Raw genomic sequence first — 60948 nt, 5'->3', positions numbered from 1 at the left:
AGGGTCCTGGGCTCAATTCCTAGTATAGGGACACAGGCCTAGGTTGCAGGTTCTGTCTTTTGGGGCACGTAGGAGAGGCAACCAATCCATGCTTCTATCTTGCATGATGTTTCTCTCCCTCTCTCCCTCCCTCCCTTCCCCTCTCTCTAAAATCATTAAGCATGTCCTCCAGTGAGGCTTAAAAATTTCGGGCCGCCTTTCAAATCTCTAGGATAATCAATCCCTGTCACTAACGGGGACATTAGTTTGGAAACCTTGAAATTCAGGGTCACCTCTTCATCAGGCATTTTTTTCATAGTTATATTATTGGTATATGAAAAGAGCCCCATGAGGTAGCTGGTAACTATTTCCATTTTAATATTTTATAATACTCAGAGGAAATAACTTGCCCAAGATGCTACATCCCGAAAGTTTGAATTTTGGCCCGTCAGGGAGGATTCATAGGTCTGGGTGTGTGTGGCGGCGGGGATGTGGGGGGAGGCGCAGAAATATCCTGTGCAATTGCAGACGCACACGCCATTTATTTGGGGCCTCGAGGAAGGGCAGCCAAGCACTCAGCTGCCCTGGTTCTCACTTCCGAGTTGGAAATCCCCAAGCAAAGGGCTCGATCGCCACCCCCGTCGCAACAGGATCTGGCCCCAGGCCCCACCGCCTAGGATGCAGGGGTGGTGGGGTGGTGGGGGGAGCCCTTTGACCTTGCAGGTCACACAGCGGCCTCTGGCCCTCGCCCCAGCCCAGGTGCGGATGGGCGCGCCGCAATGAGGGCGAACGACTCGCTAGGTCTTGTTCTGCACACTCCCTGTCACATGGACGCGCTTCCGCAGCCAGAAGTGCAGAGCGGAACGAAGGGCGAGGAGAACCGGGCGAGACGCCGAGGGCAGTGGGTCAGCGCTCGGCAGGGCAGTGGGCGGCCTAACTGCCCCGAGAGCTGCCGGCCAGCCAGTCAGCGGGTGCGGTGGGCGGGCCGCAGGGCTCTTGCGCCGCGCCCCGCAGCGCCCCCTGAGGGGCGGCGGCGGGAGCTGGTTCCGGCTGCGCGCGCAGCAGTGGTGGCGGAGGCGCGATCAGCAGGGCTGTAACCGTCGTCTGTCCGGTAGCGGCTGGAGCAGCAGCGGCGGCCGGGCACGGCGCTAGGCGACGCCACAGGGCAGCGGTGGCAGCGGGGGCAGCGGCGGCAGCAGGAGACGCAGCGGCGGCCGCAGCAGCAGCAGCAGCAAGACGGACTCGTGGACACGCGCCTCCGCCGGGCCGGGCCGGGTGTCGCGCGCCGAGGCTGGTGGGGAGTCGTCGCCGCTGCCGCCACCGCTACCGCCGCCGCCGCCGCCGCCCAGGTGACTGAGGAGAGAGGCGCCTCCTCGCTCCCGCCGCCGCCAGACGTCAATGCCCAGTCCCCAGCTCGACAGCGTAAGTGCGCCGCTCCCGGGCGGCCCCGCGCTGGCTCCCGGGGCCTCGGGGAAGGGGAGGGCTGGAGGCGCCGCAGCCATTAGTGCAGGCCCGAGACACGTCCCCGGAAGGAGGGCCGGGCCGGGACCCAGGGCGGGGGGAGCGCGGCCGGGAAGCGTGGAGAAGGAGGGTGGGTGAGGAAGGGTGGGATCGAGCGTGTGTAAGAATGTTGAGTGTGGGTGGGGGGAATGTGCGTGCGTGAAGGGGGTGAAGAATGTGAGTTGGGGAGAGGGCTGAGTATACATTTGGGGGTGAGAGAAGGGGGAGTGTGAGAGGGAGAAAGTGTGGATGGGGGTAGTTGGGGGCTGTATGGCGGGGAGTGTGGGGTGAGTGTATGGGAGAGTGTGGGGGGGGGAGTACCTGTGGGGACGGTGTGGGCAGAAGGTGAGTTGGAGGAGGAGAGTGCGCTGCGGGGCACCGCGTGGGAACGCGTGAGCGAGGTTGGGAAGAAGGTGCGCGGCCGGGGAGGGCGTGTGGAAGGGTGTGCCTGCGTCTGTCCAGAGTGTGAGCGGGCAACCTGGAGGCTCTCCCGCTCGGGTCACGGTGTGTGGCGGTGGGGAGCCCTGCTGTCCTAGGTTAGGGAGTTCTTTCCAGGAGCGTCTTGTCCCTGGGTTAGTGGGTTCAAGTATGAGGAAAGGATACAGGAGTAGATTCCGTGGCACTGTCATTTTTTGGTTCTGCAATTTTTAAAAAAATGTGCTGCTGCTTTTTCTTTTTCTTTTATTTCTTTTTCTTTTTGGTTACATCTCCCCCCATCCCCCATTCAATGCCATCGACATAAATTCCTAAATTTGTCAAGGATGTGGTTGTCATTCCATTTTCGTCTGGGGATGTGAGAGCTAACTAAAACTTGTCTGTTGCCCCGGGTCCTTGGCTCTTGCCTTCAAGGGGTCCAGAAGCGAAGACTCTCGGTAAAGTAGTTAGTTTTTCAGGTGAGGGGGAAGGTATTTTATTTTTAGGTAAACTGAAGTCGTGTTTTTTAGGTTGGGGGTCTTTCCTAATCTTCCGGAGAAAAGCGGTTAAAAAAATACCGATGATGATGATGATATGATGTAATGTTGATGACGGAGAAGAACCGTAGGCTGGTTGGTTATTTTCTGGAATTTGTCAAGAGACAGATAAAGTGTCTGGCAGTTTTAGTGTCACTTGTAGGCATTCGCTGCTTGTCTCTTTGGAGTCACCAAACAACTGCTGCTGGGTGAGAATACGGTAGTTATTTGTTGGCATGCTCTATCTCACAGAGTAGTTTCAGACGGGAAGTGAGTGAAGTTACGCTTTGTGCAATGTGCAAAAAGAAATGAAGGCTACAGAACGACACTTTATTAAGGCTTCTGAGTCATTGCCAGCATTGTGTTGGTGAAGGTGGTGAGGAGTTGTTTGCCGGTATTCTGATCTTGACATTTTAAAAGTTGCTTCATATTGGGTAGTCACTGTTATGGACTTTTCCCAGATTCTTGTGTTGTAGAAGTAGGGGTTCTTTGTTTCTTTTCTTTTTTAGAAAAGGATTTTATTTATTTTTTAGAGAGAGGGGCAGGGAGGAGAAAGAGAGGGAGAGAAACATCCATGGGCAAGAGAAACAGCTTCTGGCGTGCCCCCAACCCAGCCATGTGCCCTGACCCAGAATTGAACTTGAGACCTTTTGGTTTACTGGCCTGTGCTTGATCCACTGAGCCACATCAGCCACGGCACAAGTAGGGGTTCTTGATAAAAAGTACCTTGATATGGATTTTACACCTTAATGATGGGACTTTTCTCAGAAGTCCAGAGTTTTTCAATATGATAAGCAAAGAGTAAGTAGGGTGGTTCTTTTGATAGTAGACATGATAGAATCAGACAAAAGCAGTGATGTGTCAGAAATTATATTTTTCTGAGCGCATTCTTTTTCTCAATCACTAGCATGCCCTGTTTTTGAAAATAGTAACTAATATTACTGTTCAGTGGGGAACTGGATTAATTAGTATTAAGTGCCTACTATGCACCAGGTACTTTTTATACTCTCATTTAATTCTCACAGCTACTAAAAGGTGGTAAGTGTCCTCATTTGTATTTCTTTGGCACATATTGAGTGGTTTCTGTTTGCAAGGCACTAGGGATACAATGATGAGCCCTCATTGACTTAAAGTGATGAAAAGACTCAAAGATTTTAAGTAACTTGTCCCAGGTCACAAGTGTGAAGAATTGGAGATAGGTTAAAAACTCGGGTCTATCTGACTTCTAAGTCCTTGGTTTTCCACTACATAATTATTACCTTCACATTAGTTTGTCTCACTTTGGGCTGTTTTACCACACAATGACCTATCAGCTTGTACATGTGAGGGAGGTTGAAGTTAAAGCAGAAGAAGACTGAATGGCTGGAGGCAAGGGGATCATTAGGAGATGCTGACTCCAGGCTCCTTGGGACCTAAGCAAGGGTTTTATGTGGGTGGAGATTCTGCGTTCAAACTCTCATGGGGCCCCAGGGTGTGTGCTTTGAGTTGGAGTTTTTATGAGGCACCTGGGATATGTCTGGGAGAGGAAAGTCTGATTAAAGAAATTTAGCAGACTTTTATGATTTTAATTTTGGGGGAAGTGTATTTATTGGGGTTAAGAGTCAACTAGAAATTGTCACTTTTTTGTGAAAGTCTTTCTGTTCATTTGTGCGGGATATTTTCCTCAGGAACTTGTGAACGTCAAGTAAGAAAATATATATAAAAACACTGTTAATTATAAATTGAAATACAGATTCAAAGTATTATTACAATTAAGACTTTTCTACTAAGGCAGCAATTTAATTGTTATATTGACTAGCTGGGAAAGGCTAGTATTTTAGAACACCTATACACATAAGAAATTGTTCAGAACTGCTGAACCCGGCATATTCTGACTCAGAACAGCAAAAGTCAAACCACTCCCTCCGTGAGTCAGTCAAGTAATATTTAATTTGAACAAACCAAATTTATAGGCAGAAACTATTTACAACCTCACTGAACTTTGGTGGCACTAGAGAAGAGTAAATGTTTGAATGCAAAAGCATGTAACTTTCTTAAAAAGTCTGAAAAACTGATGTCATATTTTACTTGTAAAGACATTTGTGTGTACAAGGTAAAAATGATTTATATTTCTTTTTTTAAATTTATTGAGTTTTAGAGGGAGAGGAAGTAAGAAAGAAAGAGAAACATCGGTTTGTTGTTCATTCATTGGTTGATTCTTGTATGTGCCCTTGGCGTGTGGGGACAGTGCTCTAAGCAACTGAACTACCTGGTCAGGGCAAGATTTATGTTTCTTAAGATTTAACTTTTTACTCATCTTGTCGTCTTTCGCAGGTAGAATTTTTTTATTTTTTTGTATCCAGTAGTTACAGAACACTGATACTGAGGCACAAAATTGAAATTTAGTAGATTTATTTTACAGAATTTGAATGTACTGTTTTTTGGTGTTGGAATGTGGGATTGGTAACCAGTGAACCTCTAAAAAAAGCATTTACAAATAAGATGAAGAGAAGCAGTACACAGATTTTTAGCTGTTACTCTTGGAAGAGTGAAACCTAAGTTAGGTTGGTTTCTTTAAGTGCTATAGCATTAGCTGTATTACTCACAGAAACTGGAGATTTTAAAATTTTTGAGCAACTGGAAATCAGGATCCATAGTTTAACATGGTAGACTTAGTTATGTTTATTGAGAAGGGTAGTGGTAGAGTTCTTGCGGTCTTAGAATACTTGTGAAATCCAACATTATGTTTTAAGTTTCAGTATTCTCTTAAGATCATTTCCTTTGTACTGAATTACAAATTGTCTCATTTACAATTCATAGTAATCCTTTAAGTGGCATTCTTTCATTTTTACAGATAAGGAAATTGATTTATAAACTAATTGTTGAATTCCAGGTTTTGGAATTCAGTTTAGACAGTATCAGTAAATAAATAGTAGCAGATAAAAAAATTCCCCTTGGGATTTAAAGTACTTAAATCCCTGGCTAAACTTTTCTTTCAGTTAACTCAAGTCAGTTTACAGGGAGCTAGGCAGGAGTGAAGTAGATGTTAAGGAAGTTGGCCTTTTTTTTGCTTGAATTTAATTTTTTTTTTTTTAAGACTACTTCAGGTTCTCACATACTTTTTTTTGCTCTTTTGGGGATGTTGCTGCTTTGAGATTTTTCTCAAGATGCTAGTTGGGTTATGTAGAAACTGATAGTTCCCCAAGTGTAAAAAAGTAAGAGTCCTTGATGTTACAGTTCAGATAATTTTGTACTTTCTTTTGTGAAATGAAGAGTGGATGCCACTGATTATAATTACGTTGGGAAGTGTGGTTTCAGTCTGTTAATCTGGAATATCAGAAGAGCCCTTTATTCATTTTTAACTTTCGAACTAGTATCTGTATAGAGGTGGCTACTAGCTTTCTCCCGTTATTCTTTGTTTTATTGACTGAACCACATTTTCTAGCTCCTTTGACTTCCTGGCTACTGTTGGGGCTTGAAGCCTTACTGGATTGCTTGGTGTAGAGTTCAAGTGGCTATTGTATGTAAATCTGTTGCTCCTTAGAGTTGTAGAGGTCTAGGCTGTACCAGAAACTGTCACTACTCTTAACACCTCCACAAAAGCAGCTTCACAGGCTGCAGGCTTTGTCTACTTTCTACAGTTACCCTGTGGAGTCACCAAGACCCAGGTGAGAAAATGACTCTTTTCCTGCATGTCTTTGGTGGTTTTCCCTGCACTATCTGTTCAATTAGTATAGATTTATGGGGCACAGCATTTTTCCTAGAAAAATGACTATGAGGAGTTGACAGATGATACCAACGGTTTTTTGTGACTTTAGTACAAATAGGTTTTGTTTGCCTGAACGGTTTTCTGTCCCATAGGTTCTGTAACACAGCATCCACTCTATTTTAAGTGGTCTAAAACTAAATTTCATCATTTGAATATAAATTTATATTGCACAACATTGCCATTTGAACTGTAGAGAATTTTAAGATCAAGCTTTTCTATGACCCTTTTATTGCTAGTTGAGCCTGCTTTGAAAAAATATTTTGACTATTAGAACAGTCTTTACCTTTAGAGAATCGGTGTGTTTAATTCCTTTTATAGTATTTTTGGGTTGAAATTTCATTCTTCTCAGAAAATGTTAATTCTTTTGGCATAAAATGCACACATGATATATTTGCTTTAGCAGATCAGATAAATTACTTTATATTTTTATTTCTGCAGTAGTCAAAAATGTTGGCTCTATACTGATGTATCATTTGACAAGAATTCAAATTCACAATCAGGTCCACTTCTAGTCCTTTAGTTTTAGTTGAGATTAAAGCATAACTTTATTTATTTTTTGCATTCTTTTATTGGAAATATTCACTACATTGTTGTGCCACTACAATATTTGTAAATTGTATTTGTATATATGTTATATTTATTGTTTTTAGTAGTGAAACAGATTGATGTGTTTTCTACTTTCCATTATCGGTGAAAAGTGTATCATGAGGGAACAGAGTGACTGGTTAGTGTAGAAGGATATGAGTCATCAGCAGGATTTGTCAGCAAATTGGGAAGGATATGATCGAGAAACAATAGATGCTAGTGACATTATTCTTCTTTCCACATGTGTGGTTACAAACAAGTTTCCTTTTGGTGATTGTTTTAAATTCAAATAATTTAGACTTTTCTGGATAAAAAGCACTTTAAGTTTAAGTCATAGACTATACTCTGAATTGTTTTTGTAGTGAGATGAGATCTTCTTTTGGAGGTCATGAACAAGTAGAATTTAGTTAAACTCACCCGTTTACTAGGAAAAATAATTTATCATGTAGGATTTAGTAAGTTGAGAGACTATTTTTGTGACTCCTGTTGGTAATTATGGAGTTGCTCAGTAGATAAGAAATACCTACCAATATGGTAATACAGTTGACCATTGAACAGCACGGGTTTGAACTACATGGGTTATGGGTTCACTTATATGTGGACTGTTAAAAATAAATACCTCCACTGTTTTTGATCCATGATTGGGAGTCGCAGATGCACAGGGCAAACTGTATGCATTGATCTATACCATGTTATATAGGGGACTTGGTCATCCGAGGATTTTTGTATCTGTGGCGGGGGTGGGGGGAGTGCGGGATGATGGAACCAATTCTCCTCAGATACCAAGGAACAACTTTAGTTTTTGGGGAGCCAGCAGTTTACACGGATTTTTGGGGGCCCCTGACCCCCACGTTGTTCAAGGTCAACTGTAGGTGTTTTCTCTCAGAGAACAGAGAGTTGCTTCTTGACTACTACTCTACTTTAAAATTCCTGAGAGCTTTTATTGCATTTGAATTGGTCTGAAATTCTGAGCATGGTCAAGGCCTCACCAGGGATATCTCACCAGAGACTCAGGTTCTTTCCCAAGTCAGGCTACCATGGCCCTTTGCTGTTTCTACCAGTCTTGTCATAAAAGTTCACTTTTCCTCAGAAGTCTTAATCCCACTCCATTCTACTCATGCTTACTTTGTATCTTCAAAGTGTGTAGAATTAATATGAAATTTTAATGCCCATCATCAAATATATATATTTTTAAATCCTCAGCTGAGGATTTGTTTTACTGATTTTAGAGAGAGAGGAAGGGAGAGAGAAAAACATCGATGTGAGAGAGAAACATTGATTGCCTCCTATATGTGCTCCAACCAGGGATCAAACCTGCAACCTAGGTATGTGACCTGACTGGGGGTCGAACCTGCAACCTTTTGGTGTACAGGACGATACTCCAACCAACCAAGTCACCTGGCCAGGGCTTTTATCATCAAATATTTTTCATCCACATTGATTTTTTCAGGATTTTGATTCTGGATAATGTTTGTATAGTATGCACATAGAACTCCACAGATATTTGTAAGACTGGATGTGTTACATTTTAATATTCAGAGGTGGTATGTTGCCCCTTATCTCAGTATTATTTGGAGGAAGAGGACAAAAAAGATTAAATTTTGCATTTAAAAAGAAATTAACATTCTTTAAGTGGGAAGAGAAGGATGGGGAATCCATGTTGAAATTGAACTAAGCTAGTGAGCAAAAAATAACCCCTTGACATGGCATTATAGAGTGTTTCACCATTTTAATTTCACATTCATATGTAATATGAAACAACTGTATGGTTTTTAAAGATTGTGAGTGTTGTGTTTTAGGAAAATAAAAATCAAGCCATTATTGGGCAAATAGTGGATAGACAATATATTTTAGAAGGCCACCAGCAGCTCCAAATAGAATGATTTGGGTTCTTGTTTATTTATTTTGTACTATACTCAGTATGCAGAGAGATGGCTGTGAAGTATAATGTGATTTATAAAAAGCAAGTTTAGGAGAGGAAGTGAAGTGTAATTTACCCGGTTTTAGGGGAAACTTGGACCAAAATGCCCTAACAGCAGAAAAAGTTCTGGGGCTCAAACAAAAGAATTTGTGCTGACAAGATGTTATTTGGAATGTTTTTATTCCGTATCCTGACATAGAGAGCTTCCTTCCCCTGCTTTTGGTGGTAGATCCTTGGACAGGACCAAGACTTTTGACAAAATAGGGAAATGAAAGAGTTAAGTTGACCCATAAACTGCAAATCTCTGAAACATATATTTTAAATAATGCTAACAATAGCCTGGAAGTTTTTGCTTTGCATGCTCCTCCTGTGCTGTAGGTTATTTTGAAAGGTGATTCAAATAACCTTTTCCCAAGTATCTATTTTGCAACCTCAGGGAACTTACAGCTGTTACAGTCATTCAAACTGTCCTGATATAGGTCAGAAAACATTTCAAAGTGGTGTTGACAGGGTGAATCCAGGTGTCCTTTTGGATTTTTCCTACTGAAATTGTTGTATTACAGTTGAAGTTTTAAATCTCAAATGCATTTCTTTATTACAGAAATAATTGATTCAGTGGTTCTTGGGTTAATGTATGAATAGTGATGTTGGAAACTTTTTGATATTGAAAAAAGTAAGATGGAAGGAAAGAAGAAAACAATCATTAGGACTTAATTTTATGGAAATGCAGCTGAGTTTGAGACAGTTCTTATTGTATAAAGGAGGCCCACAGTTTCTTAGAAAAATAATGTGCTTAAACTTAATATTAAAAAGGCCTGGGCCCTGACTGGTGTGGCTCAGTGGATTGAGCGCCAGCCTGCGAACCGAAGGGTTGCTGGTTCGATTCCCAGTCAGTGCACATGCCTGGGTTGCGGACCGGGTCCCCAGTTGGGGTCTCTTTCTCACTCCCTTCCCTCTCTCTAAAAATAAATAAATAAAATCTTAAAAAAAAAAAAAGAATTGGGAGTCTTAAAATGCACATAAACTAAAGTCTATGGAGAGGATAGCCATGATACCTTTGCCTGGAAATGAAAGTATGAATGAACATAACCAATTTAATAGACCTAATTAACTTAATTTTTAAAAGATATACTGAAAACAGTAAGATTAATGCTCAGTAGTAGAATTGTGCTGTTGGGATTTTTAATGTTATTGCTATTATTCAAATTTTTAAGAAAAAGTGAAAATTGGCTATAGTGCTGTTACCTTCATTTAAATTGATTAATGAAAGGAAAAATAAAAAATTGGGCAAGAGATTGAGCTGGAGAAGTGCTAATCTTTAAAAGAACAGTGGAGTGCAAAATTGAAAATAAGTATTTTCAAGTGTGGCATGAAAATATTTAATGCAGTTTTAGTCTTACAGTTATTCGCAGAAGTAGGAATTACTAGAAAAGGACAACTACTTCTAATCACCAGGGTACATACAAACTTGAAAACCACTCCCTTTCCATTTGAGTTGGGAACAGGCCTACAGGACTTCAGTAAATAACTGTCACTGTTCTCAGAAGCAGGTGTGGTTGTTGGTTAATTGCTTTCCTTTCCTTTCTGAGTGGCAGGTCATGTATCTGCTGCTAGTTCTGAAATGTTAAGATATTTTCCCACTGTCAAGGTCATAATTTCTTTTTATAGAACTGATTGTTGATTTCTGTACTGGAACTTGATTCTTAAGTTCCCTCCTTAAATGAGGAAGTAGAAAAGTGGGAATAACCGAGGGAGTAACTATGAAACTTTTTTTTTAAGCAGTAAAGAAGTGTCTTGCTATTTTTAGCTTGTTTACAGACACTTTAGATCCTAATTTGTGTAGAATTTAATGGATACCTCTTTCTTTATTAATTCCCCAGGACTGTAGTCAGTAGGGCAGGAGAACTGACATGAATTTGAATTGTCTAAATTCAAGGATCCAGATGTATTCAATTTGAGTTTGATAAATGCAGCAATAGAGGGCTGGAGAAAGGTAAGTAGTGCAGAGAGTGGAGCTGTTGTTTTCTACAGGGCTCTGATGAGGTGGGAGTAGGTTGTGAAAGATGAGTGATATTTCAGTTTAAGCCCAGTTAACCAGAAGATGAGTGTTTAATTAGGGAAATTGAGTTCTCTTTTAGTTTACTAGTCTTAAGATGCTTTTTTCCCTCTCAAATGGTCAAAATGCAGTAGTTACAGTAGTACTTCACAGAGGAATTTCCCTACTTCCTTGATGATTGTGAGGATTTTTTTTTCACACTCCGATGAAGGTTATTAAAGCCGGGGTCAGTGAAACAAGGAAGGGCTTAGGATAGAAGAAGCAACAGGAGAGCCAAGGCGGGGCTGCTTTGGGTCACCGGAAGTCAGAGAAAAGGGGGCCTTGAGACAGGTTTGGCGGTTAGCCTGGGACAAGTTGCCGCTGCCTACTGCTCCCTTGGTTGCAAATATCATGGGGTTACAGCTGTGAAGATTTTATGCTCTGTTGCCTGAATAGTTTCTGAATGTTAAGTGAGGCTTTTACAAGTTCTTACAGTTATTCAGAGCCTTGACTTTTTTTCAGACCCCATATCCAGTCTGTGGACAGACCCTTTTGAGTTCCATCTCAAAGTATATCTTGAAACTGATCCCTTCCAATGTTCTGTATTTCTTACTACCCTGGCTCAAGTCGTCATTGTCTCTTTCCTAGGTTATAGCAACAGGATTTCCCTGCTTCCACCCTCACTACTCACATAATGTCTCCACATAGCAGCTAGAGTGAGCCTTTTAAGCATAAATTGTCACTTTTGCTTGAAATCTTCTCATTTTTCTTCAAATAAAAGCCAAATATTGGCCTCCAGGCACTCTCTTATTTCTCTGACCCTGTTTATTCCCTTACGTTCTCTGTTCTGGTAGCACTGGCTCCCCTTGCTGTTCCTAGAACACTAAGCTTGGCCCCACCTCATAACCTTTGTAACAGCTAATCCCTCTGCCTAGAATGCTCCCTCAAATATCTATTTGGCTCACACCCCCAGGTCTTGGATAAAATGTCACTTTTTTCAGTGAGGTCTTTCCTGATAGCCTTATTTAGAATTGGAGGCACTGCAGATTCCCTTGCTTTACATTTTTGTCCATAGCAGTGGCATATTTTATTTGTCTTTTTCTGCCTACTAAAATAGAAGCTCCATTCTTACAGGAGTTTTTGTTTTGTTTACTGCTCTTGCTGCAACCATTAGAGTATGTGACACATATATATGTCCAATAAATATTTGAATTAATAAATTCTTAACTACCAAATTATAAGAAAAAACTAACCTCAGAGAATGAATTTTTTTTTTCTTTTACCATTGACAGTTTATTCATACTTTAAGGGAAGTGCAGGTGTCTTCCTTGAAGTGAAATACTTTTGTATTAGGAAAAAAATGTTTCAAGGTTTTAGTCTTATATACAGTATTATGCTTTCATGTTGCCTGTTTGTTGAAACCAAGCTAACTCAAATTTGCATGACTTCCTGTAGAATTTCTGGTTAAGAGAAGTAACAGTAAATGTATGCTTGTTTGTGAGACCTTTGCATTTAGATTTTTATTTTATTAGATCTAGAATATTTTATTGTGCATTTATATTATAATTTGGTGAATACTGGCATAACCCATCAAATTAGAGGGTTTACTGTATCATTTGCTTTAATTTGGAAATAGAAAGAGGTGATTTCTCAGTGGAAAGCTTAATGTGAGTGGACTGACAGGATTTTTAAAATGATGCCCAATAAGTTTGGGTTATAGTAAATGGGACTGATTTTGTAAAGCTCCTTCAGTCCTTGAATACTCTATATTTATATTCAAACTTAGAATTACAGTTGCCAAAGTAGGACCTGAATTTTACTCAATAGTGTAGTATCTTTATCAAAGAAGAACATTGTCTTCCTGGAACAGAGGGACTAGCCGTCTTGAGGTTCTCTGTAATCCCATTGTTATAGCACTGCTAAGAAAGTATTTAAATTGTAAATTGTTATAGGTTATTTATCACCCTAGAATTAAAAAAAAAAAAAATTGAGCTAACATTATGTACATGAGAAAAATTAAAACAGTTCAGAAGGTCAAGTAAGTCATGGTCCTGGCCTTTAGCTCCCAGGCAACCCCTGTTATTACCTCTTACCTTTGTAATTTTCCAGATAGTTCATGGGTATGAAAGCATATCTGGTACTCACAAATATTTCTATATATACTTACATACTTTGTTTTTTTCACTTACTAGTGTCTCATAGCCATCTTTACATAATAGTTCATATAAATCTGTTTTATTCTTTTTAACCTCTGCATTTAAGAATGTGCCATGATTAAGTGATGGATATTGTATTATTTCATGCATTTTGGTTTTTGGTTCTCATCTAGATTGATGTTAGCTGGAGAAGATTGACACTAGACTTTTAAACTCTACCATAATTCTTTTCAAAGTTTTAAGTATTCTGTTGTGTTATTTACTTAGTCTTTTTTTTTTTTTTTTATGATTTTATTTATTTACTTTTAGAAAGAGGGAAAGGGAGGGAGAAAGAACGGGAGAGAAACATCAATGTAATGTGCACGTGTGAGAGAAACATCATTGGTCGCCTCTCCCACACCCCAACTGGGGACCTGGCCCGCAATCCAGGCATGTGTCCTGATTGGGAATCGAAATTGGGACCTTTCGGTTCACAGGTACTCAATCTACTGGGCTATACCAACCAGGACTGACTTAGTCTTGTCTTAGCTTGGTTGGCCTCTGCTTACTTGCTTTTCTTTCAGCCCATTTCTTTGTTCTTTCCATTTTTCCCTTCCCTTCCTCCTTTCCCTCAATTTAAAATGATTTTTCTGTCACAGACCATCCTTTATAATCCTTCAGTGAAGTTATAGTCTTTTGTTAAAATGGAAATGTCCCAAATACAACATTTTAAAAGTTAGGTTCCATAAAAATAAAAGTAAAGTGGGGCCCTGGCCAGTGTGGCTCAGCTGGTTGGGCATCGTTCTGTAAACTAAAAGGTTGTGATTCGATTTTCCATCAGGGCACATGCTTAGGTTGAGGGTTTGGTCCCCAGTCCCAGCATGTATAAGAGGCATGGATTGATGTTTCTCTCTCACATTGATGTTTCTTTCTCTCTCCCCCTCCTCTCCCCTTTTCTCTAAAATCAATAAGCATGTCCTTGGGTGAGGATTAAAAAAAGAGAGAAAAGAAAGAAGTTAAGGGTGGAGAAAATATTTGGATAGATATTTGAATTTGGCTGCTATTATATGTTGGATAAACAAACCAAATCAAAAAGCCTCTTCCATCACCTGGTAAATTAAGGCAAGAGTCAATTTTTACATAACTAGATAGAGCAGAATTAATGCTAGAGAGAGAACTTTATAAGGTTTTTCTATAAGGGGTACAGGTGCTAAGTTGATGTTAAAATATAGGGCTCTGTAACTCTTAAACTTTCCAGCTGTGATATGTTGTTTATGATTCTTTTACAGATGGTTTGCTTTGCATTCTTATGGGTTTCACAGGAAGGAACATTAGTTATCTGAATTGACAGGTGCAAGAACATTTGACTGTTGATGTGTAGTTGAACTCTTAGGGGAGGGGGAAGGAGCAGAAGCTTGCTTTTATCATGTATCTGTTAACATTGATAGAACATACTGTTTCATTTGGAAGAAATTCTTTTGCTGGGGATCTCAGTATAGTGTTAAGAATTATAAATGTAAGCCCTGGCCAAGTGGCTCAGTTTGGTTGGAGCATTGTTCTCTATACCAAAGGGTTGTGGGTTTGATCCCTGGTTGGGGCAGGTATTGGAGGCATCCGGTAGATGTTTCTCTCTCACATTGATGTTTCTCTCCCTTGCTTCTTTCCTAAAAAGCAGTAAACATATCATTGGGTGAGGATTTAAGAAAAACTTGAAAATCTAATAATGAATTATTCTTATTCCTGGAAGTGGTCCTTTTAAAATGAGCTTAGAGGAATAAACAAGATGGTCTAAAGCTTGCTCTGTTTGCTGAGCAGGCAAACACTGGAGACTAGGTAGAAAACTTAATGCTAGAACTGTAACTTTTTAAACCTGGCCATCAATACAATGTAGGTCTTTCAGTACCTTTACTCAGCTGACACAAAAATTATCTGCGATAACATCATTAAGCCAAAGGGATTCAAACAGGTTAGAATTTCCTTGTGTTTTGCTCTGCACTGTATGCAAACCATTGTTCTTTGAGTAGTTACCTTATTTATCTTTTCTCCGCTTATTATAAGGTCACAGAGTTGCAGAAGAATATCCAAGCAAATATTTAAAAAGTTACACTTAAATTAAAAAGATTATGACTTAAATATGTGGTACATCCATTAGTCAAAATTGAAGGAAAAATAAATAGGAAGTTAGAAGATCTGGGCTCTTGTTCTTGATCTGCTACTAATTAGTAGTGTGGTCTTAGTTTAGTTAAGTCATTATAACCTCTCTGCATCATCTTTTTTTTTTTAAAGGTCAGAGTAGTTTGATTTCTAAGTTTCTTCTAGCTTTGCAATTCCTTGACTGTTCAAGGAGTACTCTATGAAATGTGTAATCTAAGGTGGCTGTGTTTTGGAGTTACAGTTAGAATTTTGAGTTAGAAAGAGTGGTGGTGTGTGTATTCTTATTTTTCTTAGTTTGAGTGTAGAAAATTTACATTATTACTGTAGTGGGTAACTAATTTTGCTGAGGTATTGAAGTTCTTAGAATGCCATTTTGAATTTCTTATTTTTCATTTCATGTTTTTGGAATGTTTTAGTTTTGTTCTTGTGTCCATGGTGATAATATCACAAGTATGTAACTTACAAAATAAAATGCCATAAGAATGTTGTAAAAAGAAGACTTGAGGATAGAAGAATAGGCTTAAAAGTTTGTAAGCCCGGTTCTTTTTAATCTATATTTCACTTTCTTCCTGAAAATGATGCTATAGTCATTACCTTTCATGTCTTTTTCTGTCTGATCACAATTATCTTTTTTAGAGACTTGTAGATAAGCATTCATTGGAAGCTTAAGAAAGAGGCAGGTGACAGAACTTGACTTTGTCCCTATTTCCAGAGGAAATCACGAGGAAATCATGATTATGTTGACACTCTGCCTCAGCCAGCTATAAAGATTACTGTGTTTCAAAGTAGCAGGCTTAAAATAATGTTTAAAGTTTGCCACTTCTCTTTCTTGCCTTGTTTTTTGGTAGGGATTAATATTTGGACAGGAGAATGCTGTATGAATCATTGACCTTTAAGTGCTTTTGTACTTCTGAGGTAGTGATGTGAGAAATAGTAAAAAGGTAAATTGGACTAGAAAATGAAAGGATGGGATTCATGCATTGGTTGAGTCAGCTGACATGGTACATTGGAAAAAATATGGAACTAACAGAAGACTTGGGTTGGAATTTGGGCCCAATTAATTCATTCACCTCAGACATGTCACTTCACTTTTCTGATCCTCTTTCCTCATTCCTCGTAGGTAGTAACAACTACTCAGAGTTGTGAGGAAAAGAAGATAATTTTTTGAAAGAAGTGCTTCATGGACTAGTACCCTAATTGGGGGCCAATGCATATACTTTGGATAGAAAGAATTAAGTCCTCTAAGTGGAACTTTGGTAAATATCCTCCATCCATTTATAGATATATCTTCTTTTAAACAAAGAGTATATGTGAAAGACTTAAACATCAAAGCAGACAAAGGAGATTGTTGTGAACTTTTCTGTGAAGAGTCCATGAAGAGATTTCTTTAAGGATCTTTTAATCATTTAAAAATGACTTGAGTTAAAAATAATCTTATTACCACAGAAACTTTGATTCTTGGATCCTGTTTTGAAAAAAGACATACTTGACTTTTGAATCTCAGGCTTTTAAAACTCTTGGTATACACTTTTACCTTATTTATAGATGACAATAATTTAGAATTGGTGACATTTCAGATATGTTCGGGTTCATAAAGAATGTGATCTTGACTTTGAGCATAGTATTTACGATGCTCTCAACCTCCAGTTCATTTTACTTATGTTTTTCTCTTCCAGGTTTTTTGTTGGAGTATACGTTGCACATTTATGGCGATTCTGAGTGTGAGGGCAGACTTCTGCCAGGCTCAGCACAGCGTTTTTGCTGACAAGTGAGCTTGGGGGTTCTATGTGCCATAATTAACATTGCCTTGAAGACTCTGGACACCGAGACTGGCCTCAGAAATAGTTGGCTTTTTAAAATTTTATTGCAAGCATATTTCTTTTAATGACTCCAGTAAAATTAAGCATCAAATAAACAAAAGTGGAAAGTGACCTACACTTTTAACTTGTCTCACTAGTGCCTAAATGTAGTAAAGGCTGCTGAAGTTTTGTACGTAGTTGAATTTTTTTGGAGTCCGAAGGTATCCATCTGCAGACATTGAGGCCCAAGTTGAATTTGGATTCAAGTGGATTCTAAATACTTCTGCTTATCTTGAAGAGAGAAGCTTCTCAAAGAATAAACAAGTTAAATAGAAAAAACACTGATTGATAACAGGCATTTTAGTGGTCTTTTTAATGTTTTCTGCTGTGAAACATTTCAAGATTTGATTTTTTTTCATTTTCCCCATCACACTCACACACGCACGCTCACACTTTTTATTTGCCATAATGAACCGTCCAGCCCCTGTGGAGATCTCCTATGAGAACATGCGTTTTCTGATAACTCACAACCCTACCAATGCTACCCTCAACAAGTTCACAGAGGTAAGATTGTGGCATGGTGTACTTTTTGGATTAATAGGTAAAATCCCATTAAAAATTAACACCAGTATAAAGAAATCTCTTATCATAAAGCCATTTATTTTTGTGATTGGAGTATGGATGGTCATCCTACCAATTTTTTGAAATAGATTGGATTAATTATAACATATTTAAAAGAACATTTATGGAATTTGGGGAGACTGTAGAGATTATCTAGTACTATGTTTTCTCTTACATATTTCCTACATTATTAACAGTTTTTAAATCATTCTTTCAATAATAAAAATAATTTACATTTATTGAACACTTTGTACCCAGCATTACAATAAGCAATTTTAGGCAGTATATTATTTATTTCTCACAATAAACCTGTGAGGTATAGGTACCATTATTACCTCTCTTACAGATGAGGAAACTGAAATTCAGAGCGTTTTAGTCATTTGCCTGAAAGCATACAGTACATGGAGAACTGTCTCTGACTCTAAAGCTCATGTTTACCTCAAATATTCTAACCACTTTTGATGAAAAGTTATCCCAGAACTACTTGCAATAATAACTACCCTTTGGGTTCAGAAATTTAGGGGGAGGAGAAGTATTATAGGTAGAATTTCTGTCAGATCCTGCATTTTTTCTATTGGTGGCAGAGAAATTTTGTACTTCATTCAACAAACATTTGAATGTAAGCTTTTTAAATCATTCTCTGGTTTTGTCTGAATATGGTTTCTATTGATATATTCATTTTTTTTTTATAGAGTAGACTTAGACCAATGAACTAGGGATTCTAAATCTGCCCCTCTCATTTTTCAAATGGCAAAACTGAATTCATAAGAGATTTTGACTTGCTTAAGGCCACAAGTATTTACCATAAAAAATTCTACCATAATGTTTCAATAAACGGCTACTATGAAGTTTGTTTCAATGGGATTTTATTTGTATTTTGAAACTTCTTAGAATTCCTGACTCATTATAATACTTAACATCTTTTTTGAATGTGTTTTACAAGTGGCCTTTCTGTGAAAAATAAGTCCTTTAGCAATTAAAAGAACTTTACTTTTTAGATAACCAAATGATGGACATTAATTGTAGGATATCACTGTTCCCGCTTGTTTATACTTAAGTCCTTGAGCTTCCTAACATTGTGTGCACAGTGTAAAAGCTTATCCTAGGCTTGTGTACCCTTAGGTTCAATCACCTTTAAGCCTGGCTTAATTATGTGATACTATTTTTAGCCTGTGGATTCCTTGACCCTAGAACTCAAAAGTGGCAGAAGTCACTGTCCTCCTGCAACTATAAAAAGATGGTGGTGGTACCCTGAACATAGGTAGTCACTGGATTAGGCATTGCTGTAGGACAGTTTTTAAAGGAGCAAGTCTTATGGTGATAATTATCTGTGTGTTAATTGGCTTTGTAATATAATACCACTTCTTAATCTTAATTTCAAAATAACATTTGTTTCTTTAATAAAAAGCAATAAGTACTTACTTAATGAAAATAAGCTACAGATAAGCAAAAGACACTAAAAATACTTAATTGTCAATACTTGGCTTTTAGATGTCTTTTCTCTGCGAACACACACACACAAACACACACACACAGAGAGAGAGAGAGAGAGAGAGATAGGACCACACTGTATATTTAAAAGAAAATTGTCCCCCAATCTCCTTAGTATTGTTTTTATAGCTGTCATAATATTCTGTATGGATGGCCTATACTTATTTTAATAATTTCCATGTTTTCATTAGTGTTGTTACCAGGTTTTTACTATTCCAAGCAGTGCTGAACATGCTGGCACCTAAATCTTTGTGCATAGCTTTAATTATTTCATTAGTAACAAATCCCAGAAGTGGAATTTCTAGGTCGAAGTATAGGTGTTCTTTTAAAGTTTTCATGCTGTGCTATTAAATTGCTCTTCATAAAGGTGAGTCTTATTGTTGCTTCTACTGAGCGGGCAGGAGTGTCCATTATACAGTATATGTTGCCAGAATGAGAATGATTTTGATTTTTGTTGAAGAATGATGTTTCATTGTTTCAATTTATATAATGATAGAACATTTTTAAAGCTCTGGCTACAGATTCTAAAAGCAAATTCCCTTATATTTGTTTTTCTTTAAAGGAACTTAAGAAGTATGGAGTGACAACTTTGGTTCGAGTTTGTGACGCTACATATGATAAAGCTCCAGTTGAAAAAGAAGGAATCCATGTTCTAGTGAGTGTGTAGTGTTTTAACTTTTTGCTACAAATAAGTTGTCCCTTTCAGACATAGATATTTATAAAACTTGGATTTAGTAGTTTTGCTTTTTGAGCTTATACTAGGAGAATACAGTGTTCATAGCAACCTTTAAATTCTTTAGGATTGGCAGTTTTGTTCATTTGTGCCATTAAAGTCTACGCTTGTGGGGAGGGTATTTAAAAAAAAATTTAGGGAACACTTATTTTAAGAAAATGGAAATTTGCAGTTTGTTTTTTTTCTAGGAAATTAATGCAATAGTTGGCTTTTGTTTCTAGGCTACTTGTTTGAATGTAACTGAAAGTAATTTTCATCAGACATTCTTAAGTCACATGGAAATATTCTCTCTCACTTTGCATGTACATGTTAGTTACTTAATACTTTGTGATTAACTTATAGGGGCAAAAAGGTGGGAGAAGAGGGTAAGGGAGAGAGAGAAGGCATCTTGATCCAGAGTTAATTAGCATAGCTTCTGATACTTTTTTAGATTTCTAAGAAGCTTTTGTGTTTTGACTTTTTTCATAGTTCAGTTTGAAGAAAAAGTTATAGGAGTTACTTTAAGGAAAATCTTTTCTAGCCTCTCTATATGCTATTTTATTTTAGAAAACAGGAGCCTTAAATGAGGTAAAATTTTATACCTTCTTCCCTAAATAGATGTCTAAATTGCGGGAGCATGTAATGAAATAACCTTGTAGTCTTAGGTGTTTTAGAGCTATTTAATTGTGGGAAGGCAGTGAAGTAGGACAAGACCTGGAGATTTTTTTAGTTGATGAGAAAGAAAATAACAAAGAAGATATTTGTACAAAGAAATAGTCCTACTTTTTACTGAGAGGTAGTTCTGTAGTCTATATTGCATTGGCCAGTAGTGGGAAGGCTGTTCATACAAGGAAAATAAATATCCTGTTGGTAAGGAAGTCATCTCCTATCTGATCCATAAAGTTTCCTCACCTTCGTTTTGGTGAAAACAGAAAAGCTAAGTAGGCAAGCATTATGTTTTTAAAACATACTGTGTATTGAGATGTATTTGAATAGTATGGTAAGGTAGTAATTTGCTTGCATTCTCATTTCTAAGTGACTTGAAGTTCTCTTGGCTGGAAATCAGTGAGGATAAGTATAAACATGTGTAAAGTGTAGCCCTGTATTTTAAAAAAAGAATTAACTTCTGATGTAGCCCTGTGTTTAAAAAAAACAAAACAAAAATTTAACTTCTTAAATTAGGCTGCATTAAAAGTTCTTTTTTCCTGTGAACACGGTAGTCCCCCCTTACCTACGGTTTTGCTTTCCCCAGTTACCTTGTGGGGTCAACCATGGCCTTAAATTATTAAATGGAAAAATTCCAGAAATAATTCATACATTTTAAATTGTGTGCGGTTCTGAGTTGTGTGATGAAATCTTGCTTTGTCCTGCCTGGGTTGTGAATCTTCCCTTCATCTAGTGTATCCACGCTGTATATGCTACCTGCCCAGTAGTCACTGAGTAGCCATCTCAGTGATCAGACTGACTGTCGCCGTATTGCAGTGCTTGTGTTCAAGTCGCCTTTAATTTACTTAATGCCCTGAAATGCAAGAGTAGTGATGCTACCTATTTGAATTGGCCAAAGGGAAGCCATAAAGTGCTTCCTTTAAGTGAAAAGGTGAAAGTTCTCTACCTAATAAGGAAAGGAAAAACATGCTGAGGTTGCTAAGATCACGGTAGGAATGAGTCTTCTATCTGTGAAATTATAAAGAAGAACAAAGAAATTTGTGCCAGTTTTGCTGTTGCACCTCAGACTGTAAAAGTTACGGCCATAGTACATGGTAAGTACTTAGTTAAGATGGAAAAAGCCTTAACATTTGTGGGTGGAAGACATGAACAGAAAATGCATTTCAGTTGACAGCAAAATGTTGCACCAGAAAGTGTTAATAAGCCTATATGATCACTTCAGTAAGGGATCTCCTGAAACAAGTGACACCAAACAAGTTAGAGATGGTTACACAGATTCAGGAGTGAAAAATATAAAAGTTATTGGAGAGAGAGAGACTGCATCTATATAACTTTTATTGCAGTATATTGTTATAATAGTTCTATTTTATTATTGGTTATTGTTAATCTCTTACTGTGGCTAATTTATAAATGAAATTTTAACATAGGAGAAAAACATATACATAGGGTTCTGCCCTACATGCGGTTTCAGGCACCCACTGGGCATTGTGGATGTCCCCCTTGTGGGTGAGAGACGGCTACTGTGTGTTCTCCAGTGGGTAGAGGAGAAATTCGTTTTGACAGATGTCAGGGTGAGAAAATGAACTGTGGATTGACTGTAGTCTGTTTGCATCAGTAATATTGGTATTACTTCTATAAAATAGAAATGAACTAAAGAACTAGTTTGTAGAAAATGCTGATAGGTCCGGGATTTATTCCAGGCCTTTAAATCTAGGCTTTTGTTTTGTTTTACATAGCTATAATCAGATAAAATTAAAGGGCTAACTTAAGCTTGAAAAAACAAGGACATTTAAAATTAAGCTTGGAATTTCTTTCCTTTTCCCAGACAGATTTTAAGATGGATTGTTAGTTTACTTTTGCTTGGTGAAGAGGTTCCCCAAAATTAGACCTTTCAGTCCTTTGACCAATGCTCTTACAAACCAGAGACGCATTGGAAAAGACTGGTGGTTCCAGCTATGTCAGTTTGAAGTTCAGATGCTTTGAAATTGTTACCTTAATGATTTTTTTGGATAGAAAGCACTGATGTGAGTAAGTGAAGCATGCTTCATGTTATTGTTTCTTAACTACCGTGCATTTTAGGGAGTATTAGAGGAAGTAAGCTCTTAGCTAAAGTGCTTACTGGTTTTACTGCTATTTACAGTTAAACTATAGTGACATCTATAATGATAACACTGACAGCACTTTAATTATGGGGTGTAGTTGACAAATCAAACATAATGTACTGTCATGGCTAATAGGCTACATGAAGTGTTCTAGTGGTGCCAATAATGAGTGCAGAATCAATTTAGTGCTCTGTTACTTTTCTCTTTTCCCTCCGCTAGTATCTTAATGTTTCCTTATCCAAATCTCATTAGAATAGTCTTATATTTTAAAAACAATCTCCAGTGTTTTTACATTTCTGTCCTTGAAGCTGGATAGAAAATAGGGTATGTAAAATGTGAGTCCCCTTCCCCTTTCTTCAAAGCTCATTTGTATTGGTTTCTTAGGACCTCTTGAAAGGTAGCAAGAAAGATAAACACCTGCCTGTGTTGTGAATGCACATGGGTTGGTCTTAATTAAAAAAAGCAAAGCAAAATGAAACAAACAAACAAAAAAAGCCCAGTTTCATGAATGTAAAAAGAGAAGGGGATATTTGAGAAAAAGTTCTTCGTTTGCTTAGAAACTCTTGTTATGTGGCACTGTGCTTGTTAAATGGGATATGTATAATTTTGGCAGAGCTTTAAAAATATTTGCTACTTGGCTTTTTTAAAAAAAAGTAAGCACAAAGATTTCTTATCAGAGAGCCTTTCTCTAAAGAAAAGACATCATATCTTAGAACTGTGTGGGGGATAATCCGCATAAATATTTGTAGAGACCAATAAGATACCAATTGGCATATTTCTTTGCCAGAGAGGACTTTATATTGACAAGTGTTATATCTCCTCATCCTTTGTCTTGGTTTTAAATACAGTTTTCTCTGTCTGTTTACTGATCTATTCAGATAAAATATTTGAGGAACATTTAATTTCTTATCACTTTGGTAGGAGCTTTCCATAAGATAAAATTAGACACCAGCTACACTTCATTGAGGAAGGCTAAGTTATTTGGCACACTTGAATTTTGATCTTGGATAATTTTTCAGCAGTGACCAGAATTGTGTTATTAAGAATAGGTATATATGGTATAGTTAGTTCAATTAGGCCTTCCCTGTGGGCTACGCAGGATGTTAATCCTGGAGGATATACCAGTTTTATGTAAAAGATTTTTTTTTCCAGGATTGGCCATTTGATGATGGTGCACCACCCCCCAATCAGATAGTGGACGATTGGCTAAGTCTATTAAAATCCAAATTTCGTGAAGAGCCAGGTTGCTGTGTTGCAGTGCATTGTGTTGCGGGATTGGGAAGGTAAGGCCTTACCCTTTCTTCTATGAATTCATTATCAAATATTTCACTTTGGTAGAAATTTGCATTTATTACGCTAAATATTAAATTGCCAGAGAGGAAAGGAAATGAGGGCAAAAGCTGGCATATTTCTCAGAGCTGCCTTTTTGTGTTTCATTGGTTGTCTGATTCTGACGCCATACCAGATTTAGGGGGTCATGGTCAGAAGTTGTTTTGAAACTGACTTAATATAATTACCTTATCTTTGAGCTAAAAATACAGTCTTAATTCCATATGTTTTTCTTTTTCTTCCCATTCAAGTAACCAAAGGTTCAGGTCTTTGAAATGGGCAGCAATATTTAAAAAATCTGTACAAGGTTTAATTTTGGATTGTGATGTATGGGAAGTTAATTGGTTGGGAGCAGGTAGCTAAACTTTAAAATCCTGAAAGGAGATGTATGGAGAATGAAAATTAACTTCGATTTTTAAAAAATTTTTTGTCCTTGAACATTGCATGGATTGATGTTGCAGTACTCATCAACAGCAGGTTAAATGTCAATTTATAATGTCTGTACTTTGACTCAAAACATTAGTGCAGGCAGTGGTGACTCAGGCTTGTATCTCTGCTTAGCCCATTTATTTGCTGTTTTTTTTTTTATAGTTTAGTAAATTTTCTAAGTTTCAGTTCTTATCTTGAGGGGCGAAGGTAGTGTTCTTAATTTGACTTGGATTAATTTTATGACTAGTAAGTACCTCAGGTAGTCCAAAGTCAGTGCCCTGTAAAAAACGTAATTTCCTTTGTTAAATTAAAAAAATACACTTAGCCCTGGTTGGGTGGCTCAGTTGGTTGGAGAGTTATCCTGTACATCAGAAGGTGGTGTGTTTGGTTCCCCATCAGGGAACACCCTAGGTTGTGGGTTTGATCCATGGAGGCAGCCAGTCAATGTGTCTCTCACATTGATGTTTCTCTCTTTCTCTCTGTCTCTCCTTCCCCTTCCTCCCTGCCCCCTCCCTCGCGCTCTCTCTGAAATCAATAAACATGTTTTCTGAGACAATTTTGGTAACATGTAATCTGGGTTTTAAAAAATTCTTTAGTTCCAAGGATGTGTGGATATTTACAGATGAGTTTCTCTCTGCAGGGCACCTGTGCTGGTTGCACTTGCTTTGATTGAATGTGGAATGAAGTATGAAGATGCAGTTCAGTTTATAAGACAGTGAGTATGAAGTTTTATGTTCAGAAGCACATAAAGCAAGATCATACAAGAGGAAGAACCTATAGAAAGTATCCACTTGTAATCTGGAATAATTTGCTGTCTTTAGCTTAAAATATTGCTTAAAGATATCAAAAAGAGAAAGTGATAAAGAGACTTATAAGACTACTGGCTCCCAGATTTAAAGATTTTCTAACTTAGGTGGCAAATGTGGACATTGTAGAATATGTCCAGTATTTGACTTGAATATCTAGGAATCTTCTACCTATTCAGCTGGATAGAAGACTCTCAGTGATCTTGTGTATCTTTTAATGGAGGTTTAAAATACTTTCAAAATGCAGCTGTCTATGACAAAGAGGCAAGCCAAAACCTATAGAGGCAGCAGCAGTTTATCACTGAGGACTCATAAGTGACCTGTTCAGGCACAAAATCAGGATGGTAATGCCCAGATAAGAGTGTCGGCATCAATCAGTATGGAGTAATGGGCCATGCTGTTTTGCTGTCCAGAATTCTTTGGCAATTATTTTCTTAGCCTTTCCCTCTTTTCTTGAAAAAAAGGGAGGAAAAAAAAAAAAGACTGTTTGTGACAGGGCATGAAATGAATGGTAGCAGCTTTATGAAGGTAACATTTTAAGGAATGCCATCTGTGCCTGCTGCTTCATATAAATACTCGCTCACGCATCCTAAATACTTGCTACCGATTCTGATCTGAAGAATATTTTTAATTTAATTGGGAAGAATATAGTCAGATGTCTGTGGATAAATCATTCTGATCTTTATTAGATGTTTAATAGACTAACAAGAGGCAGCAAAGAGAATTGGTCTATTCCTTCTCGGGAGGCACAGAAAGTGCGTGTTTCAACTTAAGTGATGTCGTGTGGGAAATATGTTAGCTTTCAGCATTGTGGTGTTAGAAAAGCCATGGGCCATAAAAATAATGCATTTTAGTGAATTAGGCAGCTCTTCTCTTACATGTTAAAGTTTGCTATTCTTGTGTTTTTCAGAAAAAGAAGGGGAGCATTCAATTCCAAACAGCTGCTTTACCTGGAGAAATACCGACCTAAGATGCGATTACGCTTCAGAGATACCAATGGGCATTGCTGTGTTCAGTAGAAAGAAATATAAACGAAGGCTGACTTGATTGTGACATTTAGAGGGAACTCTTGGTACCTGGAAATGTGAATCTGGAATCTTGACTGTGTCATCAAAGTAGTGATGGATTCAGTACTCCTCAGCCACTCTTCTAATGATTGGAAAAAAGCAAAAAAGAAATCCCTCTATTAACATGAATAAAATGTTTAAGAAAAGAAAGAGAAAGAAAAAAGGGATTAATTCAGTGGAGAATGATTTTGCTCTTAGTGTTGAAGTTTGCATTTCTGCCAGGATTGAATTATTTCAAAATCTCCAGTCTTTTTTAACTTTTTCAGAATAGGTCTCTAAGGAAAACCAGCAGAACATTGCCTGTGCAGAATCATCTGTTTGGGGAGCACAGTCTTCCATTATGCTTGGCACATAGATCTCCATGTTGTGTGATTTCTTTCTTTTTTCTTTATTTGGGGGTAGGGGTGGGGCTATAATATTCCTCTCTTCTCTCCTTTTCCCTATCCCTCTTTTTTCCCCTGATACAAGTTGTAGATGGAATAGGAGAAGCCCTCGTTGCTGTAGATGTGTGTGCAGTCTGGCAGCCTTAAGCCCACGTGGGCACTTTTAGAAAAAAAAAAAAAAACCAAAAAAAAAGAAAAGAAAAAAAAAAAAAGCAATGGCATATATATTATATGATCCAGGAGGTTTTTAGTCTTTACTGATGATGGGGTGTTCATGTTAGTTTCTTTTCTTGAAAAAACTATACAACATTAGGCAAAGTAGCCAAGAGCCTTTTGTTTGTGTTTTGTTTTGTTAAGTTAGTGGAGAAATGGCATTTCAAGAGGAGTCTCTTAAAGAACTTAGCTATGGGTTGAATTCTTCTCTTTTCCAACCAGTGAAGCTAAGTGGTTATCCCAGAAAAATGTTTTCTGAAGGGGAATGCTCCAGTTCATCACTAAAGATGTGTCCAGGGAGAGAGCGCACTTTCTACTCCTTGTAGAATTGTGGGCTATATGTAGCATTACTCTGATTTTCTAATGACGTCAGAGAATGCTGATAGTTAAACATTTTTATTTTAGGACTGACTTGTACTCAATTTTCAGGAACAGTCAGAGGAGTAGCAGCAAAGACATAGTATCTTGGACTTGAGAAATGCCTGCTATGGGTATTTTCCAAACTGCCCCCATATGTACAGTTCAGTTTAACCACTGATTGCCTTGTTATTTTCTTACTAGGTTCTTTATGAGATAAAACCAACAATGCCTAGTGAGTACGTGTCCACAGGCCTAACAGGGTAGGAGAGAGACATAGAGCAGCCCAACCAGTAGCAAAAGGACTATGTTGCTAGTGAAATTTGCTGTAGTGTCATTTTTGCTGACTCTTTGCTGGGTTCAATATGCTGATCTAGAAAAACTGTTCTCTGCTATTTTGTAGAAGGCAGTTTTGACCAGGCTATATCAACAAAGCAAGTTGAAGGACACCATCAGGGGCTCTCGCACTCTTCTCTTAAATATTGCACACTTCTAGTGCTCTGCTTCTAAGGATTTGAATAAAGGCTTCGGATCATCTTGTGTTGCTGGAATCTGATATGCAGAGCCATAAACTTCCCATTTTGTTAGGATCAGCTAGACCAGTAGGAATGGACTGGGACCTTGTCATGATGATACCTCAGATGTTGGCTGGCTATGTGAACTGCCTGTCTCCTATGCCAGAGTTGTTCTGCTCTTCAACTAAATGAAAATCTGTAGATACTCTCCTCCCCCATCCCAGAAAACAAAACAAAATAATGCTTTTTGAAATCATTATTAGGGTTTTAAAGTGGAAAATGATGGTACTATCCAAAATTCTTTATTTCAGAACACATAGGCTCCAGATCAAAACAGAATATTATCTAAGCTCAGAGAGATTGTCTGTTGACTCCAAGGGTTTTGATTGATACCATAACAAACCTTTTCCCTTTGACATGCTCTGATTTTTGTTTCCGGGGAGGGCGGGAGGGGGAGAGAGAGAGAGAGAGAAACAGGTGTGTGTGTGTGTGCGTGTGTGCAGTATCCATCAGTATCAGTGCCTGCCTGAGTTAGGAAAATTACATTCCTGGTTCTGTGTGCGGAGAAGGGTGTATAAAGCAACATGAAACATTAGCCCTCATTTTGTTTTAAATTACAGACTAATGTTAATTGTTCTCAGAACTGGATTTTCTTCCTCAAAATTAAGTTTTTTAATCTTTTTGGATTTAATGAAGTATTGCTAGCTGAAGCCAGTTTGACATGGTGAGAGAGATGTCAGACTGATGAAAGGTATGCAGCCTGATTTAAAACCAAACCCTGAACCCTTTTAAGAACAATAAACATATTTTACATGCTCTTTGTTTGTGCATTTGTTCTCCACCCCCACGTTGAGTTTCATTTGTGTCCTTAGAAGAGTTGGTATTTTCAAGACCTGATTTGGGTCCTGCAAGGAGGTGAAATAATTGGAGGCTGGGAAGTTCAGAGATTTCATGCCATCCAGGCATGTTCAGTTAGGGCAAACTTACTGGGATACATTTGCTACATTTTCTAGGTCAGATCTTGGGCACAATACTGCAGGAATTCAGCATATTTTCTCATTCCAAAGGACTTGTTTATACCATAGGTTTTGAAAAGCATTGCAACTTTTTACTTGAACTGTTAAAGAACTGTTGAAGGGGAACTATATAATGTGAGGTGGGGAGTTTCCCTTAAACCAAAGCATTTCACTCATTCATTCAGGTGACAAACTTACTTGCTCAAGTACCAAGAATGAAAAGTTAAGACACTAATCCCATATTGGAGGACCTTGGTCTAGAAGAGTTAGTTGTGTAGACATAACAGTGAGTGATTACAGTACTATGTTACATTTCCTCCTCCTAGGCCATTCCCATCTGCCTATAAACATGCTATTATTTCATATTAAGATTTTTGACCCATATCCATCCCTTTAGATACCATCCCCTTTCTTTGCTCTTTATAGCAAAACTCAGTTTATCTACTATTTATTTTACTTTCTCTTTGAAACCCACTCCAATGAGGATTTTGACTCCACTGAAACTGCATGTAAAGATCACTAGATCATGGTACTTAGTCCAATGGTCTGTTCTCAATCTTATTTATTTATTTATTTATTTTTGACTCATCAGCATATAACACAGTTGGTCATTCCTGTTTGAAATGATCATTTACTGTTCAGGCAGAATAATGCAACCCCACCCCCACCCCCAAAGATGTTCTAATCCCTGGAACCTGTAAATACGTGTATATCTTACATGGTAAAAGGGACTTTGTGGCCATCACTATGTTGAGGATTTTGAGGAGAGATTATCCTGGGTTACTGGGCGGGCCGGATCTAATTGTGTAGCCCCTTAAAAGCAGAGCATCTTGCTTGGCTGAGGCCAGGAGATGTGACTAGGGAAGAATGGTTGAGAGAGGTAGTGTTGCTGACTTTGGAAGATAAAAGAAGGGAACCTCTAGAACCTGGAAAAATCAAGGAAACATTCTCCCCCAGAGCCTCCAAAAAGGAATTCAGCCTGCCAACGCCTGGATTTTAGTCCCATATAGGACTTCTCCAGAACTGAAGGATAATAAGTCTGTTGTTTTAAGCCACTAACAACAGATATGTGTTACTTTATTGCAGCAGCAGTAGAAAACTAATACAGATGTTTGCCTTCTAGGACACCACGCTCGAGTTTTTGCCTAGTTTAGCAGCCCCACCTCAGTTTCAGTTTCTGGTTTCTTGTTAGCTTCTCCACTTCTGCTCCATCTATTTGGACTTTGTTCTTGACTCCAGACCCATTATCCAATGCCTGCTTGGCATCTCTCGTGGATGTCTCGTAGTTCAAAGTTAACTTCAAGTTTTCCCATGAACACCCTACTTAAAATTCCCACCACCACACCATTGGCATGTTCTGTCGCCTTGCCATGCTTTTTCATTTTCTCCGTGGTATCACCATTTCAGACTTAGAAGTTTCTAATTGAGTTTATTGGGGTGACATTGGTTAACAAAATTTTATAGGTTTCAGGTGTACACTTCTATACTACATCACCTGTATATTGTATTGTGTGTTCACCACCCCAAGTCAAGCCTCCTTCCATCACCATTTATCCCCCTTTACCTTATCCTACCTCCCCATCCCCCTTTCCCTCTGGTAATCACCATACTGTTGTCTGTGTCTATGAGTTTTTTTTTTTCTTTGCTTAACCCCTTCACCATTTTTACCCAGCCACACACAACCCCTCCCTTCTGGCAGCTGTCAGTCTGTCCTCTGAAAGTCTGTTTCTATTTTGTCAGTTTATCTTGTTCATTAGATTCCACATATAAGTGAAATCATATAGTACTTATCTTTTTCTGTCACAGACTTTTGTTTGTTTCTCCCCACAAGAAAAAGCTTCACAAGGGCAAGTTTGTTTGTTCTCTGTATCTTCACCTAGAACGGTGCTTGACATGTAGTATGTGCTCAGTAAATATTGAATGGACAATAGAGGCATTAGTGATGGTACTATGGAGAAGGGAGTAATTAAACCTATCCCGGAACATTAGGTGGTCATATTTGAGCTGGACTTTGAAGTGTGCGGTGGGAAAGGTTGATGCATGAGATAGCACTTCACATCCATGAGACTGGCGATAATACAAAAGGTGGACAATAAGTCTGGCAAGAGTGTGGGGAAACTGGAATCCTTATACATTGCTGATGGCAGTGTAGAATGGTGGGGCTGTTTTTGAAAACTCAGTTTCTCAAAAAGTTAAACAGAGCCATCAGATGACCCAGGAATTCCAATATATCCCATATCCAATTCTAGATGTGTATCTGAGAGAATTGAAAATGTTAGCGGCTGCCTGGGGTGGGAGTGGGAATAAGGAGAGACTGCTAATGGATATGGGGTTTCTTTTGGGGGTGATAAAAATGTTCTGGAATTAGTGGTGATGTAAACATGACTGAGTTTGCTAAGTGCCACTGAATGGTACACTTACAAATAAGGTGGATGTGGGGGGAGCAAACCTCAGGCAGAAGAAATGATGAGGGAGTGTGAAAGGGCAAGGTTCACTGGGGAGCAGTGGCATGATTGGTCTCTGGAAGGTATGGATTTGTGCCAGGCAGGGTTAGTCATCATTAGATTCTAGGCAGTGTGCTGGATACTCCTTCCTTGTGCCTCCCTCTCTACCCCCAAGGCCACAGCTAATTGGGTCAGAGGTACACAGTTGGCCCAAAGCTCGCCAGTGGCCAGATTCTCAGTTTCAACTCAGGGAGACTTGGATATGAGGAGCCAGTAGGGCCAGTACATGTATTCGGTCACATGTGACGTGAGTAATCATGTCAGAGGGAGGAGGATGGAGCAGCAGCCTAGGGAAAGCACTTTGGAGAGACTATGGCCTGGGAGTAGGGAGAAATACCTTGGCTCCAGCCAATTCTGAGTTCCATTTTCCCATGAGATCCAGGTGTATGCTTGTCCTAGAGCGCTTTTAGTGGTTTCTGCCCCTTCCCTCGCCCCTCGATTAAAGTAGTTTGAGTCATTTTCTTAATAGCCAACAGAAGCTTGATTTGAAGGGATTATACAAATAGCACACTTAAGTGCTGCGACTGAAGTACCTATAGGAAGAATGATGACTTATTTGGTATTTGAGTACCTGCCACATACTATACACTATTCTGGGCACTGAGGATATAGTGGCAAATAAGACCAGCTCTGCCCTTGTAGGGCTTAAATTCTAGTGGAAAAGGTAAATACAAGTGGGAAAGAACAAGTACAGTATAGGCAACACTTTGAGATAGTGATTAATGCCTAGGAAAATAGGAAGGAATTAAAGTCTGTAAGGGGCTAGTGACTGGGGTTATGTATGGAGTTAAGTGGTAAGGTCAGGGCAGGTCCCTGAGGAAGGGGAAGGAGCCTACTATGTGTAAATGCTTTGTGAGGATGGTGAGAGCACTTTCCAATCAGTATGCATAACAGTATGTGTAAACTTGGGAGAATGAGCTCAGTATGATTGGGGAACAGCAGTGTGGGAAGCAAGGCTGGAGTGTGGTAAGGAGTGGAGGTGAAATTTTGGCAAAGGCCACATTGATTTGGTGTGGCTGGGAAGGCTGGGGTCATATTGCAGAGGGTATTAATGTATCACAGCAAGAAATTGAAAAGTTTATTTATGGTTTCTCAATCGGGAGGAAACACTAGAGTTACCCATGCAGTTTATTCAAAATGTCTATGTTCAGGCACCACCAAGGCCATTCAAAATCAGGGTCTCGAGCTGGGAATCTGCTTTGGGCGATGGGGAACCTGTGAAGGCTGGTAAACACAGGAGCTACACGGTCAGATCTGTGTTGAAAAAAGTTATTCAAGAAGCTCCTTAAATTAGATGCCATGCCTGTTATGCAAACTCAGTGCCTGATCTGTGCTCGGCATGCAATAAATATCAGTGGCATGAATGAGAATGAATTAGAGAGAGAAGCTGAGAGGTCATTTGTGGGTGGCGGGCTGATGAAGGCTTGCAGTAGGCCAGCATGGAGGCGTTGGGGCCTCAACTAAGGGAGCCACAGAGGAATAGGGTAGAAGACTATCTCTCTTTTTAGCCACTAGAGCCCAGATTACATGAAAAGATACCAGTATATCTGCATTCACATTTCAACGGATTAATTTACCTCCACTGGGATATCTGGCCAGTGGAAGGGAAAAGATTTGTAAAATGTCCCCCACTTCAGGTCCTCCCACAGATCACACAATGCAAATGGAAGCAAGTAGAACACCTCACTGCTTTCAGCCTTGCCAGCCACCCTGGAAGGGTTCATTGGCAAGTGTGACTATGGGAGGCCACTGTCTCCTTTGTGTTTCAGGGTCAGGGCAGTTAGGAAGATGGAGGAATAAGGGGCCGACACTAGCCACCATCTGCTGAGTAAGGCTGTGCTCAGAATTTTATTATTGCATTATCATCTCATTTAATCTTCATAGGCTTCTACTCATTGCTAGCCCCATTTTATAGAGGGGGAGACTGAGAAGTGAAATAACAAACAGGTGGCCAGGCTAGTATTTTGAGTCTGGGCCTGTCTGACTCTAAAATTGGTACTTATGTGTGTGGCTGTACAGGTAAGGTAGAATGGGAAGGTGCTATGCTCATTATTTCAAGGAAGGTAAAAACACAACTGAGACATAATAAAAAGATTTGTGCAGTATATGGAGAAGGTGCTGTGACCAATTGAACATGTCAAAAGTGGTTTGCGAAGTTTCTTGGTACCACTGACATTTTGGCCAAATAATTCTTTGCTGTGGGGCTGCCTTAAGCATTGGAAGATGTTTAGCAGTGCCCTGGCCTCTACCCACTAGAAGCCAGTAGTGGGAGGTAGTTGACATACTCAAAATATCCTAATCAATAAAATTATTTGTGAAAATGAAAAACGTGTCTTTTTATTTTGCAGAAAAAACTAAATGGACTTTTTGGCCAACCCAATAGTTTATCATTGGCTCCCTATTACTGTTGGCTGGTTCTCCTGCACATAGAGTATTACTCCAGGGTTGGTATTTGATTTAAGAAATTTTCAAATTGATTTTATCTTTAGTGCATTAATGTGTGGCCTAAATTCCTACAGAGGCTTTCGGTAACCTGTCTGGACATGCTTTAGCAATCATAGCTGGCAGGGCTACAGTTTTATTCAGCATAGATAAATCACTTTTCTGAAAAGAGTTTTCTACCTAAGTCCTGTGACTTATTTTTTTAGGGCTCCTCAAGCATAGGTCCCCCTGAAATTGGAGCATATTTTCCATATCATGCTAAAACACACAAATGGGAATTTGTTGATCTCTGTTGTTCTTTTGGAACAGAACCATATACATATGCAAGGAATGGTGTGGAAATCAGCCTTATTTTCTAGGGTGCCCAATTGTAATGTGTTTTAAAATCAGGAACTATAAAATGTGACCCCAAAATGGAAATATTATTAATGTAGCTGTGAACATGAAAAACAGAAGGATGTTCTGCAATTTCATAAGGATTAGTGTAGGTAAATGTTTTTTAGTGAAAAAATGTTTTCAGCTCTAGGAGTGCAAAATAGATCACTGCTGCATGAAAATACCAGTTAATCATCTTCTAATGCTTTTATGCAAATGATTATATTTGACCTTCATTTAGAGTTGTTGTTAACACCTAGAAGCCTAAGATTGATAACAGGTAAAATTTTAAATGAATTACATAAATAAAAGATTTTAATTTTAGGTGTTTGGATTAATTTATAGCACCTTTATTCGTTACTATCAGTCCTCTTGAAATCTAAAATAATCACAGGATGAGACGAAATAGAGGAGAGAGGACAGCCTTTGAACTTATCAAATTTTTCAGTAGTAAAGGAGGACTTGGAAATGCTAAACTCTGCAAGTGTATTTTTCTGCCTTTTGCACTAATGTGCCCATGTGAGAGAACTGTGTGTACTACAAATAAAAAAAGACTTTTATTTTCTAATGCCTTGATACAACACTGGTCTTTTTTATTTAAATGAAGATTTTCCTTCCTATGCATACTCCTTGCTTTAAAAAATGCTTTTTTTTCAGAATAGAATTAAAAATAGGATTATTGTAGAAGTTTTGGGAAATACAGAGGAAATGAGGAAAAAGCTATCACTGGCCTGCCATTATTAAGATGGTTATATATTCCTTTGACTCCCCCTTCTTACCCCCAAGTATAATTGTAATTACATATATAATTATGTATCTTGCTTTTTCACTTCCATAGCCAAGAAAATATTTACAATTTATTGAAAGTTTACCATGTGCCATGCACTGTATTTAGTGTTTTAAGTATATTATCTTCTGAGTGGGAGGTGACATTATCTCCATTTTACAGATCAGGACAGGAAAGCTTAGAAAGGGGTAAGTAGCTTGCCCAGTATCACACATCTAGCAAGTGGCAGAGCCAGAATTCTCACCTGAAATGTATAGCTCAGAAACCCTGACCGTATCACTGCTCTACACTCCCCTTGCATTCAGTAAGTGGAGGCCATCATTATTAACTGAAACCACCTTGTCCCCTGAGGACACTGCTTTGTCTGTGGCCCCCCAAATGGAGGCTACTCGTTGTCTCCTGACCCACGTATCAGAAAGACCAGTGGAAGATGAGGGGCCAGCTCTCCATGGCCATGGCCAGACCATTGCTCTTCTGTCCTTGAGACAGTTACCTTCAGGCTGTTACAACCACTGCCCTTCATTGCTGCTGTTCTCTTGCCACCCTCCCCATCACTCAGTGCATGCAGTTCTTTGGGCCTTGAAGACCCCCCCACCCCAGTCATTCTTTCTTCCTGAGCAAATTCAGCACCTCTTCAGCCCCTCAGCACTGAAGGCCTTTACAACCTTAACCCCAATGACCCATTCCCTTGGAAATAAGACTTCTCTGCCTCTGACAGAGTCTGCAGGAAAACAGTTGTGTGTGTGTGTGTTTATAGACATATACATACAAACATACCCACGTATTAGTTTACTATACATTTTATTGATATAAAGGATGAGGAACATACAATTTAAAAATAATAAAATATGCATTACTCTTTGTTGTAAGTTCTATATAGCCAATTGATTCTCACAGAATGCTTTTGTTGATTTTTGCCAAATTCTTATGTCCTAGTCACTCTGGGTTGCAATTGACAACCCATAAACACTAGTTGATATCTTCTTTTAATGGTAAAGACTCAACAGTAAAACAGTGAAGGCTTAAGTTAGAGCTTCATATCAATGAATGACTTCCTTGCAAAACTGGATAATAGTTTTTGAATACTTGAAGACTATTTTCTCAATTTTTTGGTGCTGTTTACAATGTAACGGCTACAGGCACAATGCACTTTTTCTCCATTACTTTCTCAAGTGTGGACAATCAACAAAAACAGTAAATCAAGCTCTGGTTTGTAGCATTTGCTAAATTCCATGGTGTACATACTCCTGCCATGGCTAGTTTCAAGCTATCAATGGACATCACTGAACATAGAGTTGAGAAGAGATGTGCAGTGGGCACATCATTACAGTATTTTCACCATACAAAGGCAAGAAGTAATAGCATGGACAGGGGGTGGGGGAGGCAGAGGCAGGTATAGCGGGGGAAAGCGTGATGGAAGGAGACTTGACTTGGGGTGGTGAACACACAATACAATGTACAGGTAATGTATCATAGAACTGTACACCTGAAAACTTTATAATTTTATCAACAAATGTCAACCCAATAAATTCAATTAAAAATAAAAATAAAGAAAAAATAAAGCATTAGCAAGAAAAAAAGCATAGATATGTAATAGTAAAATGTAGTAAAATAATTAGGAAGTGAAGAGTTTTAAGAACTTATGACCTTTGTCTTTAAATATAATTTATTTAATTGTAAGTTTCAAATAATGACTATTTAACAACCAGTTTGCAAAATTTCTGAAATTTAAGGATCACTTGGTATGAGCTACCCCAGCACACCACTGTCCCTGCTCCTGCTCTCTGACCACAGCCCATCAATCCATCTCTCTCATTTTCTCACCTGAAGCACATGTGTTTACTTTTTTATTCATTCTCTATTCACTCCTCAACCTGACTTTTGTCTTTTCCATGACAGACCCTGTGCTAGTAAGTAAAAATTCCCTTTTCCTTTACTGGCCCCCAGAATTGCACTTTTCCCCAGGGCTCTGTCTTGGATGGTTTTGCTTTTCTTTTTCTACACATTTTGCTCTGGTGACCTCATTCAAATCCCTGGTGTTAAGTACACTGATGGCTCCCAGATCTAATGTCCAACCTGCATCTCTCTCTGGACCTCCACATCCATTTGTCCTGCAGTCACTTGCTTGTCTCGTGGCAGTCCAAACTCAGCATTTCAGGAATGTATTGCTTCCCCACCTTCAACTTCTACCCCCAAATCTGACTTTGCCCCTCTTTTTCCTACCTCAGAAAATGGAGCTATCTTCTTTACTAAGTTGTCTTTGATTCTTCTCTTTTCTTCATCACCTCCACCTTTCACCCTGGTACCAAATCCAGATTTACTCATTCATTCATTTATTCATTCATCCATCAAACCGTTCAGCAAACGTTGATTAGAACGGCTGTGTAGTATTCTGAGTAAGAACGCTAGAGCTTAGAGTCAGCTTGCCAAGCATCAAATGCTGGTTCTTCCATTTACATAGTTTTGTAACTTTGAGAAATGTGTTCCATGGCTGGTGTGGCTCAGTTGGTTCGAATATCATCTCATACACCAAAAGGCTGTGTGCGTTTGATCCTCAGTCAGGGCACACACTCAGGTTCAGGTTTTATCCCTGGTTTGGGGCACATTGGGAGTCAGTCAATAGACGTTTCTCTCTCACATCGATGTCTCTCTCTCTCTGACCCCCTTCCTCTCTCTCTCAAATCAATAAACATATCCTTGGGTGAGGATAAATTTTTTTAAAAAAGAAATGTGCTTGACCAGTGTGTTTTAGTTTTCTTAAATACATATAGAGTGAGATTAATAACAGAATCTTTCTCACAGGGAATTAAGAGGATGGAATGGGTTGCTTTGAATAAAACTCTTAAAACATAGCTTGGCTGTGAGCCCAGTCTGGCCAGCCACCTGGTTTTATAAATAAAATTTTATTGCAATACTGCAAAACACACACACACACACACACACACACACAAACACAGCTTGATACAGAGTGAACACTCAAGAAATGTTAGCTCTTTGTTTTTACGTACATAAATACTGTAATTATTATGCTAGGACAGCATCTTAAGTAAGTGGGAGTGTGTTAGTTTTCTAGGGCTGCCATAACAGAGAACTGCAGACTAGGTGGCTTACACAAACAAACAAAAAAATGTATTGTCTCACAGTTCTGGAGGCTATAAGTCTAAAATCAAAGTGTCAGCAGAACTTTGTTCCCTTTGAAACTTTTAGGAGACTCTTCCCTTGCCTCTTCCTATCTTTGGTGGTTTGCTGGCAATCTCTGGCATTCCTTGGCTTGCAGCTGCATCACTCCAGTTTCCGCCTTCATCACCACACAGCATTCTCCCTGTGTGTCCCTAGCTTCACGTGTCTGTTTTCTTATAAGGGTACCTGTCATATTGGATTAGGGGCCCATCCTACTCTAGTATGACCTTATCTTAACTAATTACATTTGGAATGGCCCTATTTCCAAATAAGGTTATATTCTGAGGTACTGGAGTTAGGACTTTAACATATCAGTTCTTTTTTTTTTTTTCTTTGAGGGTGAGGGTGGGGAACACAGTTCAATCCATAACAGGCAGGAACGATGTTATAGCGATTATGTCTGTTCCCTGACCTTTGTACTGCCTTTCTCCCTACAGCCACCGTGTTAGTTAATTCTGTCTTGTTACACCTCCTGACTAGACCCCAGTCTGGCTGCATCATTGCCCTGTCTCTATGTGGCTGTCAGAGTGATCTTTCCAAAACACGGAGTTAATCACGCCTCCTGCTTCTGGAGCTCCCTGAGCTTTCAGGTGAAGGTTTAGCACCACAGACCCTTGGTGCTCCAGCTTCCTCCCGTCTCTCTACACTGAACCTTACACCACGTCCCCAAACTGACTGTAGTCCCCAAGTGTGCCCATCTCTTTCACAACCCTGTCACAGCCATGCTTCCCTCCTGGCACACACACCCCTTCATATTTCTTCACCTGTCTTGGAAAAAATCCCCTGACACCCTGCCCACCCTTCTTCTGAGCTCCATGGTGCCCTCTGTGAACACTGAACATGGGACTTAATTAATTGTTTTTCTTGTGCCTTGCTGACATGACAGAGTGCTCTGTCAGAACAGGGACTGTCTTTGTATCCCCTATTGTTTGACATTAGTGTCGGATTTTTAATCTTTTCATGATTATAAATACTGTGTGATGAGTATCTTTACGTTTAAATATTTTTTAAAATTTAAAATGATTTCCTTAGGTACAATTCAACAAAAAGAAAAACGACCCTATTTTTGAAAATGGACAAAAGATTGAATAGACATTTCTCCAAAGAAGATAGACAGATAGCCAATAGGCATGTGAAAAGATGCTCATTGTCATTAGTCATTAGGAGACTGCAAGTCAAAATCACAATGAGATACCACTTCATAGCCACTAGGATGGCCATAAAAAGAGAAACAGACAAAAACCCAAACAAATGTTGAGAGATGTGCAGAGAGAAAACTTGGAGGATTGCTATTGGGAATGTAAAATGGTAAATGGTGCAGCCACTGTGGAAAAACAGTTTGGTGGTTCTCTATACTTATATGTGTACATAGATAGGTATAATGTAGCACTATCCTTAGATAATTACCCAAAAACATCGAAAATGGGTATACAAACAAAAATTTGTACACAAATGCCCATGGCAGCATATTCACAACTATCAAAAGGTGGAAATGACCCAAATGTGCATCCATGGAAGAACGGATAAACAAAATGTGGTATATCCATACAATGAAATATTACTCAGCCATAGAAAGGTATAAAGTATTAATTCATACTACAATGTAGTGAAGCTTGAAAAAATCATGTTAAGTGAAAGAGGCCTGACCAAATGGTCAGATAACATATGATTCCATTTATATGAATATCTAGAATACATAAATTCACAGAGATGAAAAGCAAATTGATGGTTGCCAGGGACTAGGGGGAAGGGAGAAGGGGAATTAACTGCTTCATGGGTACAGGTTTTATTTTACAGTGGTGAAAATGTTTTGGAACTAGACAGAATGGTAATTGCACAATATTGTGAATGTGATAAATGACACCGAATTGCATACTTTAAAATATTTGATGTTATGTGAATTTGACCTCAACAGAAAAAGGAGTGAAGTACTGATACAGGCTACAGTATGGATGAACCTTGAGTGAAAGAAGGCAGACACAGAAGGTCACATATTGTAGGATTCCATTTATATGAAATATCCAGAAGAGATAAATTCACAGAGACAGCAAGCAGATTAGTGGTTGCCAGAGGCTGGGACAGAAGGGGGACTGGGGAGTAACTAATGGAATTGATGTTTCCTTTTGGGGTGATGAAATGTTCTGGAACTAGATAGCGGTGCTGGTTGCACAATATTATGAATGTGCTAAATGTTACTGAATTGCACACTTTAAAATGCTAAATTTTACGTCACATGTATTTTACCACACACACACACACACACACACAAAAAAAAAAAAAAAAAAAAAAAAGAAAGAAAGAAATATTTCCTTAGGAAAGATTTTCTGAAGTGATGTCCAAGGATGTAGTATATTCCTGAATTTTTGTTAAGAGAGGGTCACTCCCACCAACAATGTTTGAGAGAGTCTATATTGTGTCTTTGCTAGACTTGGGTATTAAAAACAAAACAAAACACTTCACTAATTTGCCATAACACTGTTCCTCTTCAGGAAGTCCCTCGTGCTCCTAAGGACAGGGTTAAAATGAACAGGAAGAGTGGTTTAGGGACGTAGCCAGAGTAGATGGATGTTAGAGCTGGGACGGACCCAGAGAGCATCTAGGCCATTGTGCCTCATCCTTATCAGACCAATATTTATTAACATCCTAACTATCGGGAAATAAAAGTCATAGATAACCTACCTGAAGTCTCTATCATGTAGTGCTTTAGACAATATGAATTTTGGAGTAAACTTCCTGTGTTCAAACTCCTGCTCTGCTGCTTATCAGATATGTCTCAGTTCCTTCATCTATAAGATGGGGCCAATAACAGTGTCTTCCTCATAGGATTGTTTTGAGGATTAAATTAGTGTAGGATCACAATCTCAACTCTAAATAAAGGAAGAAACAAAAGGAAAGTAAATTATGACACAATGCATTTTTAAGTTGTAAATCCCTATGCGTGATTATCCTAGAAGAGACTAAAATAGAAGTTTACACCTACATGTAGACTCACACTGGGTGCCACAGCTGTAAATATAGACTGATACAGGTGTGTTGCATTTCAGAAACTATGAGCATTGCTCTTGGTGACATGTTCTTCCAAAATCAATTCTTGGACAAATTTCTAAACAGATTAAATCCTTTGATTTTCACTGGACTTGCATTCCTGGGAGGTATTTTTAGAAATCATGCTTCTATAAAATGGAGTTAAATTCCAGGTCAGATAATTTTACAGCTTCTTCATCTTTGTAAATGGGCTGTGGGCATTTGAAAGTGGGACACAGCACCATTCTTTATTGCATGGGACATCCTACATATTTCCGGATGTCTGGAATCCCTGGTCCCCTCCTCTAAATGTCAGTGTTCTGTAGTGGGTGTTTCCACCCCCACTGAGAACCACTAAAACTATTCCAACCATCTCATTTTCTGGACCAGGTGACTGAGGCTCAGAGAGGGAACTGAAAACCTACACGTAGTACCTTAACTGTTTGTTCACCCCGTCCCCACCTTCAGCTACGTGATTCTGGTGGGAGATGCCTTGTTAGTAAGCAGGACTCCAGCCAAGCCACATTTATCCCCTTTATTCCTTCCTTTTCTTACCCACCATCCCTCCTCCCTCTTTCTCCTTTCTTCCCCAACACCCAACCCATTAGCCAGTCCTGTTGGCTGTACCTTCAACAAGTGCCTTCTATTTGTTCCCTGACCCCACTCCTGTCCCACTGAAACCTATTCTTCTCATAACTGCCAAAGGAATTATTATTATTTTTTAAATCAAATCAAGCCAGTCCTCTGTTTCAATTGCTCCAGAGGCTTTCCAAGACACTGGACTAAATGCAGACTCCTCTCTCTGCCCTCCAAGGCAACTATCTGATCTGGCCTCATCTTTCATTATCCTCACTGTGCTCTAGCCAACCTGGCCTCACACAGCTGCCTCGGGGTCTTTCCCCTGCTGTTCCTTCTATCTGGACCTAACTTCTCTTCAGCCAGTTCTTTGGAGGGCTGACTTCTTATCCTTTGTATCTATTCAAAAGCCACCTCCTTTGAGACCATCCCCAGCCATTTGATCTAAAATAATCCCATGACCCATTGCTCTATCACCTTACTCTTGTTTGTTCTTTAAAGCACTTACCATGATGTGAAGTGGTCATGTTGATTTACTTGCTTCTTCCTTGTCTGTCTCTTCAAAGACTGTAAGGGACACTGGGGTGGAGTGACATCGTTAGTCTTATTCTCCATGGGATCCCAGGTCCTAGCACAATGCCTGAAAGTGCTGCTCAATATTTTATTTATTCCAGTGAATGAAGGCCTAAACACAACTCCAAATGGGCCAATGAGAATCCTCACAAATCTTGCAAATTGACTCACTCAGAAGTCTTCCCTGCCTTTTTTATTTTAATTATATCAATTGATTATGCTATTACAGTTGTCCCAATTTTTCCCTCTTTGTCCCCCTCCAACTAGCAACCCTGTCTCCTTCAGGCAACCCCCACACCATTGTTCATGTCCATGGGTCATGTGTATAAATCCTTTGGCCACTCCATTTCCTATACTGTACTTTATGTTCCCGTGGCTGTTCTGTAACTACCTATTTATACTTCTTAGTCCTCTCACCTCTTCACCCATTCCCCCACACACTCCTCCCATCTCGCAACCATCAAAACGCTTTCCATATCCATAATTCTCTTGTTTTCTTAATTTGTTTTTTAGATTCAATTGTTGCTCGCTATGTATTTATTACCATTTTATTGTTCATAGTTTTGATCTCCTTTTTCTTAAATAAGTCCCTTTCACATTTTATATAATAATAGTTTGGTGATGACTTCTGGCCAACATGGAAGCCTAGACAGACACGCTGCACCTCCCTCTACAACTAAGGAGGAATACAACTACCTCAAAACTAGAGACAACCAGAAGTTCCAGAAAATCGAGCTGCATGTAAGTCCAACAAAAAAAAGATATGAAGAAGCAATACTCATCCAGACACGTAGAAGGGGCGAAGCTGGCATGGAGAGGACGCGGTGTGGTGATGGCAGCAGCGGCTGCAGCTGCAGGTCAGTGGAAAGCACAGTCACACGTGTTAAAAAGTGGGGAGGGACACCTGGGGAGCGCTCCCAGCCCAAGACCAGACCGCACAGCTCACGGTACGCACCAGGGAAAATCAAGCCTTATTGCTTCTCACTGTGCAACCAGTGGGGTTGGGGCAGAGGAAGAAACAGCCGGTCTCTCAGCAGAGCCTGCTTATTTAAAGGGTCCCCATGGTCCTAGAACATCCACCGACGCACCCATTCTGGGAACAACGGCCAGGGCAACAGCTAAAGAGGCACCAGTCCCATATGGAAGTGGGAGAAGTGCCTGGAAAAGGGGCAAGTGCTGAGCAAAAGGCACTGTTTCTCTCTGACCCCTCCCCCACATACAGCACCACAACGTGGTGAAACGGGTTTCCCTGTACTGATGATAACCTAAGGCTCCACCTCTTACAACATAACAGGAGCGACAGCTCTACCTAAGACATAGAGGCAAACAAACACGGGAGCCTGTCAAGTTGAGAAGACAGAGAAATATGGCCCAAAAGGGGGAATGGATCAAGGTTCCAGTGGGGGAACTAAGCGATGAGGAGATAGCCAACCTAACAGATGCAGAATTCAAAACACTGGTGATAAAGATGCTCACAGGCTTAACAGATATGCTTGAATACGGCAAACGCATAAGGGAATAAGTGAAGGCTATGCTAGGTGAACCAAAGGAAAATCCACACAAAACCAATGGTGAAAGGAATAAAACCGGGATTCAAATTAATGATTTGGAACATAGGGAAGAAAAAAACAGTCAACCAGCACAGAATAAGGAAACAAGAATTGAAAAAATGAGGAGAGGCATAGGAACATCTGGGACAACTTTAAATGTGCCAACGTTAGAATCATTGGGGTCCCAGAAGGAGAAGAGGAAGAGCAAGAAATTGAAAGTTTATGTGAAAAAATAATGAAGGAAAACTTCCCAAACTTGGCGAAGAAAATAGACATACAAGTCCAGGAAACACGGAAAGTCCCAGACAAGCTAGATCCAAGGAGGACCACACCAAGACACTTCATAATTAAAATGCCAAAGGTGAAAAATAAAGAGAATTTTAAAAGCAGCAAGAAAAAAGCAGAGAGTTATGCACAAAGGGGTGTCTAGAAGACTATCAGCTGATTTCTAAAAAAAAAAAAAAAACACTTTGCAGGCAAGAAGGGACTGGCGAGCAGTATTCAGTGTGATGAAAAGCAAGGACCTACAACCAAGACTACTCTATCCAGCAAAGCTATCATTTAGAATGGAAGGGCAGATGAAATTCTTCCCAGATAAGGTAAAGTTAAAAGAGTTCATTATCACCAAGCTGTTATTATATGAAATGTTAAAGGGACTTATTTAAGAAACAGAAGAAGGTCAAAACTATGAACATTAAAATGACAACAAACTCACAACTATCAACAACTGAATCTAAAAAATAAAAACAAAATCCAACTAAGCAAACCAGAATAGGAACAGAATCATAGGTATGGAGATCATTTGGAGGGTTATCAGCTTGGAGGGGGAAGGGGGAGAAATGGGGAAATGGTGCAGGGATTAAGAAGCATAGTTGGTTGCTACAAAATAGACAGGGGGAAGTTAAGAATAATATAGAAGATGGTGAAGCCAAAGAACTTATATGCATGACCCATGGACATGAACTAAGGTGGGGTGGGATTGCTGGAGGAAGGGGGTTACTGGGCAGAGGGGAGCAAAGGGGAAAATATTGGGACAAGTGTAACAACACAATCAAAAATATATAGTTAAAAAAAGAAGAAAGAAAAATAGTTTAGCGATGATGAACTCCTTAAGTTTTTTCTTGTCTGGGAGGCTCTTTACCTGCCCGTTGATTCTAAATAATAGCTTTGCTGGGTAGAACAATTTTGACTATAGATTCCTGCTTTTCATGACTTTGAATATTTCTTGCCAACTCAGTACAGCCTGGAAAGTTTTTTTTGAGAAATCAGCTGAAAATCTTATGGGGACTTCCTGTAGGTAACTAACTTCTTTTCTCTTGCTGCTTTTAAGATTCTCTCTTTATCTTTAACCTTTGACATTTTAATAATGATGTGTCTTGGAGTGGGCCTCTTTGCAACAATCTTGGTTGGGACCCTCTGTGCTTCCTGGACTTGTATGTCTATTTCCTTCACCAAATTAGGAAAATTTTCTTTCATTATTTTTTTCAAATAGAGTTCCAAATTCTTGCTCTTTCTCTTCTTCCGGCACCCCTATGATGCAAATGTTGGAATACTTGATGTTGTCCCAGAGGCTGCTTACACTATCTGCATTTATTTGGATTCTTTTTTTCTTCTTGTTGTTCAGGTTGGTTGTTTTTTGCTTCTTTATGTTCCAAATCTTTGATTTGATTCTTGGCTTCATCCACTCTACTATTGTTTGCCTGTAAATAGTTTTTTATTTCAATTAATATATTCTTTGTTTCTGACTGGACCTTTTTTATCCTGTCAAGGTCCTCACTAAATTCCTTGAGCATCCTTATAACCAGTGTTTTGAACTCTGCACTTGATAGACTTCTTATCTCCATTGTGCTTAGCTCTTTTTCTGGAGTTTTGATCTGTTCTTTCATTTGGGCCATGTTTCTTTGTCTCCTCATTTTGGCAGCCTCCCTGTGTCTGTTTCTATGTATTAGTAGAGCTGCTATGACTCTGTGTCTTAGTAGTGTGGCCTAATGTAGTAGGTGTCCTGTAGGGTCCAGTTACACAACCTCCCCTATTTCCCAAGCTGGGTAGTCGAGGCACACCTTTTGTGTGGACTGAGTATGCCCTCCTCTTGTAGTTGAGCCTTGGTTGCTGTTGGCACGTCAATAGGAGGGATTTACTCAGGCCAGTCAGCTGCAAGGACAGGCTGTGACCACTTACTACCAAACTCTACCCTCTGTGGAAATTCAGCTGTGCAGGGGCAGGGTGGTGGTACTCTGATGTGGTCTGTAGCTGCGCACTGGGTGCTCAGGCTCTGGGATTTCCCAGGCAGTTCAGGCCAAGGTCAGCCCCAACATGTGTTCTTCCCAGGGCCACCCTGCATGTGCTATAAAGCAGTCTGAGATGGTTGCTACTTGTGCTGCTTGGAGATTCCCAGGTGAAGACATTCTGTGGATCCAGGATGGCTGCTGCTAGTACCAGGCCTAGGGCCACTTAGCAAGAGGTATGGAGGCTGGGGGTTTACTGAGGCCAGCTGTTGCTTGTTTGATGGGATTTAGAAAGTCATGAAGCATGAGCCAAGACCAGCCATTCATATAAAAAAGTCATGGTTAACAGTTTGGGTCTGCCCAAAATTTGTGTGGGACAGAGTTTCAGGGGATCTCCGGGGGCTGGGGTGGAAAAACAGTGTTAGCCAAGTTGATGGAATCTCAGATATGGCACCTGTCTGCCAGCTCTGTGGCTCTGTCGGGGGAGGGATCAGAAAAGTGTTCAGAAAAGGGACAATGGCCCCTTTCTGTCCTTCATTCTGGGAGAAAGCTGTCCCCTAGCTCCCACCTTGTTGCCATTGGGACCTTTCAAGATGCTACCCCAGTGCTGGAGCTCAGAGGGAGTGACTCTGAGTCAGTCCACGTGTGGGTTCTTTAAAGGGAACTTCTTGGGACTCCAGAAATTTCTTCCACTGATTCAATCCCCACTGATTTTTGCAGCCAGAAGTTTTGGGGACTTATCTTCCTGGCACTGGAACCCTGGGCTGTGGGGCCTGTTGTGGGGCTGGGACTCCTTGTTACCGAGGTATCCCTCCCGAATTTTTATCCACCATCATGTGGATGTTCGACCAGCCCATTCTGCGTCTCCACCCCTCCTGTTAGTCTGGATGGATGTGGTTTCTTTAATTCCATAGTTGTTGGACTTCCATTGAACTAGATTTCTGACAGTTCTGAGTGCTGGTTGTTCTATATTTTGGTTGTAATTTTGATGTGGTTGTGCAAGGAGGTGAGCCATGTTTACCTATGCCGCCATCTTGACCAGAAGTTTTTTTTGTTTTTCTTTCTTTTAACACCTGGGGCTTAGAGCTCAGAAAGCATTGGCAGCTGAATGAGAACTAGAAGGGACTCAATCAGTGGGAAAGTTAGAGAAAGAGAGCACAGAATGACGTAAGCATATGGAGAACCTGAGACGGAGAGAAAGATGAGGAGAGCTTCCTTGCAGCAACGGTAAGTGGGCACCAGGTGTTCCTGCGGTCCAGTTGCTAACCTGTTCTCTTTGTGTGTGTGTGTGTGTACATGCCCATGTTATGTCCTTCTCATTGAAGATCAATTTCCCTGAGGTATATGTATATTACAGGCAACAAAAATCGGTGATTTAAAGTATGCAACCTGATGAATTTTAACAACAGAATACAGTTGTACAACTGCCACCACAACCAAGATATAGAAGGTTTCCTTCAACCCCAAAACATAAACTATTTCTTGAGATACCCCGTGATTCTTTTGTAAAAAACAGCTTTGTTGAGGTACATATACAATAAACACATATTTAAAGCATGTAATTTGGTACTTAGGTAAATAAATACCTAGGCATGGAATGGCTGGATCCATATGTTACCCTTACTTTATTCTTAATAATATATTTCTCTTTTTTGTTTAAGCCAATTAATTTAGGATTGTTCAAGGTCCCTCAGCAGGACTGGGACTCAATCCTCTCCCCCTTGGCCCCCTCTACCCCCTCCGAGTACTCCTCTTTGTTCCTGTGCAAATCATGCTACTGTGGAAGGCTGAGGGCACACCTTACCTTCCAGAGAACACCGCATTTAGATGTGGTGTTTGCTTGCATAAGCTCACTGACCTCTTGTTTCTTGCCAGAGTCTATCTAGAATCATGGAATCTTTTGCAAGTATGCGCTTGCTGCCTCTGGACTGGAATGTTAAGTGCCGGCAGAATTGTCTGGCTTAACAGTCTGAGCAAAATATGCCTGTGGATGGACAAGGTCAGTTGTTGACTGTGTGGAAGGACAGGCTTAGATGAAAAGACAAGGAGCCACAGGGGTGAGCTGAGAATGAGGCTCATACAGTCAGAACAGCTTAAAGACAGCGTTGCCCAGGCAGCAGGCTTTTACATTTGTGTTTGATTTAATTATGAAAAGGACATGCATTCTGATGTTTCAAAATTCAAGAGTTAGGGTGGGTATAGAGTACTGTGTAAAGTCTTTACCTTACCCATGTCCCCAGTCACTGAGTTCCTCTCCCCAGAGGTCACCACGCGCCTCCCTACCCCCAGTTCCTGGTCTGTTCTTCTAGAGATTATTTGCATATACAAGTACATACTGTACGCACATATATATATTGTGTGTAACACTTTTTATATGAGTGCTAGCAGGCTAAACACATTGTTGTACATTTTCATTTTTTCCACTTCATGTATCTTAGAGCGTGGTCCACAGTTCAGTGGGAAGAGCCTGCTCACTCTTTTTTTATATTTACATAGTGTTCCATTATACTTATTCAACCTGTTGACGGAGCATATGACCACTGGTATTCATAGGGCAATGGGATGACAGAGTGAATAATTTTAGTTTGTACAGTAAATAATGACAAAGTTACAGGTGGATTCTCTTGGCCAGCGAACTGTAATATAACCCAGGTGAAGGTAAACTGGAGGGGAAGGTAACATTTCTAAGCCCTTCATACGCCAATGGATTCATAAAGGGGTGGTTCTTAAAATTTGGTGTCTTGAGGAATTGCCAGAGGAGCTAATTGAAGGAAGGCTTAGCAGGCTCCCCCTGCCCCCACCATCCCAGAAACTCTGATTCACTGGAGCTGGCAATGGGAAGACCACGGAATCCTGACAAAGGTGGTCCACAGACTCAACTGTGAGGAAAACTGTGCTCTGCAGAGGGAGGAGCTTTCCACTGAAGGAGTACCTGAATAGGTCTTCGATTCCAATTATTAAATTAATTGCATTCCCATACTTTTAAGCCTGAAAAGAATTCATGAATAAGAAAGTGATTTTTTTTTTCAAACAGTTCAGAAGGCTATACAGTCTCTCTACCCCTCCTTCCTTGTTCTCTCTAGAGAAGAGAGTTTACTGTCATTCACTATCTTTGAAGAGACATAGGTCCCTGTCATACTGCAGGGAGCCCTGTCGTGACTGAGGAAGAGGGCCTGGTCCTGAGTTAGAAGGAGTGCAATGACCTGGGAACAGGAATGCACTTGGATTTGGGAGTCCTGGGTCAAATGCCTTCTTAAATCTCAATGACTCACTCACTGTGCCAGACACCTCAGCTCAGGATTTTCATGGTTACCTCAGTTAATCTTCTAATGGCCCATTTTATGGAGAGGAAAACCAAGGCTGAGAGGGTTAGTGATTTGCCTATGGAGGTGAATCACACAGCTATGGAGATGGACCCAGGATTTTGAAGTTAGGTCTAAAATCATTGTTCCTAAGGGCTGTTGGAAGTCCTCACCACTTCAGTGGCTGGACAATTTTGGGAAAAGCTGTTAACCACTCTTGGATTCTTGGGCCTACAAATACTTTCTGAAAACTGCTCATTCATTGTCTTTCTTGTCCCCCTTGTAAGGTCTGCAAGGACATATCTGCATCTTGTCCTCCACTGTAGATGCAACCACCTTGCTGTCTGGGCAGACAGTGGGTGCCCAATAAACTCCTGCAAAGGGGTTTAGGTAGAAAATCCAGGAAAGGTTAATTCCCATATGTGTTGCAACTCCTCAGCCCATTAATCTTTTTAGATTGTTTCAATTTTTAATAAATGTTTTCTAATTATAGACTGATATAGGCTCAATGAAGGTTGGAAATTAATTTTTAGAAAAATTTAAATATTTATAATTATATCACCAGAGGAAAACCTCTTGACCCTTTCCTAATCTTTGCTGTCTATATATTATACACACACATATGATATATACATAATAAACACATTATATATCATGCACAACATGTATCATGTGTAATACACATATGAAACATAGGAAGGCAAAATCCTTATGTATATATAATTTATATATATAAATTTATACATATAAATTATATATGCAATATATATATAATGTAGATATAATGTGTATATAGGTATCTATGTGTGTGTGTGTGTGTGTGTGTGTATCCCTGCCTGTCTCCCTCCCGTCTTCCCTCTGTACTCACAGGGCTCTGAGGAGGTTCCTGAGGGGATTTTTGCCAGCACAGTGCCACACACACACTGGCTTGTTTTCTTTACATGGTGGCAAAAAGATGGCAGCATTTCAGGGGATTAGAGAGGGCCCAGGCCAGTCTGTGTTCTATCACCCATGGGCCTCAAGACCCACGTACTGCTGCTGGGTCTGCAGAGTCTCCAAGTGGCCTCCTGGTTACAGCAGGTCTCCTCAGGAGGCCTCTATCCAGGAGAGACATTGTGTTCCCAAAAGACCCACGTGGCCAATCCCTGTGGCCTTTCTACTGCTCACTGTAAACAAACATCCTGACCTCCTGTTTGTCTACAGTCTTCTCGGAGTTAGGTTAATGCTGGCATGTAATGTAGTTAGGGCTACAGTGAGTGCCTCTATAATGAACGTGCCCAGACTTTCTTTGGTCATTATTTCCTGAACAACACAGTACAAAAACTATTTACTTACGTAGCATTTACATTGTATTCGGTATTGTAAGTAATCTAGAGATGATTTAAAGTATATGAGAGGGTATGCATAGGTTATATGCCAATACTCTGCCATCTTATATAGGAGACTTGAGCATCCATGGATTTTGGTATCCATGGGGCAGCCTGGATCCAATCCCCTGCAGATACTGAAGGGCTACTATATAGACCCACATGGCTGCACAGAATCCCACTTATATATGATGTAACATCTTCGTTTATCATTTTCTCATTGATAGACATTTAGGTTGTTTTCACTTTTTGTTATTATAAACAAGCTTGTGGCAAATTAATAATAATGGTATCATCTATTATTTCTGATGTACCAGATACTATGAGAAGCATTTTACAAGCATTATATAATTTAATCCTCACAAAATTCCTATCTCGGCCCTGAGAGAAGCACAGTGGGCCCTCCAAGCTTTCTTCCCAGATGAGGTCCAGAGACTGGCCAGCCCAACCTCGAGCATTGTGCTTCCCTGCCAAACAGAGAAGGTGCTCCCGTAAGTCTAAGTCTGTAGCTTCCTTGAGAGTACACACCCAGGAGCAGCAGCCACTAAGAGAAGGTTTTTGTCCAGTAGCCACTTGGGCAACTGCCTCTGATAACACAGGACCTACTTTCTCCCAAAGCCAACCCCAAGACATATATATAAGTGCACAGTTCTTCAGGCAGTGCGGGACCACCAGCAGGGGTGTGGGGATACAGGGAAGGGGAGGCTCTGCCCATGAAGGGTGTGTTGTCATGCAGGCTACCACCCTGGAGCTGAAGTCCATGGGAGACTCTGGAAAATGTCAGTGTGATCTCACCGGAGGGGTGAGGGGCCTGGGCTATGTATATACCTATCCTGTCAGTCTGCCTCAGGGCAGAGAGGCCTTTTGTAGCTTTAGCAAAAGCCTGCAGGTAATGAGATGCAGAAACGGGAAGATGGAAGTTGACTGGAACAGACTGAAGTGATGTGTTCTGGGGGGGCTGGGCAGGATGGAGAACCAACAGTGTCTGTTATATCCTGGTACCATTAGTCCTGGGGTCAACATTTCACTGGGGAACTAAGTCTTTCCACACCAACCCACCATCACTCCCAGTCCCCAGATACATTTTTACCATCCATATGGGAGTCCACACATAGTCGGATCCCATATATTCTTATTTATAGTTTTCTGTGCTTCTTTATCAATTATGAGAGAGGTTTGTTATTTTGTCTTGTCCTCCCCACCCATCATTTTGCAGAAAATTTCTGTTTCTATTCTTACAGTAGTTATTGTAGTAGTTTCACCTTGCAACCTGACTTATCAAAATCTAAAATTAATTGGTCTTTTCCCTCTGAACTATGCAACAACCTTAGAACATTTTAACTCCATTAACCAGCCTCCAACTTTTTTACTACTGTTGCTGCCTATTTTAACTTTAGCTTACGTTTCTTCCTAACCCCCAGAAAACATTATCATCATGGTTTTATGAAGTCAGTGAATAGCATGGGTTATTTAGAAGTATAATTCTTAATTTCCAAATATATGGGGATTTTCTGATTAACTTTTTCTTATTAACTAATAGCATAAATGCACTGTGCCCTAAAAACATATTTTGTATGATTCCAATACTTTGAAATTTGTTCAGATCTGCTTAATGGCCCAGGATATGGTTGATTTATGTTAATGTTCCATGTGTCTACTAGGTGAAGCTTGTTAATCATTTAAAGCTTTTATGTTCTAACTATTTTTGTCTACTTGTTTTAGTTACTGTTTTTGTCTAGTTGTTCTAGCAATTACTGAAAGAAATATGTTAAAAGCTCCTGCTTTGATTGTGGATAGTTTGTTTCTCCTTGTCATTCTGTCTTTACTTTTCTTTTTGCTTTATAGCTCTTAAAAAGCATGTTATTAAGTACATACAAATTTAGACTTGTTACATCTTCCTGGTAAATTGAATTTTTATCATTATAAAATGACCTTCTGCCATTATGAAATTTTTTGGCTTTAAAATCTATTTTATTCTATAACTATCAATAATTTAGCTATGTCAACAGTCTTTTGTTTAGTATTTGCATAGCATGCTTTTTCTACCTTTCTACTTTCAATCTTTTTTTTTTTTTTTTTTTGGTGTATTTATGCTTTTGACGGATTGCTTATAGTTGGATTTTTATTATCCATTCTGGCAATCTTTGCTTTTTGGCTGTAATAATTATTTTTAAACCTCAAGATACTATTATTATTATTATTTACAGACAATATTCATTTAGACCTTCTACTTGGGATCATTTTCTTGTCTGCCCATAATAAAAGATTTAGAATGTCTTCAGGGTACTGGATCTGCTAGTAACAAACAGGTTTTTTTTTTTATCTGAAAATGTCACTTTTATGGTTGTTTTCCTCTTAGCTGTCTAATATGCCTTAAAAAAGGTCAATTCACAATTCTACACCCAGCACAAATATCCTTCAAGAGTGAAGACAATATAAAGACACATTAATTCAATGAACTCTTAGTTCTTTCCACCCCAAACTTTCTCTTCTGTAGCAACCCAAGAATTTGGGTGGGAAGCACAAAAATACTGAGATTATCTGAGATTCAACTTCTTTTTCCTTCATCTCATATTCAGTTCGTTAAATCTTGTCAACTCTGTTTCCATCTAACAACTTCTTACTTCCTCCACTTCTACTACCTTACCTCAAAATACCATCACTTCTCACCCAAACTGTAGCAATAGCTTCCTAATTGGTCTCTCTGCTTCCTCTCTTACCACCCACATGATGTTGACCCAATATCCTTTTATAATGCAATGGAGATATTGTTATTTCCCTGCTCAGAACCCTCTGATGTTTTCCATCACATGTAGAGTAACATGCAAACTCTATGCATAGTGTACGTTATGTGGTTTCTAACTCTGTGACTCCATTTTACACCATGCTCTCTCTTGTTCACTGAGCTCCAGCCCCACTGGAATCCTGCTGTTCCTTTTTCACGCTCAGTTCGTTCCATCTCAAAGCCTTTCCATGTGTTCTTCCTTCTGCTTGGAGTGCTCCCCTTAGACTGAGCTTGGCTCTCTCCCTCACCTCATTGCCATCTCTGCTCAAATGTTAATTTATCGACAAGGGTTTCCCTGAACCCCTCTTCTAAAATAAAGTCCTCTCAGTCTCTATCCTCTTCTCTGCTTTAATTTTCTTCATAATAATTATAACTACCTGCATTATTTCATATGTACTAGAGTGTTAACTCCGTGAGGACAATGACTATACTTTATTCACTCTATTTAGACCTAGTGTCTCAAACAGTCCCTGGCACACAGGTGGTTCTCAATAAATACCTACTGAGCAAATGGATTTGCATAGTTGTCTATTTTGTAATGAGAATGCATATTAAAAAATTTTAATGCAAATGTAGCCCAAGTATCTAACCTCATCAGCTTGCTACTAAAAAGTTGGGTTTAAGTGTCTGATTGCCTTTTCATACTCAACTTATAATGACTTAACTCTCCATTCATGTGCTGACAAATCCTTAGTCTTTCCTCAGAGCCCCCCTCCCCCCAGTTATTTCTGGGAGTCCCTAAAAGAGGGCTTCCAGGAGTGGCGTGCTGGAGTTGGCATGTGCAGGCTCCCAAGACCTGGTTGTTAAATATTTAAGAATTCTGTGAATTGGTTGTTATACTGCAGTAACTTGAAACTGGCCACAGTGGGAATATTTACACCACGGAAATCAGCAAAGGCTACACAAATCAGGGTGGTTTTTTAATTAAAAATTTTTAATTTTGGAGCCAGTTTACTGGTACAAGTTTCCCCAAACTCACTAGTAAACTAGTGTCCCCACGTGGCAATAAGCTCTCTTCCGACTGAGGCCCCACTGGGATGGCCTTTGGAGAGCCCTGCCCACTGTCACCGTCCTCCCTTAGAAGGCCAGTGTCCCTGCCAACACTGCTATATCATATACTACTCTGAGGGAGCCAGGGAGAAATGAATAGATACCAAAATGCAGTGGGGCTTTGAAGACACAGGCTTTCTCTGAAACCTCTTTCAGCTTCTTTCACCAGCAGATTTTCAAAGCTCTCAGACTTTTTATTCTTTTAAATCAAAGCTCCATAGTGGTGGTGCCATGGTGTGGCTGGGCAAACTTTGTCCTCCCTGTGGATAAAGTACTAACCACTATACTATACGATCATGGCTTGTTGCGTTTCCATGTCCATTCCCCCTTCTTCCTTATTGTGGCTGTAATGCCGGAGCTGCACAATGGCAGAACAGGAGATAGAAGCAGTCACCGCACCATGAGGGCACCAGAGACAAAATAAAATCTCTTTACTCACTTAAGCCACTGTTAGCTGGCTTACCTGCTGCTTGAAGCAATTCCACAGGAAAAACTTCTCTGTAACTTCCATCAGCTCCCCCAAGTTCGTTAAGTAAAACCACGTGTTTTCTATGCAAGTACAACATCCAAACAAGACTCCAAGGCATCCTCCCCACAACAAGATTGCTGCTTCCAGGACCCCAAACAGACAGGAGCTGCCCTTGTGGTCCCATGCATGTCCCTTCTGGCACATGTGCACTCCTGTTCCCCACTGACTCACCCAGCAGGAGGTACCCAGAAGACATTTCTCCTGAACCTACCCCTCCCTAGGTCAAGGCTTATTTTAAGGAGATAGCACAGTGTGGACTCTCAGGTTTGTAGCTTTGGCCCTGACACTTACAAGCATCCTGGGGAACATTACTGGTTTAATTTTCAATACTCCTGGTGTCACACAATTGATTGCTGTGAGGATTAAATGAGAAAATGCCCAGAGTAAAGTGCTCAGTGAGTGTTAGCTCTTACAGACAGTGCCGCAAGAATGTCATGGGCCATGTGTTGCACCTGATCATTTCCTGAGGATAAATTCCTCTTCTAGGAGGAATTTTGACAGGTAATGAAAACGTCTTTCCACAAGGATCTCAACCAATGTGAGAATATTCCATTTCTGCAGAATTCTTTGATACCATGTTTTGTCATTTTTTAAAATCTTTGCTGCTTTTTAAAGCAAAAATAATATCTCACTTTTTCTCATTTATTTTTAATAAGATGTATAATTACTAACAAGATTGATTGCTTCCTCATGTTTGTTGGTCGTTTGAATTCCTTTTGTAAATTTCCTGTTCTCACCCTTTGCCTGTTTTTCCACTGGGTTGTAGGGGTTGGGGGAGGTTAAGGAGTTGAAGCCGATTTAGGTGATTTGGTGGCAGTGGAAATGATGATAAGTAGGTAGATGGGAGAGAAATTTAAGAGGCAGAATAGATGATGGCTTGGATGAGGGTTTGGATGGGAGTGAAGAGGGAGAGAAGGCAGTTATGAATGACATCAGATGTCTGGTTTCAACAGTTGGTTAGATGGTGGTGGCATTTTCCGAGATGGGGAAGATTGGGGGTGAAGATGATGGTTTTCCTTTTGGTCCTTTGAGTGTGAGGTGCCCTGTGGAACATCGAAGGTTAGCAAACAGTTCAATTTGTGGGGCTGAAGACGAATGTAGGTGCGAGAGTCCTTGATCTGCCCAGCGAGGCTGTGAGGGGAGGAGGATCTACTAGGGAAACGGAAGTGGCAATGCTGAAGCGATGGACAAAGAAAAAGACTGGGAGGGAGAGATGGAAAAAACAAGAGGAAAACCAGTAGGAAGGGCCATGTAAGCTAAGGGCAAAGGGTATTTCAAGAAGGAGGAGGGGGTAAACAGTATCAAGGAAACTGAATAAGGCAAACACTAAGAAGTGTCTATTTGAGTTTTGAAATGAGGTAAGAGCTGTTTAATGGCGTGATGTTGGCAGAGTCAGACTCCAGTGGTTTGAGGAATGAGTGAAGGGTGAAGAAGCAGATGCCAGGGTCTGGTCTCCACAGGGTAGGCACCTTTGAGGAAGCAAGAATAAAGGTTCTGGTCAGAGTGGTCATACCTCTTTCCCCATACCCTCACCAATACTGGATTTGGCCAATTAAAAACAAATTTTATGTATTTATTTTTAGAGACTGGGGAAGGGAGGGAGAGAAACATCAATGTGAGAGAAACATTGATCCCGTACGCACTCCAACAGAGACTGAACCTGCAGCCCAGATGTGTGCCTGACTGGGAACTGAACTTTTGCTTTGCAGGACGATGCCCAGTCAACTGACCCACATCAATCAGGCTGACCTGGCCAATTTTTAATCTTCCCCTACCTAATGAGAAAAATGCCTTCTCATTTTTATTTTCATATATCTGATCATCAGTGCAGTTGACTGGTTATTTGTTCTTCTTAGAAAGATCTCTCCTCCCCAGGGTTGCTAGAGTTAGCAAATCAAAATACAAGATGCCCAGTTAAATTTTAATTCCAGATCAACAAAGAGTACTTTTTAAGCATAACTATGCCCCAAATATCACATGGGGCATACTTATCCTATATTTTAGCTGTCAACTTTCCCCTCTACCCCAAGGTTATAAAAAAAAAATTCACCTGTACATATTTCTAGCACATTATCATCTCATTTAGATTTTTAAGCCATCTCACATTATTTTGTGAGATATGGTTCTAACTTAACTTTTTCTTAAATGGCTAGGAAGTTGTTCTAGCACTATTTATTGAATAATTAACAATTTCTCATTGATTTGGAAAACAGTCTTTATCATATATCAAATTCTTTTAAGCACTTGGGTTTATCTTTCTATTTTGTTTCATTGATCATTTTCTACTCTGTTGTATTAATTATTTAAAAAATTTTCTATATTATATAATGCATTGACATCTTGGGGCCTTACTAAGAATGTTGGAGAGCCTGATCCTCCCAGGGCTAGTTAATTCCTAGAGTTAGTAAAAAACTTCCCTACGATCACAGCTTTCATATACAAAGCAACCAATCCAAAGCCCATAGCCACAATCCTTTTTTTCTTTTATCTAACTCTCATACACCAAGCCACTATTCCTCCTGCCCTAAATCAGCCCTGGGCCAGGTACCAGACAACCTCTATAGCCCAGGACCACCAAACTAAACCTGCTTAGTTGCTTACTCTGCCTTGTCCATTCTTTCCTGTGAAAACCACAGTAAAGGCCCAGGCCCACTGTTTCCCCTCATTCCTGCCTCCTGACGGACCCTGGTGTTACCCCATGTGGCCCGACGTGGGATGGTATACCCCCTCTTTTTGGGCACCACAAATAATAAAGTCTTCTTTCAAAAGCATTTATCTTTGTGTCTGTCACCTTACCCTACATGATTAAAACAAAATCCCAGGTACTTTTTAAAACATCTATGCTGGTATTGTATCATTTTAATTTCTAAAACTTCATAATATGTTAATGGTGGGAAAGTCCAGTCTCACATTTACTTTCTCAGACTTTTCCTGAACATTCTTATAGCTTTGTTCTTCAAATTAACTTTAGAACTGTTTTGTTAAGTTTTAAGATAAGGCCTCTGGGGATTTGGAGTTGAAAATATGTAAATTTAAAAATTAATTTGGGGAGAATAGGTGAATTTTAAGCACTGTTTCTATTCAAGACAAGATATGTATCTCCAAATCTTCTTCTACGTTTTTCAATGTGCACACTTTCTGTAAGTTTATTTCTAGTTATTTTCTGTCTTTATTGACATCATGAGTAAAACTCTTCCCCACTGCATTTTCTAACCACTTTTTATTGTTCAGTGAAAATGTTATTGACTTCTATATATTATTTTGTAATGGCCCGTGTTCCTGAACTCAATATTTTAAATAAAGTTTTTTGGGATCTCCAGATATATAACCATATTAACTTTAAATAAAGATGATTTTGCCTCTTTTTTTCTCCTAGTTATTATACCTCTTTTTATGTGTTTCCATAATTAAATCAAAGAGCGCTTTCAGAACTATGTTAACTATGAGCAGTGGCAGGGACCTTTTATTGTCCTTTACCTAATGGTACTATTCTAGAGTTTCATTGTGAAGCATAATGCTTAAAGTAGGTTTCAGACATTTTAAAAAATAATCATAAGACAGTATCTTGTTTCTCTTTTACTAAGATTTAAAAAACTTAGTAATGGATATTAAATTCATCAAATGCATTTTTATTGTCTTTATTTTTATATTTATTTATTTATTTATTTTTAGAGCGAGGGAAAGGGAGGGAGAAAGATAGGGAGAGAAACAGCAATGTGTGATTGTCTTTTGCACCTGGGGACCTGGCCTGCAACCCAGGCATGTATCCTGACTGGGAATCGAACCGGCAACCCTTTGGTTCACAGGCCAGTGCTCAATCCAGTGAATCACACCAGCCAGGACCATTTTTATTATCTTTTAATAATATTTCATGGTTTTCTTTTTCTACTTATTAATAAGATAAATTATATTAATAGATTTTCTAGTGTTGATCTATTTTTTCATTCCTATAAAGAATACCACTTCATTATGGTATATTTTTATTTTAAAAACCATTATTGTAGTTTATTTCTAGAATAAATTATATTAATAGATTCATTAATATTAAACTATCTTAACATGTTTATAATAAATACCACCTGATCTTGGTTTATTCATCTCTTAATACACTATTAGGTCTCTGTTAATATTTTTTAAAGGGTACAAACTCAGTTGCACAAAAAAATCACATTTCTCATTCTGTCACAATTTTATTCAGAAGTTTTGCATCAATATGAGTAAGTGAAGTTGGTCTATCCTTTTCCTTTTCTGCACTATTCTTGAGTTTGGGGGGCATGGTCTTCCTAAAGAAAACCAGGACTAGTTTCTTTTTTCTCTGTGCCCATTGTCCCTGTTAATTGATGTAAGCTGCCCAATATGTAGGATGCATTATTTTCATGTTATACCTGAGGAAACTGAGGTTCAGATTTGCCAGTGTTAAGCCTGATATCAAAGTCTCTGGGAAGCAGACTTCATCAAGAAAGGCAATGTATCATGGTGGTTAAGAGTTTGGGCTCTAGGTCTAGATTAATGAGCCAGTGACCTTGGGCAGAGTCCCCCACCCCCAGAGTTCTTATGAGAATTTAACAAGATGATTGTGTACAGCTGGTAACAATGCCTGGCCCACAGTAAACACTAAATAGACAAGTTGAAAAACAGAACAGAACAAAATGAAATCTATAAGGTTATTGGGCGAACCAAGAGTGAGGCCAGGGGAGAAGGACAGTCCTGAGGATGTCTTCTTCCAGCTGAGGAAAAGCCTCAGAAAGAATCTCTGCCCACAGCAGCACCCCTCTTAGGACCCACATCCCAGGTGCCTTCTGGATTCAATACCCCTTTGCCAGGACAGAGCTGCAGGGATGGTCTTGTAACAGTGGGGAACTGTAACCCACCCCACCATTATTTTGACATTGTTTCTGTTAAATGCTCACTCTGACTAATACGTAGCTTGTAGAAAAACAGCATGTTCGTATAAGAATCCTAGGAACTAACTTCAAGAGATAGAGACTCTGCCCTTCAGGCATCCCACATCCGGGAGATTTGCTGACCTTCAACCATGGAGTCAGGATGACGTGAAGAAGAGATAACGAGAAGCCAGGATGACTAAGCCAGGATGACGCACACCAGACCATCACTTGCCTAATCGGAAAGGATTGTGCTTGTCTGCATGTAGAGAACTGTTCATATCCCTTCCTTGATTTCTTTGTTCTGTTCCCCTCTCCCTCCTTATAAACACCTCTGCCTCCAATGAGAGAGGGAGATAGGTTTTGAGACATAAATTTTCCATCTTCACAGGGAGATGGGCTTTGAGATGTGAATTCATCTTCCACATGGTTGGCATCTGAATAAACCACTTATCTTTATATCAGAACATGCCTCTTGAGTATTGGCTTTCGTAGTGGCAGGCAGCTGGACCTGCATTTGGTTGCCATCTCAACAGTAAGCTTTCTGCCTGGAGACCCCAGATCCTCCTAAACCAGGGTCCCACATGGTCCATACTTTCCCTCTGAATTTGTCTGACTCACAAACTTTCCACTTGCCTTGAAAACTCAGCCCTTCACACTCAACTCCCACCCCCGCTGGGTGACCATCTTTTTCCTCCCAGTCCTCCCATCCCCATTCCCTCTCTTCTTCACACTGTGCCCACTCTTGGCTCAGCCCCCCCAAATGACCCTCCCCAGCAAGGTATTTTGTCTTGGGCTCTGATTGCTTCTCCTACAAGAAGCAGCTATCCCAGGAATTTGTTGTTGTTGGTCTTTGGTGCCCTTAAGGATGGTTTTTGTCTGCAGAGAAGACTATTAAGAAGGTTTATTTTGGGTTTTAAAAATGGAATCAGTTTATTCAAGTTACAAATTAAAAAATGCTGGTTCTTCTTCAGGCTTTTATGTTCAATTTACAAGTTTTATTATTCTATTTAGAAGCCTAATACATTTTAAGAATAATTTTTAATTATTCTTTTACTTGAATAATGTTTGGTCCCATTTACAAACTCAGTTAATTAAATACCTTCACTGTTATAAAACTGCGCTGATAAATTTAAATATATTTGACTTCTTCTTAAGTATTTAAATTTTTTCACTTAGCAAACAAAACCTCCCTAAGCACAAAATGATTTTTATCAATCTAGAAAATTAAACTATAAATATGGTGAGCCTAAAATTCAATTAGGTGTTTCAATCTTTAGTAG

General features: G+C 39.6%; 1 protein-coding gene across 2 annotated transcripts; it reads left to right on the top strand.

Annotated features, from left to right (window-relative positions):
- The first annotated feature begins 1028 nt into the window (after positions 1-1028).
- Positions 1029-28315, top strand: PTP4A2 (protein tyrosine phosphatase 4A2). 2 transcript variants are annotated; one of them, XM_090268999.1, is made up of 7 exons: positions 1029-1401; positions 16128-16263; positions 16684-17370; positions 19481-19573; positions 23551-23681; positions 24797-24871; positions 25873-28315. In XM_090268999.1, the coding sequence occupies exons 3-7, from the start codon at positions 17275-17277 to the stop codon at positions 25979-25981; spliced, it is 504 nt and encodes a 167-aa protein (XP_090125125.1). In that variant the 5' UTR covers positions 1029-1401; positions 16128-16263; positions 16684-17274; the 3' UTR covers positions 25982-28315. The 2 variants fall into 2 exon arrangements, with proteins under 2 accessions (XP_090125125.1, XP_090125124.1); XM_090268998.1 differs by lacking the exon at positions 16128-16263.
- Positions 28316-60948: the final 32633 nt, after the last annotated feature.

The sequence above is a fragment of the Furipterus horrens genome, unplaced genomic scaffold (genome assembly GCF_987537825.1).
Source record: "Furipterus horrens unplaced genomic scaffold, mFurHor1.1.pri manual_scaffold_3, whole genome shotgun sequence".
Classification (NCBI taxonomy): Eukaryota; Metazoa; Chordata; class Mammalia; order Chiroptera; family Furipteridae; genus Furipterus; species Furipterus horrens.
This window is presented reverse-complemented; position numbering and strand designations above follow the sequence as displayed.

Coding starts and splice junctions, on each gene's coding strand:
- PTP4A2 (XM_090268998.1), top strand. CDS start 17,275: ATGAACCGTCCAGCCCCTGTGGAGATCTCCTATGAGAACATGCGTTTT. Junction 17,371..19,480: donor CCCTCAACAAGTTCACAGAG/GTAAGATTGTGG, acceptor TTTTCTTTAAAG/GAACTTAAGAAGTATGGAGT. Junction 23,682..24,796: donor TGTGTTGCGGGATTGGGAAG/GTAAGGCCTTAC, acceptor TTCTCTCTGCAG/GGCACCTGTGCTGGTTGCAC.